We start from the raw sequence: 72,089 nt of genomic DNA, 5'->3' as shown, positions 1-72,089 counted from the left end.
TGGAAACAGGAGTGAGGTGGTGTCCACAGCTGTTTGGATGGCGGTGCCAGTCTCTAACACAGTGAAACTTGGAAGAGAGGCAGGCTCTGGAAGGAAGATCATAAATATGGACTTGGATAATTTGAAGTTTAGGTTCCTCCGGCATCTTAAACTCCAACAAAATCTAGTCTACAGACAGTAATATGGGCAGTGATTCATTCCATTTTGGAAAAACTATAGAGTCAGACAGGAAGTGGTAGCCTAGGATCAAGTTTTAAGGAAAGTGTACATTTAAAAGCAGAAGGATGAGGAAAAAAGGTGGAAAGGAGATCAAGGGATGATCACATTGTCGGGAGGAAAGTCAGAAGCACGGATGCAGCAGAAGTCAAAGGAAGAGGGTTTGGCCAACAGGACGGAGTCCTCTGTTAGCCGTTGCTGAGAGGTCAAGTCAGAGCAGCAGTGTGGCTGCCTGTGGGAGTAGGAACTAGAAGTGATTGGCTGCATGAGCAAAAGCAAAAGCTGTTTCAGTGGAAGGATGGGAGCGATCAAAACAAAGATGATCTCTAAAAAAACCATTATATTCACTCAGTCATTAACTATTTGTTAAATGTATGATCTGGTCTGGAGAATAAAAGGTGAACGAGATCCAATGAGTCCATGCCTCCTTGGAGCTAACATTCTAATGAGACAGAGAAATAAATTAATGGCAAGCTATGTTGAGTACTATGGAGCAAATAAACAAACACAAATGGGGCAGGAGAGTAGAGGCATTCAGAGTTACCAATTAAGCTGAGACATAAGGGATAAAAATGAGCACAGGCATTTTATTAAAAATAAAAATAATAATAATAAAGGGAGAAATGTGGGATCCACATATAAATCAAGTATGAAAATCAAACGAATATTCATATTTGACCTGATTGTTTATAATTCATAATGTGTGATCAAAACCGAAAGTTTCTGTGATGAACTGCCCTTGTACTGTTCACCATGTAAGAACTTTTTCACTATGTAAGAATTTGTTCACCATGTAAGAACTTGTTCGTTATGCTTCAGAAGATTGGAGACTGACGAAAATTAGGCTTGGGGTGGATTAATGATTGTGCATTGAGCATTGACTCCCCTATACAGAATTTTATTGTTGTTAACAACCATTTGATCAATAAATATGAGAGATGCCCTCAAAAAAAAAAAAAAAGGAAGGAAACTCCATGGCTACCAACAGCTATCAAAACAATCTGCAGAAAAATGAAACATTCAAAATAGCACTGTTTTTCCCATATCAAACTACTCACTTAATGCTGCTTTAAATTTTTCATTATTAAATTGAGAAGTTGTTTTAGTAGTTTTAAAAAAAATGAGCACAGGCGGGAAGCTAATGAAAGGACAATGACACAGACACAGGGAACGAGTATAAAGATGCTAAAACATTTTTTTTTAAGTCTTGTCATCAAGGAATTTCAAACAGTAAAATGTTTGGATTTTTCTTACTCTTATTAGTTGGCTCTCACAACAAAGTACCAGAGATGGGGTGGCTTAAACAGCAGAAATTTATTCCTCACACTTCTGGAGGCTGAAAGTCTAAGATCTAGGTGTTTGCAAGGTTGTCAGCAAAATTCCTTCTGGGCTCTCTCCTTGGCTTCTAGATGACTGTCTTCTCCCTGTGTCTTTACATGGTCTTCCCTCTGCTTCTGTGCCTAATTTCCTCTTCTTATAAGGACCCCAGTTCATAATGGATTAGGATCTACCCTAGTGACTTCTTATAATTAATTACATTTTTGAAGATCTTATCTCCAAATATAGTCACATTCTGAGGTACTGGGGTAGGACTTCAACAGATGAATTTGAGGGTGACACAATTCAGCCCATAAAATATATGCAAATAGGGAAGCCATTAAAGGATTTAAGCAAAGAAATGACATAACCCAATTTACATTTTTAGGGAAGTGTGGATATAGTATACAGAAAAGATTGGAAAAAAGGAGAAGTGGTGATAAGGAGACAAGTCAGCACATCGTTTCAGTAATCCAGACCCCAAGACAGACATTCTTAACCTGGAGCCTATTCTTAAGCCTGGAGTCTTAGAGGTTGGGGTGGGGTGATCCACAATTTTCTCAATGTTTTAATGACAGAATCATATGATACATATGCATCCATAATGTAATTTATTCTCAAAGCCTATTACATCCAAGAAGCACAGTGCAATGGCAAAAATAAATAAAAATAACTAAGAAACCCCATGTTTTACTAGATTATTCAAAGGGAATCATACACATAATTCATAAAAGCACTTACTAGAATACCTTCTGCTCGCTTGACCACTTTTCTCTTTTTCTTATTATTCCAGTATCTCTCCTCAAAACCCCCAGGGGAAAATGTTCCCCATCAATCTTCCCCTGCCCAAAGCATTTTCTTTTCTCTCCATCCCTACTTCCCTTTCTAAGAACTCTATTGTGTACATCAACTGAGCTTTTCTTCTGCAAAAAGAAACTTTTTGGAGGGAGAGAAAAAATTGCTTCACTTAGACTGAGGATTCTATTTGTGAGGCAGTGAAGTGGTAAGAAAAATCTCTGAACACTCCCACATTAATCATTTATCTGATCTCATGAATTTTCTTAAATAAAGAGTCTTGGTTTTCATCAGCCTCTCGGAGGTTGTTATGTTAATAACCATCAAAAGAAAGTGACAGGCATGTCTATGTGGGCGAGGTGGTGAGGAGAGGGAGGGGAAAGAGAGAGATTGTGATTCTCTAGGAACTGAGAGAAGCCATCTGACCATTCTCTAACAATGAGACTGGTCCATAAATCGGCCCACATCTGTGGTTATCCCACTCTGCCCAGATTGCACCCCAAAACAACTGTACACTGATGAGACTTCAAAGTTAATGGAGTGATTGGGTATTGCCTCAAAGGACAAGGCTCTTGTAAATAAATGCATTCTGCTTTGAACGTGATCCATTAGGAAACCCTGAGTAAACTGCTGATCTAGGTCATCCAATCCAGAAATATGTGATCTTTTCATTCCAATCAAATAAGTTAATGAAGATATGTAAACAGTGATTCTATCAGACCACAAAACCTGGTGGTCTGACACAAGGGACACAAGAGACTCTGTGGTAAGACACAAAAGAAATGAAACACAGATTATAAAAGAGGGAAATAAAATGTGCCCTACCCTAACTTTCCTTTCCCAGTTGATTTTTCTCAATCTTCAATTGTCAGATAAGGGCTTATCTCTGTGAGCCCTCTCTCCAGGCTTGGCTAAATGTCTCACCCTGCTTTTACATGGTATCCTTTGAGTGCTACCACTATCACTACCACACTGCCATTGAAATTATCTGTGTCCCCTATTACTTGTGAGCCTCTAGAAATCAGGGGCAGGGTCTTATTCTTTGCTTTCTGAGCACCTATCACAGTGCCTGGTAAAAAGTGGGTGAATATGTACTGATAAAACTGGCTTCAATTTTGTTGTTTTGACTATACTACCCTGCATCCCAGAATTAGGAGATCTAAATAATTGCATATCATTTAGCATCTGGGAAGTTTTGCAGAGAAGCTAGCTCTATACAGGAATTGGGAAAAAGTCTCAGCCCAAATTTCTGTCTATGGGTTAAGTAGTTGAGCCCCATTTTCTTGGAAAGCAGTGGGGATCAGGGACAAGAAGTTGAGGGAGCTGGTGAAAGAAGTGAGGATTCTGTCAGTCATCTATGGAGGCATTTTCTCATATTACTCAACCTTTCAAAGGAAACTTCCCAAACTGCATCTAACCTTATCATCCAAAGTTCCCTCTGAATCATTCAGGAGCCATCTAGTTGTGGGTAGAGCAGCCCGAAGTTATTGCAATAGTGTCTTTCTTAAGTATCACATGTGTTACAACATCTCAGTGGGGCTATTCATGGTTTAAGCCTCCTGGATGATGATTTAGAGAAGTCCAGCATCTGCAGTTTATTTAGTGGAAGCAAAAAACTTGAGCTCTTCGATGAATCCACCACCATCAGGATCACCCACCATGCTTGGGTCTCTACCCCAGATCTAGTGAATAAGATTCTCTGAGGTTTGGGGCTAGATCTCCATTCTTAACAAGGTCCTAGGTAATCTCATCATCAAAACTCAGCTCAGAAATTACATCTTCAGGGAAGACTTTTTAAACCCTCATCCAGGCTGGCAAGCTGCCCCAATACTTCCTCTCCTTGTGTTTACCACATTATCTGTCTCCTCTGTTACACTGGGTTCCAAATAGGCAGCAGCTTTTGTCTTTTGTTCACTGCTGATCCCCAGGGTTATGAACAGTGCTGAATAAGCAATTCTTGTGCACTGTAAAGATTGAAACCAGGTGCTATGACTGAAGCTCTGTCCAGAGCATGCAAGGTGCTCTGAGGTCTGACTCCAGCCTCCCTCTCCAGCCTTCTCCCTAACTCTCTGCTTCTCACACTCGAAATTCCAATAACATTCAACTGCTCGCTGTTCTTTGCACCCTCCCTTAATTCTTTATGTTTTTGCTCAGTTTGTCTCTTCTTATTCTGAACCCCTTTCATAATATGCAGTCTCCTCTATTCACACCCTTCTCCCTGTCACTGTCTTGAAAATTCCTACTGTTTTTAAGTTTCTGCTAAGGGATTTCCTCCTTGCAGGAATCTTCCCCACACCCACTACCCCCAGAAAAGCCTCTCTCTGTGGGATCAGTGACAGCCTATTCATGTTTTCATCCTTGCCCTTCCATTGTTTAATAATTCTCTCTGTGATGGTCTTTCACATTACACTGTGAACTTCTTGAGGATGAGGAACATACCTTATTCATTTACCCATCCCTAGTTTCTATTCCAGCTCTTGGCACAGAGTAGCTGTTTAACAAATTACTGTTTAATGAAGGAATGAGCGGATGAGCAAAGAGACACAAATTGTCAGGCACAACTGTAAAGGGAAACAGGAATGGATGCACCTGAACACTGCCCTAACTGGTGATGGGATGAGGTGATCTCACTAAGACACCAGAATTGAGGGCCCCTATGCATAAAGCCAGTCATTTTATCAGATTGACAAGGAGAATTAACCCAGGAGGAACCAATATGCACTGACACGCCAAGCCAGATAGAGAAGAAGCTGAGAATTCCAAGGCTGACTAAGTCATAGAGAGAAAGTAACTCATAAGCCTGGGTGCAAGTCAGAGCAAGGGACTGGGCAACATGGTGGACAGAGAACATGCAGGGAAGTAGAGAAGGTGGGGAGAGAGGGGCACAAAAGAAAGTCCGTAAGATCCTGAGTCAGTCACTGTGGCTTCTGGGTGAGTAAGCCCTCAGCTGCGTGGTGAGGCTGTCATAGCTTCTTAAAGTGACAATGCTCCCTGGATAGCCTCTGAAATAATCTGTCACTAAATTCGAAGTTAAAGGAATAAAAATCATAGTGTGTTTTTGACTGAAAGCTCAGTGCTACGATTTCCTTTGCTTCTTTAACAAATTACCACAAAGTTTGTGGCTTAAAACATCACAAATTTATTATCTTCCAGTCCTGAGGAAGCCTTACAAAGGGTCTTCAAAGTATTAGCTGGGCTACGTTCCTTCAGGAAACATAGAGATACCCTATTCTGTGCTCTCCAGCTTCCAGGGGCCACCCCCATTCTTCGGATCGTGGCTCTTGCAGCGATGGCATAACTGACCTCTGCTTCCATCATCACGCTCCTACTCTCTCACTCTGACCCTCCTGCCTCCCTCTTATAAGAAGTCTGTGCCACGTAAAACAACATAATTACATGGTCTTGGATTAAGACATGAACATTCTTAAAGGACCATTATTATCTGCCATGCTCATCCATGGAAACAAATTATTCTAAAAACTGAACAAATCAACCCATAAATGCTGACAACAGATTAGTTACCATAGGAGGGGGGTGGGGGATGGAGGAAATAGGTGAAGGGGATAAAGAGGTACAAACTTCAAGTTGTAAAATAAGTTAGTCATAGGAATGGAAGTTCAATCACAGAAAATACAACCAATAATATTCTGATATCTTGGTATGGTAATGAGGGAACTACACTCACCGTGGCAAGCATAATGTATATAATTGTCAAGTCACTACACTGTGCATCTGAAATCAATATAATATTGTGTATCTACTGTATTCCAATTAAAAAGAGAAAGAAAGAAAAAATAAAAACTGAAACAGGTTTTGATAGGAACAGTAAGTATATTTCCCCAAACTTCCTATCAGTGACACAAAAATACAAAAAACAGGGTAAAGAAAGGAAAACTAAAATCGTGTAATGAATTATAGTTTCTATTGGTTTTTCTCAATTAAAAATTCAAATATAAACATGATTCTGTTGCTCCTAAAAGAAGATAACAACTGGCCACTGCTACTTGCATTTTCACTGGTCTCAAGGTTGCCCCTCTTGGTGAACATGGATACACACCTTAAAACAAACAAAAAATTGTAGGTGGCAAAGACTGGATGTTCAATTCCACCAATTCATGGAGCACAGGGATTCAATCTAAGACATGAAAAGAAGAGTCAAGATTTTATTGTTTTGTTTTTTTAAGGAAAAAAGCAACAATTGTTTAACAGGGAACCTCTGGGTTTTACTAAAATTACAAATATTTTAGAATTTTATATATAAACATTATTTTTGTATTAAGATATCATTGATATACAGCCTTATAAAGATTTCACCTGAGGAACATTGTGGTTATTACATTCACCCATATTATCAAGTTCCCCCTCAACACCCCATTGTTGAGATGTCCATCAGCATAGTTAAGATGCTATAGAGTCACTATTTGTCTTCTCTGTGCTATACTGCCTTCTCCATGACCCCCTACATTATGTGTGCTGATCATAATGCCCCTTAATCCCCTTCTCCTTCCCTCTCCACCTGCCCTCCCACTCCTTCCCTTTGGTAACTGCTCATCTCTTCTTGGAGTCTGTGAGTCTGCTGCTGTTCTGTCTCTTCAGTTTTGCTTCATTGTTATACTCCACAGATGAGTAAAATAACTTGGTGCCTGTGTTTCTCTCCTGGCTTATTTCACTGAGCATAATATCCTCCAGCTCTATCCATGCTGTTTCAAATGGTAGGATTTGTTTTCTTCTTATGGCTGAATAATATTCCATTGTGTATATATACCACATCTTATCCATTCATCTACTGATGGACACTTAGATTGCTTCCATATTTTGGCTACTGTAAATAGTGCTGCAACAAACATAGGGGTGCATATGTCTTTTTGAATCTGAGAACTTGTATTCTTCAGGTAAATTCCTAGGAGTGGAATTCCTGGGTCAAATGGTATTTCTATTTTTAGTTTTTTGAGGAACCTCCATATTGCTTTCTACAATGGTTGAACTAATTTAATTTACATTCCCACCAGCAGTGTAGAAGGGTTCCCCTTTCTCCGCATCCTCGACAGCATTTGTTGTTCCTTGTCTTTTGGATGTTGGCCATCCTAACTGGTGTGAAGTAATATCTCATTGTGGTTTTAATTTGCATTTTCCTGACAATTAGCGATGTGGAGCATCTTTTATATCTATACATTACTGACAATGAGATGGAAAATATTTTAAATGCCATATGCAATCATGATGCACATTTTCTCATCAGCTCAGGAAAAGACAAGTTAGTAGCTCATAAAAAGTTCATTAGTAGATAGTGGCAGACATGCTAGTAGGAGCCAGTGCTTGAGTAAGTCAGGACTGCAAGGGTGGGAGCTGTTGCTCTAAGCAATGTAATTTACCTTCCTTTCCATCCACTAGAGGAAAAGTTATTATCAGCAAATAGCTGGTAACATTGGCAGGCACTCACTATATTTCTTCATCTGTCTTCCTAGTTCGATAAAATGGAAGAGAAACAAAAGAACAGTTTGGAGTTTTTCTCAAATCATTGATTGAGTGGCCACTTTAAAAAACAAGAAAAAAAGGAACTTAGTTTATCCCTGCAAAACCGTTCTCACTCTATCAGATCAGGTCACATAATTTTAAAAGTGTTAAGGACTTGGTTTAGTTTAAAACAAGAAGGATATCTGCATGTTTATCCGCACCAGGGCAAGAGCCCACAGAAGGAGCTACAAATGTAATCAAAGAGGAAATTATACACTGAGTCCTTTGATTTTCTGAAAAGAATAGGGAATATGTCTTTCAGAAACTGGAAGGAAACTAAGATGAAGCTATGACACTTGATGGGGGTGGGGAGAAGCTGAGGAATTAATCACATGAAGGGCAAGGCAAGCTTATCCATTAATTTTGGGGAGCAGGAGCAACAAAACAAAAGGAAGAGATCTAAGGGCAAGGAAGTCTCAGGAAGTCACTGGGCACACTTAGGAGAGAGAGCTGACCAGATCACTGAACAGTTTTAAGGCCCATCTGAGATAGAGGACCACAAACTTACAAAGGCAAAAATCCACACGATTATATGAATCTTTCCAATAGCCTAAATGTAGAAGTAAAGAAAGTGGATGGCTGGATTGATCCAAGTTTGAGTCTCTGATGTGGGGGTGGGAAGAAGACTAGAGAAATTTAAACACGGAAGGACAAGGCCAAATTGAGTTGTGACTGTAACTACTCTAGCTACACAGTGGCAGATAATACTGAAGAGGATTGAGACTGGAGGCAGAGACCATGGGGAAGCCATCCATCTCACTGAGCCAAGACAGAGGTCTGATCCAACAAACAGTGCATTTGTTTCCTGAGGCTGTCGCAAGTTACAGCAAACTGGACAGCCTCAGATGTGTATTCTCTGAGTCCCACAGTTCCAGAAGCCAGGGTCCAAAATCAAGGCTCCTAGGTGCTCCAGAGGGGAATCCTTCCTTGCCTCTTACGGCTTTCTGTGGAATCATCATTTCTTAGCTTCTTTGGTTTATGGCCACATCACTCCAGTCTCTGCCCCTGCCTGTACCTGCATATTGCCTTATCCTCTATGAGTCTGTGTCTTCTTTCCTGGCACAATTCTGCCACTGCTGTTCTCTTATAAGAATATTTGTCATTGGATTTGGAGTCCAACCAGAAATCCATGATAATCCCTTCTCAAAGTTCTTAGTTATATATCCAAAGACTCTTTTTCTGTATAAGGTATCATTCAAAAGTCCCAGGGATTTGGCTGTGAACATATCTTTTTGGGACTACCACTCAACCCATTACAAGAGATAAGTGTGAAGAGGGGGAAACAAATATGAGAACTGTTTGAAAGGTATGGTCAGCAGAACTTGATGATTAATTTACTGTGGGGAGTGAAGGGGAAGGAGGAGTCGAGAATAACTTTTACCCAGGGTACATAGATGGTACCAACAACTGAGGAAGAGAAAATGGGTGGAAGAGCCCACTTAATGAAAAAGAAGATAACTAACTTCCTTTTAAACATGTTGATTTTGAGGTGTTCAATCTAGATTCAGTTTCAGCAGAAAGCAGGACCTATGCATCTGAATCTCAAGAGAGAGAGCTGGGCTGCAGAAGGAGATTGGGAGTTCATGAGCATATAAGTAATTAACAACCTCTGAAAGGACAATATGACTCAAGAAAATAACAGGTGACAAAAATTACAGAGGACTGGAAATGGACACCTGGCAGTTAAGGGGTAGGCAGAGGAAGAGCAGCCCATGAAAGAGATCATAAATGAGTGGTCCAACAGGTACAAATAATTCCAAGAGGATGCAGAATCCAGGATCCAAGAGAAGAGTTCCTAGAGGTAGGGGGAAATAAGCAATGTCAAATGGAATAGAGAGGGCAAGTGAGAAGACTAAAGTGTTGAAGCAGATGACAGAGGGGGAGAAGGTACATGGGTCTCCAGAGGCAAAGCAATCCAGACAATGAGAAAGCATATGCAAAAGCCATGAACATTCCGGCACGCTCAAAGAACGGCAAGGAGGCCAGTGCGGCTGGAAGAGTGAGTAAGGAAGCAGGAAACGGACTGAGAGGGAACAGAAGTCCTGGTAGCGCAGGATTTTTCTGGCCATTGAAAGGACTTTGGCTTTTATTCTGAATGAAAAGTGGGAAGTTATCAGAGTGTTGTATGTAGAAGAATGACAGGATCTGACGTCTGTTTTAACAGGAACACTTGGGTGACTGTGTGAGAATAAGAGAGAAGGCTCAAAAGACATGTTGGTGACAGATTGTAAAAGCAAGGACATAAATAGGGGGATCAGTTAGGGGGTTATTGCAACATTTCAATAATAGATGATGGCAGCTTGGACCAAAGTGGAGCTTTCAAGGTGAGAGCAGCCGATGTAATTACAGATATATTTGAGTGGCATCAATAAGACAGCTGAAGGATTAGACACAGAGTGAGAAAAATTCAAGGGTGATTCCAAGTATCTTGGCCAATGCTCCCAGGGGACTGAAGTTACCATCAGTAAGCAGCATCCCTTCTATGTATAAATGGTGGGCTTGCTATACAAATGAAACTTCAAGGTAAGGCTCTAGTCCTTTATTCCAACCAGATTGCCTACTGTAAGCCTCTTGTATGTATTATTTTGATGCAGCTGCTGTGGGATGCTTCAAGAGTCATGTCACTGAAGTGCAAATATGTAAGTGAGATCAAGAAATGAGGCTCAAAATATAGGTTGAAGACACTGTATGTACGGAGCTAGAAAAGAAACCAAACTAATTCTTAAAAAACTCACATGATTGCCTTACAACATATTTCATTGCACACTACAAACTTGAAAATGCACATATGTTCCTTCCATAATTCACCAGAAAATCCAGTGATTCACTCCTCAGCAAGAAAGATCCTGGAAAACTTTGATTAAATTGAACCCACTAGTGCCACATCATTACTGAAAAATTCACACTTAGGGGGAAAGAAAATCAAGAGTGTTTCTTCATAAGACCATGAGCCAGCTGCACATTCTCCATATCCCCCTACATCAGGAATCACAAGATACTAATATTGTGAAATGATACTAGCAAATTGAATGGGTTGCTTCCCAAACTCTCTGGGTGTTATATGAGACATTTAAAGGGTCAGAGCTTGGCAGTAGCTGAGGACTTCACGGAAATGATTAAGAGATGTGCTCTACCTTTGGTGCCTCTCAGTCACTCAGGAAACTCTGGATTATGGGAAGAAGCTATTGCACATACAAATTATATTCACTCTGAAATTCATTAGTGTTGCTCCAACATTTTCTATTCAAATACAGCCAGATTCTCTCCCATGGGCATATGATTTCTACTGAGTTCAGGAGAAATTATGCCAATCTGTGAAGAGTACAATGGATCCTTCAGAATTTGGGAGCAGCACTAACATTTTAGTGCTGAAAATAAACATGAACGTCCCAGAATTCTTCCCCCTAAAAACATGTTGTACCTGAAGATTAGATTCCCAGATTAGCCCGCAAATATTTGTTTAATCTCTATTGTTCTTAAAACACTCTATAAACGTTACTCTGGGACCTACCAACATGAGAAGCTTGTTTCTGTTGATTTAATGTATGAGTATTTTTAGAACATTAATTATATGCCAGGCATTGTCTTATACTGAGGTTTCAGAATTACAGAACACGGAAAACACATTCCTTGTCCTCAAGGAGCTCACAGAGAAAAGTACAGACAAGGAGAACATCAGATCCATTAGAGAGCAGTCAGTGCTGTGACAATAACATGGGTAGGATGAAGGAAGCATGGATAGAGGTGATGGAGGAGGGGAAACTGGATGTTGACACCTGAAGGAAGAAAAGGTTTTTAAGGCAGATGAAACATCTGTGCAAAAATATGCTTCAAAGTACTTTATGCTAACTTGGGTCAGATAAACACATCTCTCGTACAGTTGCTCTCCCTCTTGCTCACCTGGCCTGTAGCCCAGCAGGCTGTGAGTTCCCTGTAGGGGCTCTACTAGACTGGGATAAGACCTCTAGCAGAAGAGGAACCATTCAGGCGGGTGAAGTGCCAGAACAAGTGCCATGAGACATGGAACAAGCAGGAAAGAGCTAAGAGGAGAATGCAACTCTCCAGGAAACATGAATGGGGCACTTTGGGGGAGTGGAAGTCATAGATCAACCAATATGGAGAACTTAGCCTATTCCTCGTGCTTTGCAAGTTCTGGGACTATAAGGATCATAAAGTTTGTTCCCCAGTGGAAATGATCTTGAGGTCTAATGCAGGAATGAGTACATTAACATGTTATGAAAACATGATAATATCTACTTCAGATGATTATTATGAGGATTACAGGGCATGATTCAGACACGAAGTACCTGGTACATGATAAGAGCTCAATAAATGTTAATATCAATAAATGTTAAGTATACATTCATGTTTGGGGGCAGTGTGTGGAGTGAAAGGAGAAATGGTTAATTCTAATGGGGGAAAGGCAGGAAAAGTTTGGCAGCTCTAACAGTGAGGGTATTCATCACCGAGACAGGGAATTGGGGCTGAAGACACTCAGACAGAGAGCCTAAGACACAGAGGCAAAGCCAGCCTGGGTTGAGTGAGCTTTAAGCAGAAATTCAAAATCATTCTCCACTCCCCACCCCCAAACATTCATTCTCAAGGAAGAAATGCTACAAATCAGCTAAATTCAATAATATTTATTAGATGACAATAACAATGATAGTAATTACGGTTATTCTTATTATTATTATTAGCACTGTCTCCCAGGTAGAATGCTGAAATCCTGATATTCGTGTCAGTTAATCCTCACAGTTAGGCCCTAGGTGTAATAATGAGTCCGATTTTCTAGGTGGTAAAAGAGCCATACTCTTAATCTCTTCTCTACTATGGCACCACCTATCATATATGAAGGAAGCATGAGGGTCAAGCGCACATATTTTTAAATTACTCTTCTTATCTTGGTAACTTCCTGAGTAGGGCTAAATTTATTTCTGGAGTGTGGCATGGAGAATGTGATAGAGGAAAGGAAATTAAGTGCACTTCTGCCCAATGTTAAGAGAAAGAAGTCAATGACAACAAAGAAACCTCTTAGCTGGGATTTTAGAAAGACAGGAGGAAGGAAGGAAAAAGATAAATTTATTTCAGGGACATCCCCAGGTGTTGTATTGTTCCAACCCAACCTGTATACTATCTATATGGCCTTTATTTTCTATAGAAAGTATAAAAGATGGGGTGAAAATATTTGTAAACTATTTATCTGATAAAAGATTCATATCCAAAATATATAAGGAAACCCTACACTTCAGTAGCACCAAAACTAATAATCCAATTTTAAAATGGGCTAAGGAATTGAAGAGCCATTTCTCCAAAGAAGATACATAAATGGTATACACAGGTGTATGAAGAAATGTTCAATGTTAATCACAGAGGAAAATCAAAACCACAATATCACCTCACACCTGTAAGGATAGCTATAATCAAAAAAACAAAAGATAACAAATGAGGAGGTAGAGAAACTGGAACCCTTGCACACAATTGGCAAGAATGTAAAATTGTACAGCCACTATGTAAAGCAGTATGAATGTCCCTAAAAAAATTAAAAATAGAACTTCCATATGATCTAGACATCCCACCTCCAGATATCCATCCTAAAGAATTGAAATCAGACTCTCAAAGAGATATTAGTATTCTCATACAGCACTGATTGCAATAGCCAACCTATGGAGACAACCTAAAGATTGACTGAATGCATAAAAAAAGTATGATTTACACATACAATGAGATAGTATTCAGCCTTGAAAAAGAAGGAAATCATGCAATATGTGACAACATGGATGAATCATGAGGACACTAGGCTAAGTGAAATTGGCCAGTCACCAAACAACAAAATACTCCATGAGTCCACTTACATGAGTCAAATTCATAGAATCAGAGAGCAAAATAGTGGTTGGGAGAAGGGAAAATGGGGGAGTTAATAATCAAAGGGCATAAAGTATCAGTTAAGAAAAATGAATAATCTCTAGATATCTGCCATACATTGTGGTGCCTATGGTCAATGATAATGTATTGTAGAACTAAAAATTTGTTCAGAAGGTAGATCTTATGTTAAGTGTTATTAACACAATAATATAAAATGTAAAAAGGAAAAAGGAAAAGGAAAGTAACAACAACAAAAATCTTCCTGGGACCAGTGAGTTCTTTCAAACCTTTACAAAATCAGTTGCCTCTGTGCTATTTATACTGTTCTAGAGTTATAGAAGACAAGAGAAGTTTTATCAATTCATTTTATGAAGCTAGCATTCCTCCTAGGGTAGGGAGGAATCCTAAAATATATAACATTAAAAGCAGAAAAAAATATTAAATATTTAACCACTCAAATTTTCAGCATGCTTAAAGCATAACCATAACCAAATTAAGATCTATTTCCAAGAATAAAGACTGGTACAAAAAATAACTCTATGATATTATAAATAATATATAATTTATCATCTTGAATATCCTAAGTCTTTTGCTTACTTGGTTGACTGTGGGTCTGTCAATATCTCATTAAATTATAATCAGTACTGTGTTTTATATTCTGAAGTTACTAGGGCATAAATATTCATAACTGTCAAGTCTTTTTTGGTGGCCTGTATCTTTGATCAGTATCTCATATATTGTATCAGTATCTTTGTCCCATTCATAATTTTACCTTTATTCTGTTTTATCCTTCATTAATATGTCATACAGCAATTAATCTAATTCAACATACATTCTATATTTTGATATAACTTTAAAAAGCTAGAGCAAATAATACCCATCTAAAGATAAGAAATACATCTTACCTAAAAATAAACACATTACCATTTAATATTGGTAATAAAAAGAGGGTATGTGTTATTACCATTACTTTTTAATTCTGGAAATATTACCCGACCATCAAAAAATAAACAAAATATATAAATACTAGAAAAATAGGTATAAAATTACAATTACTAGTAAATGATATGACAGCAAATCAAATCCAGTTGTACATTTGAAAAAATGACAACATCATGACCAACCATCGTTTTACCGCTAAATGAGAAGAAAATGTATGCAACTATTCTTAGAGGGAAAAGGTCTTTAAAGGCAAACCAAAATTTTTGAGGGTTTTTTTTTTTATTAGAAAATCCTCACTTAAAATCAGTGTAGAACTTCTATGCAATCAAAAACTCAATTAATATTGTGAGGGACGGGGAGGAGGCAGGAATGAGAGAACCAATATATATATATATCACCCAGATATATCACCCAATGTATATATATCACCCAGAAATTCTTTTAAAATTTAAACAAAGCAGAACAAAAAATGTTTATACAAACAAGCCATCAGAAAAATTAAGGATGCTCATAGACAGGAAGCCTTTTGTCAAGATGTCAGTTCTTATCCATAGATTCAGTGCAATCCCAATTAAAACTGTAGCAAGTTATTTTGTGGCTATTGACAAACCAATGTTAGAGTTTATATGGAGGAGGAAAAGATGCATAATAGCCAAACAATGTTGAAGGAGAAGAACTAAGACTGATGTTATCAACTTCAAGATTTACTATAAAGCCATAGTAATTAAGACAGTGTGGTACTGGTGAAAGAATAAACACATAGATCAATAGAACAGAATAGACAGCCCAGAGACAGACCCCTGTAAATACAGCTAAGTGATATTTGAACAAGGAACAAAGACAATACAAAGGAGCAAAGATAGTGTCTTCAACAAATGGTGCTGGAATAACTGAACAACCACATGCAAAAAAAAAAAAATGAATCTAGCCACAGACCTTACATCCTTCACAAAAACTAACTCAAAATAGATCACAGACCTAAATGTAAAATGAAAAAAGATAAAATTCCTAGAAGATATCATAGAAAACCTAGATGACTTGGATATGGTGATGACTTTTTAGGTAAAATACCATAAACATGACCTATGAAAGAAGGTTTTTTTTTTTATTAGAAAGCTGAACTCATTAAAATTAAAAACTTCTGCTCAACAAAAGACAAGTTATTAGAAGTAGAGATACAAGCTACAGACTGGAAGAAAATAGTCACAAAAGACACATTTGATAAAGGTCTGTTATCCAAAATATATAAAGATCTCTTAAAACTCAACAATAAGAAAATAACCCCATAAAAATAGGTCAAAAACTTTAACAGATACCTCATCAAAGAAGATGTACAGATGGCAAAAAGCATGTAAAGTTGTTTCACATCACATATCATCAGGAAAATGCAAATTCAAACCACAGCGAGATTTAACTACATACCTATCAGAATAGCTGAAATGTAGACTACTGACAACATCAAATGCTGGTGAGGATGTGGAGCAACAGGAACTGCTATGCATTGCTTGTGGGATTGCAAAATGGGACAGCCCCTTTGGAAGACAGTTTGCTGGTTTCTTACAAAAATAAACATACTCTTAACCATACAATCCAGCAATTATCCTCCTTGGAATTTACCCACAGGAACTGAAAACATATTTACACAAAAACTTGAACACAGATGTTTATAGCAACTCCATTCATAACTGCCAAAACTTGGAAGCAACCAATATATCCTTCAGTAGGTGAATGAATAAACTGTGGTATATCTAAACAATGGAATATTATTCAGTGCTAAAAAGAAATAATCTATGAAGCCATGAAAAGACATGGAAGAATTTTAAACATGTTAGTAAGTGAAAGAAACCAATCTGGAAAGGCTAGGTACTGTATGATTACATTTACATAACATCCTGAAATGGCAAATCTCTGGAGACAGTAAAAAAATAATCAGTTGTTGCCAGCAGTCAGAGGGAAGGAATGGATGAGTAGATGGAGTACAGAGGATTTTAGGGTAATAAAAATATGATGTACAGTATTATAATAATGGTTATATGTCATTAGAAATTTGCCCAAATATATAGATGTACAACACCAAGAGTGAACTATAAATTAAACTATGGACTTTGGGTGAAATTGATGCACCATGTAGGTTAATCAGTTATAACAAATGTTCTAATCTGATGATTGATATTGATAACAGGGGAGGCTATGCATGTGTGAGGGCATGGGATTTGGAAAATCTCCACACACAAAAAAATTAATTTTGTTGTGAACCTAAAATTACTAAAAAATTAAGTCTTTTAAAATATTTTTAGAACAATTCCAAAAATGAAAAAATGCAATATAAAAGATCAATAAGACAAATTTTAATCTAATATTTTTTAATACAAAGTCAAATAACATGCCACTTTTGCCTCCAAGAGGTTGAAAAGGTAAGGGAAGTATACTGATGCAATATTCTTGGTGAGTGTATTGATGTAATATTTGGCAAGACATTAAGCAAGTTCTATAAAAAACCTGAAAAAGTTACACAACTTTTGACCCAGTGATTCTATTTCTAGGAATTTATCCTAAGTAAATAACTATACATATGCACAAAAATGCATATTCAAGGATGTTTGAATAATATATATACACACATACACAATGAAAAATGAAATAAATGAATTAAGCAGATCATACTACACCCATATAATACTATGCAATCCTTAAAACTGATGTACTAGAAGAAAACTTAATTATTGAAAGATTTATACTGATGTGTACTGAATATATAAATGAGAAAAATATCTACTAAAAGATTAACAATGTTGGGATTATGGAGATTTTTTTTTACTGAAGTATAATTGGTATACAATCTTACATTGGTTTTAAACATACAACACAGAGGTTCAACAGTTAGCTATATTATTAAATCCTCACCTCTCCTAGTGCAGTTACTGTCAACACAGAAAGATGTTACAGAATCACTGACTATATTCTCCATGCTGTACTACTATTCCTGTGACCAATATATATTGAGTGAGAATTTTTGTGCCTTTTTATCCCTTTGCCCTCCTCATATACCCACCCCAACCCCTTCCCCATGGTAACTACTAGTTCCTTCTCAGTGTCTCTGAATCTGCTGCTATTTTGTTCATTCTGTTTTGCTTTGTTTTCATATTCCACAAATAAATGAAATAATATGGTATTTTTCTTTATCCACCTGGCTTATTTCACTGAGATAATCCATGTTGTTGCAAATGGCAGGATTTCTTTTTTTATGACTGAACAGTAGTCCATTTGTATGTGCACATAGCAGTGGAATTACTGGGTTGAATGTATTTCTATTTTCAGTTTTTTGAGGAACCTCCATACTGCTTTCTACAGTGGCTGCACCAGTTGACATTCCCACCAAGAGTGCAAAAGGGTTAATGTAGTATATGATACTGATTGATTGATGAATATTATACCATCCTTGCATCCCTGGAATAAATCCCACTTGGTCATTATGGATGATCCTTTTGATGTAATTTTTAATTCTGTTTGCTAATATTTTGCTGAGAATTTCTGCATCTATGTTCATCAGGGATATTGGTCTATAATTTTTTTTGTAGTGTCTTTGCCTGGTTTTGGTATTAGAGTGATGCTGGAAGGCCTCATATAATGAGTTTGGAAGTATTACCTCCTCTTCTACCTTTTGTAATACTTTAAGAAGGATGTGTATTAGTGCTTCTTTAAATGTTTGTTAGAATTCAGCTATGAAGCCATCAGGTCTTGGAATTTTGTTTTTTAGGAGTTTTCTGATTACCAGTTCAGTTTCTTTGCTGGTAATTGGTCTGCTAAAATTTTCTCTTTTTCAGATGCTCCACATCACTTGTCATTAGAGAAATGCAAATTAAAACCACAATGAGATATCACCTCACACCAGTAAGGATCGCCATCATCCAAAAGACAAACAACAACAAATGTTGGCGAGGTTGTGGAGAAAGGGGAACCCTCCTACACTGCTGGTAGAAATGCAAATTAGTTCAACCATTGTGGAAAGCAGTATGGAGGTTCTTCAAAAAGCTCAAAATAGAAATACCATTTGACCTAGCAATTCCATTTCTAGGAATTTACCCTAAGAATGCAGCAATCAAGTTTGAGAAAGACAGATGCACCCTTATGTTTATCGTAGCACTATTTACAATAGCTAAGATATGGAAGCAACCTAAATGTCCATCAGTAGATGAATGGATAAAGAAGATGTGGTACATATACACAATGGAATATTACTCAGCCATAAGAAAAAAACAGATCCTACCATTTGCAACAACATGGATAGAGCTAGAGAGTATTATGCTCAGTGAAATAAGCCAGGTGGAGAAGGACAAGTACCAGATGATTTCACTCATATGTGGAGTATAAGAACAAAGGAAAACTGAAGGAACAAAACAGCAGCAGAATCACAGAACCCAAGAATGGACTAACAGTTACCAAAGGGAAAGGGACTGGGGAGGATGGGTGGGAAGGGAGGGATAAGGGAAGGGAAAAAGAAAGGGGGCATTACGATTAGCATGTATAGTGTGGCAAGGGCATGGGGAGGGGGCTGTGCAAAACAGAGAAGACAAGTAGTGATTTTACAGCATCTTACTACACTGATGGACAGTGACTGTGAAGGGCTATGTGGGGGGAACTTGGTGAAGGGGGGAGCCTAGTAAACACAATGTCCTTCACATAATTATAGATTAATGATACCAAAATAAAATTTTAAAAAAAAGATTTTCTCTTTTCTTTCCTGGGTCAGTCTTGGAAGGTGGTATTTTTCTAGGAATTTGTCCTTTTCTTCTAGGTTGTCCAATTTATTGGCATATAATTTTTCATAGTATTCTCTAATGATATTTTGTATTTCTGTGGTATCTATTGTGACTAATGCTTCTTTGTTTCTGATTTTGTTTATTTGTGTATTCTCTCTTTTTTTTCTTGGTAAGTCTGGCTAGGGGTTTATCTATTTTGTTTATATTCTCAAAGAACCAGCTCTTGGTTTCATTGATTTTTTTTCTATTGTTCTATTCTTCTCTATCTTATTTATTTCTGCTCTTATTTTTATTATGTCCCTCCTTCTACTAACTTTGGGTTTCATTTGTCCTTCTTTTCCAGTTTCTTTAATTGTGAGTTTAAACTTTTTATTGGGATTGTTATTATTTTTTGAGGTAGGCCTGTATTGCTATGTACTTCCCTCTTGGTACAATTTTTGCAGTGTCCCAAAAATTTTGGACTGTTGAATTTTTGTTTTCAGTTTTCGTTTGTCACCATGTTTTGTCGGATTTCTGTTTTAATTTGGTCATTGATCCATTGATTATTTAGAAGCATGCAGTTTAGCCGCCATGTACTTACAGGATTTTTGTTTTCCCTGTGTTATTTATTTCTAGTATCATACCATTGTCATCTGAAAAGCTGCTTGATACAATTTCAATCTTTTTTAATTTATTGAGGCTCTTTTTTGTGGCCCAGTATGTGATCTACTATAGAGAACATTCCATGTGCACTTGAGAAAAATGTGTATACTGCTGCTTTTGGGTGGAATGTTCTGTAAATATCTGTTAAGTCCATCTGATCTAATGTATTGTTCAGTGCATCTGTTTCCTTATTTATTTTCTGTCTGGTTGATCTGTTTATTGATATGAATCATGTGTTAAAGTCTCCTAAAATTAATGTGTTGCAATCTAATTCCCCCTTTAATTCTGTTAGTATTTGTTTTACATATTTAAGTGCTCCTTTGTTGGGTGCATAGATACTTATATTAGTTATATCCTCTTGTTGGAGAGACCCCTTTATCATTACATAATGTCCTTCTTTTTCACTTGATACTTTTTTTGTCTTGAAATCTGTTTTGTCTGATATAAGTACTGCTGCTCCTGTTTTTCTCTCCCTATTTTTTGCATGACATATTTTCCATCCCTTCACTTTTAGTCTGTATATGTCTTTGGGTCCAAAATGAGTCTCTTGTAAGCAGCATATAGGTGGGCCTTATTTCTTTATCCATTCTGCCCGTCTGCGTCTTTTGATTGGTGCATTCAGTCCATTTACATTTAATGTAATTATTAATAGGTACATACTAATTGCCATTTTATTATTTTCTAGTTGTTTTTATAGTTCCTCTCTGTTGCTTTCTTCCTCTCTTATACTCTAGTCTAGTTATTTGATAGTTTTCTTTAGTGTTGATTGGATTCCTCTTTTTAATTTTTTCTGTATCTAATGTAGGCTTTAAGTTTGTGGTTAACTTAAGGTTCAAGGATAGCTTCCTGACTATATAACAGCCTATATTAGGTTGCTTATTGCTCTATTTCAAACACAATCTAAAAAAACTTCTTTTTTATTCTTCCTCCTCCTCCACACTTTATGTATGAGATGTCATCATCTGCACTTTTTTGTGTATCCCTTGACTGATTTTGTGTATTGTTGGTTTTACTACTTTTGTTTTGTGTTAATTTTGTACTTATTTGGTAATTAATTGGTCTACTACATTTATTGTGAGTTTATTTTCACTGGTGAAAACTCTTTGGCCTTAGGAATATTTCCATCTACACCAGTGTCTTTAACATAACATATCTTGGTTTAGAGGTTATAAATTCCATGAGCTTTCATTTATCTGGAAATTATTTCATCTCTGCTTCAATGTGAATGATAATCTTGCTGGGTAGAGGATTCTTGGTTGAAGGTCCTTCTGTCTCAATATATTAAATATTTCATGCCACTCCCTTCTGGCCTGTAAAGTTTCTGCTCAGAAATCTGCTGATAGCCTGATGGGATTTCCCTTATAAGTAATATTTTGTCTCTCTTATGTCCTGATCCTTAATCTTTGTCATTTTATTATATGTCTTGGTGTTGTCTTGGGATTCCTTTAGTTAGGGCTCTCTGTGCTTCTATGACCTGAGTGTCTATTTCCTTCCCCAAATTGGAGACGTTTTCAACAATTATTTCTTCAAGGAGACTTTCTATCCCTCTGTCTCTCTCATCTCCTTCCAGTACCCCATTATGTGAATATTGTTCCATTTGGATTGGTATCACAACTCTCTTATCATTCTTTCATTCCTAGAAATTCCTTTTTCTTTCTGTTCTTCAGCTTCATTGTGTTCCTGTTCTCTAATTTCCATCTCATTATCTCCTCTACTTGCAACAATATATTATTCATTCCCTCCATTGTATATTTCATTTCAGATACTGTATTCTTCAGCTTTGAGTAGCTCTATTTCAGCTGTTGTGCCTCTTTGTTGAAGTCCTTCCTGAGATCTTCAATACTTTTCTGGAGATCAATGAGCATATATATGACTTTTACTTTGAAATTTTTATCTATAAGATTGGTAATCTCCATTTCATTTAGCACTCTTTCTGGTGTCTTGTCCTATAGTTTTATTTGCACATGGAAATTGTAAGTCCCTGTGGCCAGGATATTCACCTGACCCTAATCTACTTGATGATATGTAAGTTAATGCTTACACACCCATTGGCAATAAGCCATTATTGCCTGTGTTGCTATATAAAGACCTCCACCCAGTGCCAGGCACAGAACCTGGAGCAGAGGCAGAGTCAGAGATGGACTTTCTGCATGCAGACTTGCCAGAGGTAGACGTGATTCTAGCATTCAACCTGCCATCATGTGAATAAAGCTGGGTATAAGACCTTTTACCCACACCACAATGTTGCATTGTCTTTATTCACTCTCCCCAAATTCCGAGTGAACTTTCCCAGAGCTAGGAACTCCCTCTGGCCCTGAGTTACAGTTTGGGACAAATTTCTCTACCTCTTCATTTTGTCCAGATTTCTGTTTCTTCCTTTGTATTAGATGTATCTGCTAAGCTTCCTGGTGTAGAGAGTAATGACTTTATGAAGAAGGCATCCTGTGGTGCCCCAGAAGCTCAAGACTCTTTACTGGTTCTCCTTTGAAGTGGAGCCCCAGGTGTTGTTGGTGGGCAATGGGTGAGTCTTCTGTCTTTCTGTCTGCCAGCAGTGGTCTCAGTCCACTGAAGCTGGCAGTTTGCCTGAGCTGGCCCTTTGTAAGCAGAGCAGTGGCTCCTGCTGGGATCATTGTGGACAAGGCCACCCTCTGTCTGCCCTGATGCAATGGTGGGAATGCGCTGTAGCAAGGTTGAGGTGGTTACATGGCTCTGAGGCAGGGCAAGTCATGGCAAGTCACCAGGTGGCAGAGTAACTGGGGCAGCCAGTCACATGGGTGCCCCCTGGCAAAGCGAGAAACTGCACCACCAGGCTTGATCACCCAAGAAAGGAAGGAGCTCTCATAGCTGACTCCAGCAGGCACATCCCCAGTTGGGCTGAGACAAGGCCAAGAAAGCCAACAGATCCTCCCTCTGCCTGCCAAGCAGCAAAGCCTGACACTGCTGGGAGAATTAGGCTGGTGCACCCACAGCACACAGGGAAGAGCCTCAGGGCTGAGCCACCAGTGGGGGGGAATGGAACATCTGGGGCTCCCAAGAGTGCCTGAACTGTTGAGTCAAGGGAGGGCTGGAAAGGTCTGTCCACCTGCACTTTCTCCTGAAGAGGGAGCTCCATCAAGCCCTCACCCCTCTGGCACCTCTCCCATTGCTGGCAAGTCTTTCAAACTGCTACCTCTGCTTTGGGTCTCAGTGAGACCAGAAGAGTATGCCTGTCCTCCACAAGGGGCAAGAGTCTCAGCCTCCCAGAGTGTCTCTAGTGTCCAGCCCTGCTAATCACCAGAACCCAGTACAATGTGGATTCATGTTCCCAGAGCAGACCTCCAGGGCCAGGTGTACAGAGTTCCTGGGCACCTATCCTCTCCCCACCCCCTTCCTCTTCCTCCTGCTTGTGGGTCCTACTGGATCACAGCTCTGCCACTTTACCCTTCTCCATGTGGTCTTCTCTTCTTTCCCAGGTGTAAATCTGTTCTGCAGTTTTCAGGTTGTTTTCAGGTTTAGTCATATTTGCTGTAGTTGTTTCCTTGGTGTTTTTGTAGGAGGTTTCTGCCTTGCCTTCCCACTCCACCGTCTTTTTTTGCCCTGACCTCTGGAATGGGGATTTCTTTTTTCTACTTTGCGTTTGTGTCTCCTAAATTTTTTTATAAGCATGTGTTGCTCTTGAATGAAAAAGTTCTCATTGTTTTACCCCCTCTCATAAAAGCCTATTGAAAATAAATTTCCTAACCTTTGCTAAGCACTTTGAATAGACTATCTCTGAATCTTGCTAAAACATATTAAAGTAGCTATTATCTCTGCATTTTCAGTGAGGGAATGAGATACAAAACAGTTATAACTTTCCCAAAGTCAGTCAGATGCTGCCATGGTTAAATTTTGGTGCCAGTTTGACTGGTCCACTGGAAGTCCAGTATTTCTTGGTGTCTATGAGGATGCTTCCCAGTGAGATTATCATTTGAATGGATGGACTCAGTAAATTCCACCCTCAATGTAATGGGTATCATCCAACCCACTGAAAGTCTGAATAGAACAAAAATGCCAAGAAAGGAAAGATTTTCCCCCTTCCTGCCTGCTTGCCTGAGCTGAGTCATCTGCCTTCTCCTGCCCTTGGACTGGGAGGTACACCACTGACTCCCTCGGTTCCCAGGCCTTCAGATCTACACTGAAATCATACCTCCAGCTTTCCTGGGTCTCCAGCTTGCAGATGGCAGATCATGAGCCAATATCTCATAATAAATCTAGATATTAGGTGATAAATAGATAGATAGATAGATGATAGATAGGTAGATATATAAATCACAGTTACTAAGGAATAAGATAAAGTTTCAGCACAGAACTGGTTGCCATCAGTCATTACCCTTTTCACTATGTCCGGCTGCCTCTAAGATTACTGCATCCCTGACCAGCTGCCAAAATTTGTCCATAAGAGTGAGAGAGCAATAGCTTCTAACAATCACTTGTGCCCAAAGTCTAAAAGTTGCTGAAACAAGCAAAATTCCATTAATTTTTTTGAACTAGTCATATAAAAATAAGCTTCTATCAATAGATCTATATGCAGTCACTATAAGCTGCACAGAACCAAGAATCAGATGGAATTACTTCCTCTGAAAACTTCATTAACACAACCACTAAGAGGTAGAGAAAATCCGTCAAAATCCTAAAATGTTAGTAAATTTGACACACTTGAATGGAGAACCAAACTACATGCTTCACTTCTTCAGAAAGGCTGATATAATTACAAGCACTTTACCTACTACTTCAGTTTCATTTCCTACCTACACTTGGAAGTCTGGAGGCATCAAAGTCATAAAGTTGCAATTTTGGAAAATTCCCTGGTGTGTAAGACCAGTGGTCTGCCCTGGAAGTCTGCAAACAGTGAAACCTGTCCTCTTCCGTAGATCATCCTTCACATTACCACCTTCGGAAGCTTTGGGACTTAGCCTAAATCGTCGGCTTTCCTCAATAATTTCATTAGGGTGTCTTAACTATATTCATATTTTCAACTTTGAAGTAATGAGTTCCATAAGTTTTCACCTGCTGAGAAGGCAGCATTACCCTGAAATAATTTTTTTCAAGCTATAATAAAGGGTTTCCTTTTATTCCAGTGTAGAGAGCATTGTAGGAAAAGTCTTTGTGTTATCCTTTACTTCAAACTTCAACCTTAGCTTTATTCTTTCTGGATTCCTCAACCAAAAGAAATTCTCATTACAATACACCCTGCCAGGCATATCAATGTTGCTTCTTAAACTGCTCTCAGCAAATGGCATACATATACATCATCTAGTCAACTGGACATCAAAAGTCTAAAAAATGTTACAAGAAAATATGTAAATGGGAAAGAGGAACAAAAAAACAAATATCCTCAGATGAATTTCCCAAAAATCATGTAAGTTGTTTCATATCTTTATAAAACCTTTCTCAAAAACATCTACCAAATCTCACTGAAAGAGATTCTGAATTTGAGATGATTTTTTATCTCCTTCTAATTTGATGTAGAGAGAAGAGTAGAGAAATTAAATAAAAATATCTGTAAACTATACTGTAATCCTGCATTATATTAAATCAAGTCCTTTAAGACTGGTTATAGAGAATGCATAGTCTACTTGATTTACTTAGAGCTTAGAAAACTCCACGAAGTAAAAGTATGTGTCTCATTTCATATGGATTAGATATGGCATAAAATTTGTGGTCTTCTGATAATGGAAGCAAGTCCATTGTCAGGATGCTAACCTTCTGTTGTAAAATATGCGTATTTCAACATTTTGGTTTTCATCCTCATTTTACCAGGACAGCAATCTATACCAGCAGTATCACATATACTAATTTCACTTCCATTTTCTCTTTCCTATCCCTCAGCTCATAAAAGTTAACTAGGTTCCCTTCAAAGAGAAGAGATTCTAACACTAAGAAAAAATGATCTCACCCTGTAAAAACCCTCATATTAAAAAAAGTTAAAGAACTTTCCATTGTAAAAGATACCCACAGCTGCTCTGTTTCTTAACACAGGACACTGTTCTTGTGTAAAAGCCTGGATGAGAGTCCAGGAAGCATCTATGGTGATAAACATCTGTGTTGATGGGAAATTAAGACATATACACACAGCTGTATTCAAAAGCTTCATAATTCCCAAGTGAAGCCTTGGAATTCCATTGGTTTTTATGGGAAAAAAATCTCCTAAACTTTGTAAAACACTGGATAACAGTAGCCAAATTCAACTATTCCAGACTATGTCTTCTGTATGTTTTGGGAAACAGTTAAATTAGAACATCTTTTTTTAGGTTTTCTTTTAAATGTTTGAGCATCTTCAACAGTCCCTACATCAAACCTGTGTGCCACCGATGCCAGTGGTGGTATTTGTCCATGACGAAGGACAAATAGACCTCTTTCCTAGTAACTGATTTTTCCATTCTACAAAACACTTAGTCATAACCGTTGTGTTCATATGCCCTGTTATAGAAACATTCCTGTACACCACGAGAAGCAGGGCTGTCAGTCATGTGCCACTACCTTGAAAAAATACATTTTCCTCTCTCCCATTCCCATTCTCCCTTCCAAGGATAGCTCACAATGGAAAGATTACTTCACTAGTCTTATAAAAGGCACTAGAGCAATCCCACTTCCTAAAAGAACCACACCCTTGTCATCGAAAAAAAATACTACAGAAACACAAAAATAAGAAAACGATGTATGTGAGCCCATCCTGTCCCCTTTTGAATGTCAACCCCTTGAAAGCAGGGAACTTTTTTAGTGTTCCTTAGAGTACCAAGGGTCCTCTACAGACAAATGAATTTATAAAAGAAACTAATGATGAAATCCAAAAAGCTTTTCTCACTGTTTCCTTTGTTTATTTTTAGTGTCTTTCTGCAAAACTACATTTTAAAAAGGCAAGGAGCAAGGATAAATGGAGAGAATATGAAGAAGTAGAGTAACACTATATATATCCCACCTCCAAGCCCCCAAGACCACCTGCAAGGTAGGCACTATTATGCCCCTTTTGAAAATGAAGAACTTGACATACATATGGTGGTAAGTTGTCTGTGGCACATAACTAATAAATTCATTGATGAGTACCTAGAATTCAGTGTTTCTGTATTGCCAGGTAAGTACAAGGCTTTTGACAAATCAATTGAGCTACAAGCCTGAATGAAGAAAACATACTACTGTGATCTTGAAATCTGATTAAGCTGGTGTAGTCAAAAGCTCCTCTTGGCCAGGAAGCAATCTTAGAAAAGCATCCATAAAATTTCTAGTTTTAAGCAATGTAACTTCCTGATGAGTCCTCTGTAATAAAGTAGCTACAAAATGTTTATAAAATGAGGCAACTCGTTTTATGGGATTACTGTCTACAAACTAGCAAAGAGTTGGGGGACTGCATTACTCTTCTGTTGCTAAGTAACAAATTACCACAAATTTGGCAGCTTAAGAAAACACCACTACTAAATGCACAGTTTTGTAGCTCAAAAGTCCAGCATGGCATGCCTGGGTTCTCTGTCCCTGACTTAAGGCTGAAATCAAGGTGTCAGTCACCTTGTCTGGGGCTTAGGGGGAAAATCCACCTCCAAGTTCATTTTTATTGTTGGCAGAATTCAGTTCCTTTCAGTTGTAGGACTGAGTTTCCCATTTTTAGATAGCTTGTGCCACTCAGGGAAGACTCTCCATTTAACGGTGTGGTGTGATTAGGTCAGGCCACCTGGATACTCCCTCTCTAAAGTCTCCTGTGCCATATAATGCAATGTAATCACAGGAGTAAAACCCATCAAACTCCCAGTCTGGGGAATCAGGCAGAACATGTGCAGCAGAGGAGGGGGCTGAGAAATCCTGAGAGTTGTTCTAGAATTCTGGTAGGAAATAACATAGTATACATGATATGTTGAACAAGAGCCAAAACACAAAAGAATACTTACTGTTTGATTCCATTTATATGAAGCTCAAAATAGACAAAACTAATCAGTGCTGACAGAAGTCAAGACTCCCCTTCGGGTCAAGGAGAGACAGAAACAACAGCATACAGAGGAAAGGATTTATTCATTCAACAAGTACACACTGAATTCCTACAGATGGTAAATAAAGGTGATCCCATGGCAGTCGACATGAGGCCTGCATCCTCATGGAGCTCAAAGTCTATCAGGGAAGACAGACTATTAAATAAACATCTACTCTAAACTCTGATTAGCATCACACTTGGGAAAGTAGAAGGTGCTCTGAGAACATACAGCAGGGGGACTTAAACGGGGGATTAGGGGGCCAAAAAGTGATATTTAAACTGAGACCTGAAAGAATATAGGCAGGCAAAGGGATACTAGTTGACTTAGGGGCATTGGTTGATTGTGAGCTGATTATTACTTGCCGGTGAGACATGACTACATAAAGGCCATGTGGTTCTGTCCCCATCCTTGTGAGAATGGCCTCTGGAACAATGCAGACACTAGTCTTCTAAACTGCACTGGCCAAACCCCTTTGATGCTGTCACTATTAATTCTGGACATTCTTCAACAAAATGTATATTGTGGAAGCAAGAGAGTAACCTGAAGTCATCAGGACGGTGGCACAGGGGCCTGAATCTATGTAAAAGGAACAGCAGAATGTCACACAGGTCTCACCCCCAGGCTCTGGAATCAGAAGGCCTGGCCTGCAATCCTGACTCTACCATTTGCTGTGTGTCCTTGGTCATTTACCTTTTGTAAGTCTCAGTCTCCTTATCTCTAAAATAGGGGCAATAATGCTATACTGCTAAGTCATTAAAGGGGTGCTTCTTTTAGTAAACAGAGGGAACAATACAAATATCTTGTTTTGTATTGGTAGAAGGCACATTATCAGTGCAGGTATGGTGTGGATAGATTTTGAATGCAATGCATCTCCTGTCACTCTCTCAGATTCAGTCATATACCAAATTGCCATTGCCCAAAGACAGCAAATTTTCTTAAATGCCTGTGCATTTGCCCACCCAGTCCTCTCCTCTACTACATTCTGCACACCCTTGCCCGCCTAGAGTTCCTACATCCTCCAGCTCTCCACTCGTGCACTGCTCACTGGGAAAGATTTTCCTGTCTACACAAGACGGAGTTGGGTGATCTTGGCTGTACTCTCATAACATTGTTAATAGTAAAACATATCATGTACCAAAGTAACGTGTAACAACGTTACTAAAGTAAAACATATCACATACCAAAATTGCTTATTCACATATTCATCTCCTCGTTGTTATGAGCCTGTTGAGAAGTAAGACCATACACAGCACTTGGCAAATGGTAGGTAGCAAAAATGTTCACTGAATGAATGGATACTGATGCCTTAAGATGCAGTGAATTCCTGCCACCAGAAATATTTAAACAAAGGCTAGCAGATTGTTTGACAGCCATGTACAGAGAGGACTGTGCATCCGATACTGAACTACCTAATCACTAAATAGGAACCACTAACCCTTGAGGCTACATGGAGAAAACCAGCAGTCACAGAGGCCCAGAGAAGGAAAAGTTTTATGTCTGGGGAACAGCAGTGCCTCTGTTTGCCTGAGCAAGAGAGGTCAGGACGGAGCTAGGACTGCAGCAAGAAAGAGGGCACACTCAAAAGAGCAAATGAAAAGCATTTAATAAAGACACTATTTTAGAGGAGTGGGCAAGGTAAGGTATCCATCATGGGATGGGGAAGCCTGCAGGGCCTAGAAATGACAGGCAGCCATTCCCCGCTGTGGTTCCAGAGAGGCCAGTGAAAGCAAGTGGAGTTACCACAACCCTGTGAAAGAGGAATGGCTTGATATGAGCCATGGCCTGTGTAGAGCGATAGGACTTAGCCACTGCCACAGTCACAGTCAGGGACCTACAGGAAGAGAGGGGGAGGGATAAGTACTGGGCATTGCATACCCCTCTGCTGTCATCCTCCAAGAGCCTGCGGGTGCATGTGCCAAACCCTGCGAAAAGCCAGGCAGCATGGGAGCCTGGCGGTGGGGGGGGAGGGTGCCTGAGAAAGTCAGCCTCCTGAACCCCAGCACAGGGCAGACAATGAGTGGCAGACTAATTGCTCTGTGTAGCCTTCTCTTTCTGCAGGAACAGATTCGGGTTCCTTCCTCCATTCATATAACATTCCCTGTCTCACCAGCATGCATCCCACCCGGTCAGTTGCCCCGCCTTTGGGCAGGGCCAGAGTGGCTGCCTGATACTTCCTTTTACCAGGTGGACGCGAAATAGCTCTGGCTATATTTCTTGTTTTCTGTTCAATATGAAACTTTGTTTTCATTACTATTGTAATGTGAAGTTCCCTGAAATAAAAAGAGAAGCCACTGTTTGAGTCCTTAGCTGTTTGCTTACATTATGCAACAAGGCCTCACTGGACTGGGATTTAGTTCTTTTTCGAGAGCCTCATCAGAAGCTTCCCACGAAAAAGAGGATTACTTACAATATGGTATCACTGAGCACAAGGAGAGCCTTTAAAGATTTGTCTCTCAACAGACTCCTTGTCAGGCTTTTCAAAACCAAGGTGGAGGGAAAGAATGTCTGAAAAAGAAAAAGGCTCAGCTACCACACACTGCGAAGCGTTTCCCTCCCTCAGGCAATACCATGTATCAGCAGCAGGAGTCAACAAATCCTGAGAGTTTTCTGTTTTCTTACTGAAGGGTGAAAAATGATGCAGAGCAGCAGCACCACGTGTGTGTGCATATGAACCCCACACACTAACACATGTGTGCATATGATCCATACTAGCACACGTGTGCATGATCCACACTAACACATGTGTGTGCATGATCTCCACACTAACACATGTGCACATGTGATCCCACACACTAACACACGTGTACATGATTCCCACACTGACGCACATCTGTGCATATGACCCACACTAACACATGTGTGCATGACCCCCACACACTAACACACGTGTGAGCATATGATCCCCACACAAACACACATGTGTGTGCATATGATCCCCACACACTCTAACACATGCCATCATTCTTGCTGACCTGTCCTAAAGCAATCCCTTTTTCATGATTAGAGGTTGAAGTTCCTGTAGAAACTGAAGTGCTGATGAACATCTTCCCGGTGGCTCCTGGCCCACCAGTGCGTCTACTCCCAAGAAGAGCAAGAGCTTCAGTCGGTCATCCATGGGCTTTTGCTTAGACTTGGGGCTGTGATGGAGACAGTCAGGTGCTCCTCGTGGAAAAGGGCAAGGCCAACTGAAGGCCAGCATAGCAAGAAACCATTTGGAAACCCCCTGAGCCTCTGCAGCAGTAAATAATTGTGTGGATTTAACAACTCACTCTGTTGATGAATCCTGCACATAATTATCTACCTTGCTACAAATTTTTTTTCTGACATTTTTAAAACCAATTTTGATGGCAAAAAACACTTTCTTTAATCCTTTTTGTACCCAGATCTGTTTTCTATACTAAGCACTGCACAAATAAATTACCCAAATCATTATTCTGATGCATTCTAAGTATTTTATGAAACAGTTCTGTTTTCTGGTCTTTCAATTAGACATACTCTAGCTGCCTTCCTTGTGGAGCCCAGTGTGAAAGGGGGAGTTGTGGCCCAAAGAGGGCCGCTGGGGGGAAGCTGCCTCGGTGTGGGTAAGAGAACTCACCAAAAGCAAGAGAGTGGCAGTGAAGGCCACGTGCGTCTGCACAGCTGCATTTCCTTTATCTTCAGAGAGGTGGCTCTTAGCTGCTGGCTCAACTTTCAGAAAGCTCCCCACTTTCCCAAGCCACGTGGATCAGCTCCTATTTCTGCATCTTGTTTCCTTTAGCAAAAAGGAAAGGAATCAGTGTTGAAAAGCTGAGAATCAGGGTAAGTGAGTTGTTTTTTATCCTCAATGGAACATATCCTTCTGCTTTTGAGGGCAGAAGCAGAGGCTCTTAGATGCTTCGTTATGAACCATTAATTTACTAAATTAAGCCAAAGGAGTGTTTGGGCTTCTTTCCAAATCAGACCCTGGCTCTGTTGAGGAGGAGGAAGATATGTGGGGTCTGGACTTCTTTGGCTTTTCAACAAAACATTGTTTTGTTTTTCAAAGAAATATAATTTTCCTGGCTATGATATGGAACACCTTATTTTATCAGTCTGGGTCAAGCAGCTCACCTTATGACCACTAATGGTCTCTGGCTTTTGCCATTAGAATGAATTGTTCAAGCAACAGCACTCAAAGATGAGGTCCTCAAACTATCACGAGCAACATTCTTTCATTCTTACTCAAAGAAACGTCTTAAGTCTAGCATGAGCAAGGGTATTCTCTTAGAGCGATTTTCCAAATAGAAATCCATAGTTCTCTCTTCGTCTTACCCTAACAGTTCCTAATGGCCTGTGCTTGAGAGGAGGACAGCCACACTCTGCATCAGGAAAAGCTAATGGGGATTAAGGCAAGTGGGGGAAGCCATATAGATCAGTAGTTATTTCACACTGGTCCTGAAGTTTGCCAGTTCCCACATCTGCCAGTTTTGAGGTCAAGGAGGACAAATAATTAAACCTCAGAGTAATAAATACAAAGGATTTAGATAAGGACTTAGAACACAGTAAGTGCTATAATAAGTATTCATTTATTATTATTACAACCCTGGCTTTAACATGGATATAAGCCAACATCAAGAGGAATAAATAAGGATCCAAGATCTAGCCTTCCTCCAGCTGAAGTGGCTGAGTCATTCCCCACACTGTTCACAGCCCACAATGCTGCTGCCTTCTTGCCAGCAATGCCACCACAGTAACGTGAACGCCCTTCGTCACCGCCCCCTCCAGCCTCTCTCTGTGTTGCCCTCCATTGTCCTGGGGGGATCTGTTCCTCTCACAAATCAAAGGGAGGATTCTCTTTCCATCATTGTTGCCAAGTGTGGCCTTGTCCTCATCATTCTTTAGTAAATTTCCCATAAGTTTAGTCAAATAACTTGATGAAAGCTACCACCTGGTAGTCAGAAAACATTTGAGTGGCAGCACAATTAGACTGCTAAAAAGTCTTTTCCCATTGATTATAAATTACTGTTTCAGGAAAGGAATCAAGGCATCTTTTTTTAAAATAGAAGCATGGTTGATATACAATATTATATTGGTTTCAAGTGTACAATATAGTGACTCAACAATCATATACATTGTGAAATTCTCACCATTCATTACCATCTGCCACCATACAAAGGTAACAATATTATTGATTATATTCACTATGCTGTACTCTTCATCTCTGTGACTTTGTTTTGTTATTAGAAGTTTGGACCTCTTAGTTCCCTTCACCCACTTTCCTCTCTCACCCACCTCCCCCCATGGTAACCACCAGTTTGTTCTCTGGATCTTGATTTCTTGCTTCACATAAGTATCATTAGGATTTATGTAAGCCCTCTAACATCACCACACTCTCATAAGTGTACACATGTACACACATACAATCTTGAACACCTTATTAGAATTTTGGTCTCCTTAAGGACCAGTCAACAATTCCAAATTCTCTTTACAATATTCTCAGGGCACCTATCTAGTTCACAATGCAAAGAGAGCTCTGGAAACTGTTTGAGACATGCTAAGACTCTTAAGGTTGATGTTACAGATTTAGCCCCTTTCAGGAGCTACATGTAGATTTACTCAATTCTGCATTTTTCCCGATGTTCCCATGTTAGTTTCTTACATTGTGGTCAAGGACCATTGATATCAAAATCACCTGACTTGTTAAAAATTCACATTCCCCACATCAGCAGAGTCAGAATCTCTGGGAAGTAAGGCTCAAATTTTTGAATTTTTATGAGCTCTTCTTTCTATAGACTGAAGTTTGAGAGCTACTGTTCTGCATCATTTTGAAATAAACATTAACTACATTACCAAGCATTATGTCTCTATCTGACCATTTAAATTGCTGGAAGCTATTACAGGGATCTTTAACATAAAATTCTGTATACTATACTTTATTATTTAAAATACGCTCTTGTTATCCCTAGGGAAAAAAATGCCTGCAGGCAATGATGCTGGTCTCATCAGTCAATGAAAGCTAGTCTGTTTGCCTCCTCTAAGACCAAAGAATTGGTACAAATACACAACTGAAGCCCCTAACAGCAAGGCCAAACAGCCCATAGCGGTAGCCAGTGGTTGGTTGGTGAACCTTGCAGTCAGCAAGACTAGGATTCAAATCCCAGTATGGACGCTAATTAGCCTTATGACCTTCAATTTTCTTAATCTATGCCTCCATTTTCCCACCTATAAGATGTAGATACTAAAACTGACTTTATAGATTTGTTGTAAGAATTAAGTGATAAAATGTAGGTAAGTCGTTTGATATAGTACACAGTTAGCACGTGTTAAAAAGCTGTTATTTCCAGATAAGAAGCATTCCTGATGGATTCTGAAATAAACCAAACAGCTCTCACCTGAATAAAGTCTTCAAAATGGTTAGTGAGTTACTTGGCCAGATGTTACTTTGCCTTCTTTCCAAAGAGTGTTATTTGCAAAGCACCATGGAGCAAGGCAACATAAAACAAAATATCCAGATATTCTACCAAACAGCTCTAGCCCTACGGAAGACTTGAAGGTAAGGATGGCAAAGCCAAGGTATGAGATGGAGCCTTCAAGGATGGGGTAGATTCATTCAACAAATAGTTATTGTCCAGTACCAGTGACTGTTCAGAGCTGGGAGTACAGCACAGAGCAAAATGGACAAAAACGCTTCCCTTGTGGGGCTCCTACTCCAGTGCTGGGAAGCAGACAATAAAGTTAAATGAAATATAAAATATGCCTGATGGTGAAATGTGCTATAGAGAAGAATCAAGCAAGGAATGAGAAGAAACAGAGTAGCTAATAAGCAGGTGGTTTGTCAAGGTAAAGGAGAAAAACCTATGCATTACTCCGTCAAGAGCACCTCCCCTTGCCTAGATCCACAAATGAAAACAAGCAACACCACCATTAATTCTCCATGACTATTTCTTGAATGAATGACATGCCTCAAAAGAAAACTAAAATCTCAGAAAATAAAGCGCATTTTTCACAACTGTTTCAACTGGGTAAAGTCAGTATCTGGTACATTTAAACTCAAAAGTCATTTTTGCATAATTCAGTGGCTCAGTGAGTGAAAGGATTAGAGCCTTTCAGGAAGAATGAATACGGCTCCATCCACAAAAGCTGACTGCTCTCTCTAACACCTGCATCCTCTATAACAAGAGTCACAGTAGTGCCTGATTGCTCACCCATACCCAGCATTCTCCTGTGCACTTTATACTCATTTGAACCTTTCGGCAATACTGGAGATCCAGGAGATGAACTGCTCAGCAAAGGGCCTTCTCTTTTGAACAGTGCCCTTCTCTGTTGAGAAGTCCATCCTTATCACAATTGCTGGGTCCTGAGTAGACTTCGGAGCAGTGACTCTGATTACCAATCAATCAGGTGCTCTTCAAATTGTCAAACATGGATGTTCACATCTTTCCACCCAGCTGCCAGTCTCTCCTCAGCAAAGCACCGTTTCTGAAAAACCCCCATCCAGATCCAGGACTTTTTATATCTCTCTCTGTCAGTCATTCTACCAGTGTTTTCCAACATTCACTGTGTCCAAAAGTCTACATGCTATAAGAGGCCTCTGGCCTCCAGGAGTTTATGGTCAGACCCTGAAAGAAGGCTCAACCCTTTAGAGTGAAAGAAAGCAAGCACTGTGCTGCCACATGCCCTGGGGTGCAAACAACAGGTGCAAGAGGGGACTGCAGCCCCAGGCACACATTTAAAGGCTGACTTTGGTTTCCAGCTTGGAGAACCTTCGAAAGGAGTGAGGATAGAGAATCCTGCGGTCAGGTGGGCAGCTGCTCGCCACCGGAAAGAGTGAGGGGGAACTGTGCTCTGGCTACACAAACAGACACAAGAGGCAAGGGCCTAGAGTGAGCCCCGTCAGCAGCTGCTCACCACGGGAAAACCCATCACACACAAGGCCTGGAGGGCCCACGTTTACCCTACTGGATCTCCTTTTGGAGACTGTAGGTAAATTGGGGTTTCCTATGGCCAGGATCCTCACTGAACTTAAACCACCTGATGATGTAAATGGCCTGTTGCTGGGCTGCCACTTCCACACCTTTAGGTGAAAAGCTATTATTGCACTGTATAGAGAGCTCAGCTCAGTGCTCTGGGCGGAGGCAGAGATGCTAGTGCTCCACCTACCACCAGGAGAACAAGCCGGGTAATAAACCCTTTCACCCCAAAGAACGCTTTACTGTCATTTTCTTTGTTCACACTGAATCCACAGTGAACTTGCTGGGGGCTGAAACCTATTGGTAAAACAAAATTTAAGAGCTGGACATCAGTGATTCCAGAAGGTCATAACTACTGAAAACCCAAACCATAATTAAGAAAAATGATTATTTATTACCAGTAAAAACAAATTGCTGCAAAAGTAGTACTGTAACCAGTTCTGGGAATAAACAGTGCCTGAGTCATATTTTTTTCAGTGTTTTAAAAGGAAAGCAGCAGCAGTTAGAGAATGGAGACACAATGCAAACACAGGGAGCAAAACTTCAGGCAGGGGCCTCAGGCGTGGGCCCAGTTGGCTGCTGATCCGACTGTGTTGCTCCCTGACTTAAACCCTGCCGTGGGCTCCCCACTTTCCCTTAAATAAAGTAGGAAGTCCTTTACCTGGCCTATAAAGACTTGCAAAATCTGGTCCTCTCCTTAGCTTTATCTCATCATTCACCTACTCCCTTGATCCTTTCAGTTTCTCTCAGGTCCTCACAGATGCCTTCCCCATGGCCAAATGGGTCATTGCGTGGAAAGCACTTCTCCCCCACCCTATCTTCATCTGACTGGTACCTACTCATTCTTCAGATCTCAGCTTAAATATCCCCCCCTCTAAGAGGCTTTCCTTACCCTGGTCTAGGTTAGAGCTGCTTGCTCTGGTCTCATAACTCCCACATTCCTTCTCTCATAATACTCATCAGCTTTGTAATTAGTATTGATTTATTTATCAGTCTTTCCTCTTAAATAGAGACCTTTGTAGGTATTCATAAATACCTGTTAATCAGTTGAAGCAATACTTATTTTGTTACCCTGGGTGCTTCTTTCTCTCTGAATTATAAATTGCAAGAAAAATAACATTAGGCAACATATGAAGAGGGAAGAGAAAGGTCAGTTCTCGCCAGTGGTAGCCCAGCAACTGAGGCTTTATGATCACTCCATACCTTTCCTCTTTACTATGTGCCCCTCCCAAAAAAGTCTATATAACTATTTTCCTCCTCACCTACTCCTATACCCAGGAAATATTATCTTTCCCTTTTTAAATTTATTCTCACTTTATTCATTCGACAAACATTTATAAAGCAATTTCTGTGTGCCAGGCACTGACTCTTTCAAATGTTTGTCATTTTCAACATCATAAAACTGATGACTTGGGAGCTGACTATAATAAAAATTCAGAAATAAGCAAGATTTTTATTTCAGGAGGTAAAACCATTGTTAAGTCTATAAAAATATATTTAGTGAAACCTTAAAAGAAAGTTAGAAATCCTTGAGTTGATGGCAATGGAAAAACCAATTCAAATTGACTTAAGCCGATGACTTCACTGGCTCATAAATGTCTTAAAGGCCAGAGGTTGTTTCAGGCGTGGTTTATTCCAGCTCCTGTGGGATTCTCTGGGCTCTGTACAGCTTCCCTAGTGGAGGCAGGAATTCCAGATCTCATTCTCCCACCATTCCAGAACAGGAGAAGCTCTTTACTCACCTCTCATAAAAGAGAAAGGAAGGCTCCTTCCAGGACCCCCGGCTAAAGGAGTCTTCTCCCCTCGTGGCCTGAATGGAGCCAGATGCCCATCCTGAAGCAGTTGCCTCACCAAGGGAAGGGGAAGCACTGGCTGGGTTCAGCCAGTCAGGATCCACCTCTGGAGCCAGAAATGGTGTCCATTCCAGCTGCAGAGCTGAGCAGTGTAGAACCTATCCCTAGAGGAAAAAAACAAAGGCTGTTGGTGAAATGAAGGAAGTAGAAACCAAATGTCTCGCCTGAGGGTTTCAGCCCCGGGCAAGTTCACTATGGATTCAGTGAGACAGAGAAATGACAATAGAATGTTCCTGGGGTAAAAGGGTTTATACCTGGCTTTATTCTCCCAGCAGTAGGTTGAGCACTAGAATCATGCCTGCATCCAGCAGTTTGCAGCTCTACAATCCTCCTTGGTCTCTGCCTCCGCTTAGAGCACTGGGCAGAGCACTTTATATAGTGACTCAGTCAGTAATAGCTTATTGCCTATGGGTGTGTAAGCATTAGCCTAGGAGTAGGCCAAATACATCATCAAGTAGTTTAGGGTCAGGTGAGGGTCCTGGCCATAGACCTTCCATTTTCCCCACACCAAAGAAGCAATCAGTAAGTGCCTGGTACACAGCTGAACAGACTTTTCCAAAGCAGCACACAAGTTTTTCCACCACTATAGAATCCCCAATTCTTAGAGAGGAGGAATTAGAGAGCCCAGTCCAAGTCCCTCATATTGCAGCAATTAAGGCTGGGAAAAGTGAAGTAACCTACCTCAGTTTACCAAAAGTTAATGCCATGGAAAAGAATATAACCCAGGTGTTTTCATTTTTGATCTAAGATTTCTTCTCACATGTCAGTACTATACAATCAGGGCAAAATCAGACTATCTGATGTGTCATTTCTGTTTCAGAAACCCCAACTCTCTTTCCAGAATGAGACCTTGCAATCCTACTACCAGGACAAAAGCCTTGTTCCAAGAATTCTTTTCCACGTAGCCAGACTTTCTGCAAACCACTCTCCATAGAGTGAGGAGAAGCTACCTTCTTCACAGTGTCACTGATCCTTCATTTCAGGACTCTGACCTGCCTCTCAAGTCCGGCTTCAATATGAATTATCCAATGTTCTTTAATTTTAAAGTATGTAAGATTCTCTGTGTATCGTATTTAAAAATGGATATCCCTCCGATTCATCCCCCCAGATATACTGATTATCTTTATTTATTATGAGCCTCTTGAGTGATTTTGAAACAGAAGATACAGGGACTTTGAGAAGCACTCTCCTAAGATCCACGTGTTCATTTAATTGTTAGAGCTATCTACACTGTCTATATCTCACCTCAGCGCCAGTTTTGGACTCTACAAACCTTCATGCCTGGGCTAATTCCTCAAGCCTCCTGACAAAGGAAGTTGGAATTCAGACAGCAGAGGATCTACTGTCCATGACTGTTCACTTTGACTTTTGAATGTGCCATCCCCAGAGGTCCCATCCCTGGGTACTGCATACCTAGTAGAACATCTTGGATGCTTTACCTTGGCCATTTGACCAACTACTTGCTCAGACTCTGATTTATTTACATTGCCACTGGGACACCATGTTTGTGCCCCAATACCTGGAATTCAATCATTCTGTTATCCTTCTATTTAATGTCTCTATCCAGCCAGGTTTGGCTCCCAGTTCAAGCCCTCCTCACCTAGTCCATCCAAGAATAAATTACTGACTACGTATCCTCCAGTCCTCTGAAATCCCAGTCCATGGCCATATTTTCTTTATCTAAAATCCCATAGCACCAAGTGCCCACATTACTCATTGACACTTGCTATGTGTAGCCCTGTTACCAATATCCTATTGCCCCAGCAAGATTGTAAATTAATATTACTGAGTACCTGTGGGTTAAATAATCATATAGAACCTAACTTTGGGGGCACAAAACAAGAAATTTATAGTAAAGGTGAAGGCCCAGAGGAACTGGTATTGCCAGAAACATCAGGCTTAGAAGAGATGCTAGAATTTGCATTGAGTTCTCAGAAAGAAAGAGGTTTTAACCATCGAAATAGTATTTCCCTTTTATTAAGGACCAATTATGTGCCAGACACCAAAATGTCTATATTATGTCTATATTATGTCTGGGGTTTCAGCCCCAGGCAAGTTCACTATGGATTCAATGAGACCAAAGAAATGACAATGAAACATTCTTGGGGTGAAAGGGTTATACTCAACTTTATTCCCATGGTGGCAGGTCAATCACTAGAATCCCATCCGTTCAGAGTGAGTCTACATGCAGCAAGCTGGTGTCTGCCTCTGGGCCTCTCTGTTCCCACAGCAGTCTCAGTCTCTGTCCTCGGTGCTGCCACCACTCCAGTCTCATCTTTTCTCTGCTCTCCCACAGCCTTGCAGCCCTGCCACCACATCGCCCAGAGCACTGGATGGAGCTCTTTATATAGAGTCAGTAACAAAGTATTGCCCATGCGTGTATAGTGAGCTAGCCAACCAGGGCCAGGTGAGAATCCTGGCCACAGGAACCTTCACTTTATCCACAATGTCTTTCTTCTAATCTTCACAATCATCCTTTGAAGAAACTGAGGCTCAAGGAAGCCCAGAAACTTTCCCAAATTGAAAATAGCTAGAAAGTAAAAGAGTTGAGATAATAATTCAGGCTGACTCCAAAGCCCATGGTCTTTCTACTACACCACAAATTGAGGAAATAATTATCACCACCTCCTTAATTTTAAAAGAGCTATTAATGGAGCACACTATCCCCTCAAAATCTTTATCACTTGGAAATTTCCAACAGGTTCAAAAATTTGTAAGAAAGGGGAAGTTTTTCAGGAATCATCAGTAGAGTTGGGTATACAGAGCAATAAGGGAAAAATTTCTTCCCAACAGCAGTGTTCATTCCTCTGTTCAACTCAGTGGTACTAAACATAGATCCAAATGAACTCCAGACGTTTTTATGTTGTTTTCTCTTTGGAGAATCTGACTTCTGCTTAATAGGACAGGAAAACAGACCACTAAACAGACTGCTGCATGGAGGTTCATCCTAATAAGGATTTATGGTTGAGCTTCTATAGTTTCTGTGTCTGCTTGAAAGATTTCCCCAGCCCCTTTCCTAATTGCAGGGATTGTTCCCAGCATGAGCACAGGATAACCAGCCCTAGTTAAAGAGTACTTAAAGTCATGCTGGCCAGAATGCTCACTTGGCATCCAGGCAGCTGCAATGGATGCCAAGCATAATTAATTGATGTCAATGGGAGTTGTGAGCTTGCGGTAAGGGCACCACAAAGGCTGGAAATGGACCCAGCATAGCCACAGACCTCACATTCTCTGGTGCTCCAGCTGCTACATGGAACTGTGAAGAAAGCTTTGGGTTTGGTCTCACAAGCCCAGGTCCGCGTCTATGGGCACTTGGGTCTTGCTAATCTTTCTGAGACCAATCCCTCATCTGTAATTGAGAAGAAGAATCCCAATACTCATTATAGAGGGTTTTGTGAGGCTCAAATGAGGCAGTAGTATGGGCACACTCCATAAAGACTGGAACTAGGTTAAACACCCCCTCATGCCCTCCTGTAGCCATCTGCACTTGCCCTACAAGCATCTAGCATATTTTAGTTATTAGCTCTTCATCTGTCTTTCTCTCCTGGGCTGTACTTACCCTAAGAACAGGGACTACTATCAATATTGCTTACCACTGTTTCCTAATATCTACCACAGTTCTGGCACATGGTTGGTGCTCAGTAAGTACATGTGAGATGAGTGGATAGAGGAGAAACAGTCCTATCTAGTGTTCATTTCTTTTGTGAAAATTTTACACCACAAATCCCATATCATCATTGCTTTCTTAATTTATGTCAGCTATTGGCAACTTTGTTTCACTTTATAACTGTTATTTCAGACACAGAGGTGGCCCTCAAGAAGTGTATAGTCCAAAGAAAATAAGACATCTATAAATGAAAATTCAAATAACAACAAACACAGTAAATACCATCTAACAAATTCTCCTTCTAATTTCAGCTTTCTCAAAGAATTAACCTCTGGGGTAATTCCCAATATCTTAAAACTGCCAGTTTCAATATTTGTAGACTATGAGCTGCTTATATGACCTGATGGACTATTTTAAAAGAAAATTCAATTGTGTAGAAATCCCAGACTTTTCTTCTCAGAGGAGTAACTATTTCCTGATAGCTCTAAGAACTAGAAGTAAACATTATGTCTGGGAAGGTATGGAGGAGGGGGCAGAGGTTGGTCAGAGGATGCTTCTGTAGTTTCCAATTAAATATCTCATGGAAATAAAGATCCATAGTCAAAACTTAAACATAGGCTCTATCACAACTGATCTGGACAGAGTGAAAATAAATTGGGAAGTATAGGTTCAATGCACCACATTTTTAGTACCTTGAAATTTCAAGTGTTCTATCATCTACTTTTTTTTTATGTGGAACAAATATGCAGACTAACCTAATGTAAGCAAGCCAGCAGGGGTTTCTTTTGAAAGGTATTTTTCTCTGTGATAGGTCTACAGGGAAGACCTAAGGACAAGGGCAACATGTGGCTCATGGAAGCTTGGGGACACTTCTGGCAGAAAAGAGTTGAATAGAATCTTTATCACTATTGGGAAGGGTAAGCAAGAAAAGTTGAATGGTGAAAACAAGAGCTAGGAGGTCTAATAAAAAAGGATTTAAAAGTTCACCTGCATTCATTATCCAAAAAATAATTTGGAGATTGGAGTTCAGTATTGCCTACCTGCTAAAAGTTAATTTTAAGCCTTTAGGAATTAGTGCCTATGGCAGACACCTTGCGGAGTATACCAGATGCTGAAACTTGTTTCTCAATGGTTAGTCTCCCCTTTGTCCACGCGGAGCACAAGATCACCAAAAATAAAGACTACATTTCCCAGGCTTCCCTGCAGCTATATGCTCACATGACTAAGTTCTACCAATGGGGTATAAATAGAAGAGCCACCTTAGCAGCTTCTAGGAACCTTCCTTAAGAAAGACCTGGTGCGTATTGTTAGCCTCGTCATCTTTGTTTCTCCCTCCTTTCTTCCTCCTGAAACAAAGATGCTTCCATCAGGAGGCTGAGGACCACATTTTTGGAAGGGAGGAGCAGTGAGCTAAAAAGCGCCTGCAGCCCTAAAGACTTAAAATCAGTACTCCAGCTCTGGACTGCCCACCTTCTGACTTACTTGAGAAACAACACACTTCTATCTCAATGAAGCCAGTATTATTTAGAGGTTTTCTGTCATTGCTGAACCGAAGCCTCATTTATATTCAAGGTTAATAAGAAACAGTCCCCAACTTTAAGAAGTTTCATAAGCTTTGAGAAAGATATGCATGGTATATACATAACTAAATTTGTGTAAAGCATAAAATTATGAGTGTCACAAGATCAAAACATTGTCAGTAAGTATAGGAACAATGAAGAAGATAAATCACACTCTGAAGAGAATGAGAGAAGGAATCACGGTTCAAGTGACATTTGAGATGGGCCCTGAAAAAAAAAATAGTATTTTTATAAATGAAAATGGGAAGAAAAACAAAACAGACAAAAAGAAGAGCATTACAAACACATGGATGTAGAAAACCATGGACTTTGTTCAAGCAAGTTTAGGTGATTCAGTTTCATGAGAGCACACGCTGTGGATCGTGCTCCTTACTGACCACCTAAATGCTCTCTTTCTTTTTCCTGCTTCATTTTTTCCATGACATTTGTCACTATCTTATTAACACTGTATTATTATATTGACTCTACATTATCTGTTAATTTCACTATCTTATTAACACTGTATTATTATACTGACTACGTTATCTGTTGATTTTCTAGAAGTAGAATTGCAATTCTCAAACTTTTTGGTCTCAGGACCCATTTACATTCCCAAAAATTAAGGGCCTCAAAGAGCTTTACTTTACATAGGATAAATCTATAAGTATTTATTGAAATGGGTATAAAGTTTCAGTTATGTAAGATGAATAAGATCTAGACATCTGCTGTACAACATAGTGCCAATAGTTAAGAACATTATATTGTGCACTTAAAATTTTTGTGAAGAAAGTAGATTTCATGTTAAGTGTTCTTACCATAAAAAAGGGGACAGGAGGACATTAGAAACTTTTGGAAGTGATAGATATATTTATTATCTTGATTGTGGTGCTGGTTTCATGGGTGTATGCATGTATCCAAACTCATTATATACATTAAACATATGAACTATATTTTAAATCAGTTATACCTCCACAAAGCTGTTTTTTAAAACCAAAAAATTTTAAGTTGATAAGTGTTTAAATATTTATTAACTTATTTTAAAATAACAAAAGTAAACGTATTACATGTTAATGTAAGTAACATTTTTATGGATAAAACTTTTTCAAACAAAATAATGAAAAGTGTAGCCTATCTTTATATTTTTGCAGTCCTCCTTAAACCTGGCCCAGTAGAGGTCAGCTGGATTCCCACATCTGTTTTCACATTCAATCTGTTCTGATATCACATGTCAGGTAGCCTCTGGAAAACTTCACTGTACACACATAAGAAAAGAAAGTGAGTGTGAAAATGACAACATCCTAGTATTATTATGAAAATAATTTTTCCTTTGCAGTCACCCTGAGAGGTTTTGGGAACTCCTTAGTGTCTCCCAATTACATTTTGAGAACCACTGAACTAGAATGTAAACACAGTGAGAGCAGGGATTATGTTTATTTCACTGTTATATGCATAGCACCTAGACCTGGCACAGAGGAAGCACTGAATACTACTCATGGAATAAATGTATGAACATGAGGACATATTGTGAAAGACACTTAGTGCCACGAATTGACTTAGTAGACAGTGGAGAACCAGTAGAAGTATTTGGGCAGGAGAATGCAACAACTGATTAACTGGCCACACCAAGGAGGAAGGATTGGAAAGCAGGGCAACTCAGAGCCAGAGGAACCAAACAGGACGCTCTTGACCCTACTTGTGGCCAGAAATAGTGGAGATCTGAAGTAGGGTGGAAACTGTACAAGTGGAAAGAGAACAGAAGTGAGAAATCACTGGATGCAGTGTACTAGCCCTCAACTAGAAATCCATGAATCTAACCAGACTTAACTGTCCATGTGATGTTCACTAAGTCAGTCAACTAATTGTACTATTATACTTTCCTCATCTGTAAAATAGAATATTGTGTTAAATGTAAATTTAATACAATAAGTTTAATAACTATCTTTTCAATGACTCTTAAAGTAATTTGCAGATGACAGAGTTAAGTCACCAAAATATTAATTCTAAATGTTACAAAATCTTAATTCTCTATTGCTAATTATTCCTGTATTTACTGGTGCTAAAACTAGTCATTAACTTTTTTTTAGGTAATATTAGAGAATCAATATTAAATTTCAGTGTTAGAGTGTTTGCTTCAAGGAAAAAATATTATTTATTAAGGAGACCTTTTAACTTATTTATATCTCAAGCAATTCCTATGATGTAGTTGTTGTTTTCCATAATTTGCCAATCAGGAGATATTAAGAAATATACTCAAGGTTGCACATCTTGGAGTAAATAACAAAGTCAGGAGTCAAACTGATACCTGATTCTAAGACCTAACACATATGGTCTTCCCAATGTATAAACACTACCTCAAAGAAATTGAGATACCATTCAAATCTGAGTATGTTATCAGTTTGGAAGTCTGGACTGACAAGAAGAAAAACATGGCACATGTAGATTGATACCCAAAATATATAAAGAACTCATAAAACTGAACACCAAAAAAAAATAATAATCTGACCTAAAAATGTGCATAGGACCTGAATAGACATTTTTTCAAGACCTACTGATGGCCAACAGGCACATGAAAAGATGCTCAACATCACTAATCATCAGGGAAATGCAAAATCAAAACCACAATGAGATGCCATTTCATACCTGTCAGAATGGCTAATACCAAAAAAACAAGAAATAATAATATAGGTGAGGATGTGAGGAAAAGGAACCCATGTGCACTGTTCGGGGGAACTGTAAGCTGGTGTAGCCACTAAGGAAGACTGTGGAGTTTCTTTAAAAAATTAAAAATAAAAATACCATACACTTCAGTAACTCCACTTCTAGGTCATTTTCCCTAAGAAAACAAAAACATTAATTCAAAAAGATACATGCACCCCTATGTTTATGGCCACATTATTTATAATAGCCAAGTTATAGAAGCAAACCAAGTGTCCATCAATAGATAAATGAATTAAGAAGATGTGAAACATATACATAATGGACTATTATTCAGCCATAAAAAAAGAATGAAATCTGCCGTTTGTGACAACATGGATGAACCCAGAGGGTATTATGCTAAGTGAAATAAGACAGAGAAAAACAACTACAATATGATTTCAATTATTGTGGTATCTAAACAACAAAGCAAATGAACGAATAAACAACCCAGAAACAAAGACTCATAAATACAAGAATAGTGGTTGCCAGAGGGGAGAGAAAGGTGGGTGGGTGAAACAGGTGAAGGGGATTAAGAAGTACAAACTTCCATTTATAAAATAAATAAGTCATGGGGATGAAAGGTACAACATGGGGAATATAGTCATTAATATTGTAATAACTTGGTATGGTGCTAAATGGTAACTACACTTATAATGGTAAGAATTTTGTAGTGTATATAAATGCCAAATCAATTTTAAAAAAAAGAAAAATGGGGCATACATTGAATCAAACTAATGACACCTTAGTTAATTTAGAAATATCACAGAAAATTAGATTCTGTAATGTTAACGTCAGGAAAAATGACAATATCCAAATAATTAAAATATATAGGACTCTATAGTCAAAGGTGGAGGAAAGAGTAAAGAGCTTGGAAAATTTGGAGGAAAACACAGAAAGAAGATCATATTACTTTCAAACCTGAGCATACTCCTGAGAAAAAGTCTCTGTGTTTCATCATTTCTTTGCTCACTTTTGGCTGAAGCAAATTAAGGTCATCCACTCAGGGAATAAATGGATGTGCTCTGAGGTATTTACCAAATCTTCAGTAGCACAAGTGGTACTGCTAAGGAAAATTATTCCAACTGTCTGACTCAGACATCAGCCCTCATTTTGACTCCCTGTGGCCATCTGGTTGAAATGATTTTATAATGATTTTCAAGAGAGCATTTAAAGTCTGTATCTCATCTCAAGGAAAAAGAGGATGTATTTGTTTTCTGCCTTGAATCAGTAATGTGCTTGACTTTGTAAAGATTGCATAAAGAGAACACTCACCTATAGTCTCTTAAAAATTAATCCTCATTGCATCCCTGTTCTGTCCAAATTCCCAGTGATTGTCTGAAGACCAATTTGGCATCCTTTCCTTACCTACTTCTACAATAGTACATTCTAAAATTATAATATCAGAGCTCATTATTCTTTTGCAGTATAATGAGATACATCAGTAAACCCTTGGTTATTACTCATTTATTCAATAAACTTTGCTTGAGGACCTACCATGTGCCAGGCAATGTGTTGGGTTCTAGGTGAGACAGCGACCTTGGGTTTAGTCAGAGTAGAGTGAAGGCTTCTGGGGGGGGTGGGGAAAGCAGGGTGGAATATTTACAGTCAGAGCAATGTAACAATGGACAAAGAAGTCCCTATTGAAACTCTGTGCTAAGCATTATGCAAAGTCAAGGTCACACTAATTCTGTAGGGAAAGATACCAGACTAAGAATATAGACATCTTCAGGGAGACCAGTTAAAGGTCAAAAGGCCAGGAGCAACTTGGCCTGTAATGTTTGAGTGTTCTGCAAGGGCATCAGCATAACCCGTGACTTCACTGTCAGCCCTAGCAATCAGACTATGACCCAGCCCACCTTGAGGACAGGGCAGGTGGTACCCTAAGCCTTTTTTGATGTTCTCGAAAAATCTTCAACTGCCTATAAAACCCCCTAGACAATGCACCACTACGGGCTCTCTTGTCCCCTCCTGGCTTGAGCCAGGAGCTCTTTCCTCTTACTTTATTTCTAAATAAAAGCCTGTACCTTGCTCTCCTACCTTGAGTGTTTGTGAAGCTCATTCTTCAGCTTTGTGAACAAGAACCCCGGCATCACAGGGATCCAAAAATGGATAAAAGAGGTCGTTATCTTTAAAGTGGTCACTGCTAGAGAGGATATAGATAGATAGGTAAGCAGATAAATAGTTCATTGATGTATTCATATCATCAACAATATCAGTAGCTACTATGCTCCAGGTGTTCATGTTGGATGCTAGGCATATGAGGATAAAAAAGTGCTCTTCACCGAATAGGTAGTACTATCCCGGTAAAGCAAAGATAAACATTTTTTTTAAGTAGTTTAAAAATAAGGAGGAAACGAGCATTCTGAAATGAGCTATGTGGCAGTGAGATCATCTGGAATAAACCTATGTCTTTGGATATGGGATGAAAGAACATGAAGGCAGCAATCAGCAAGACAGAAAATGGGAAGGGAAGAAGAAAAATACCCAGCTCTGCCGGGTGAATTAGCCGCCTAACAATGTCCCCATATGGCTTTGAGGAAGCAGGCCAGTCAAGGTCACTGTGTTCCCCTTTAAAATGTTTCCTTGAGTTGCATTAATGCTACAAGATTACCAAATTGTTTATGTGATAATCAAGACTGGGTATTGAGGGATGAGAATGGGGAGAAATGGTGGTTAATAGCTGATCATAAAATCATCCTAACATAACTGTTCTGGCAAGAAATACCAACTGATTTTTGGACATATCCTTATACTTATGTACTTTCTTTTTGTTATCATTAATATACAATTACATGAGCACCATTGTGGTTACTAGATTCCCCCCATTATCAAGTCCCCACCACATACCCCATTACAGTCACCGTCTATCAGTGTAGTAAAATGCAATAGAGTCACTACTTGTCTTCTCTGTGCTATACTGCCTTCCCTGTGCCCCTACACATTATGTGTGCTAATCGTAATGCCACTTATTCCCCTTATCCCGGTATACCCATGTACTTTTATGCCAACCCAGCACCATCCTTTATATTTACTAAACTTCGGGGTTTACATTGACTTCCAATTATTTCACATGAGTAACACTCTTAATTAGTATAAGCACAAGTCCTTTGTTTCCTCTGAAACACTGCCAAGTTCAGCTTTCCCCTCAGCAAGGGGAAACTTAATTAACATTTTGTTAATTTCTAGAACTGTTTCAACTTGCCCTTCTCTGGAGTTTCCAACTGCTCAGAAACGGAGGGAAAAGTTCATAAATAAAGAATACAGTAGATGAGGTATAAAAAAATTAACACAGAACTAATCCGATTCTCAGGATGATTCAGAAAACCTAGACATTTTTGGAAACTACTGTGGCAAGTTGTAGATGAAGTATTAAGCCATATATAACAGGGAAAGGGGAGCCGTGAGATAGCCTGCAATGCCTCTGTTACCCCGTAGCTCCCATGCCTCTTTAAACCAGTCCTGGCCTCTGCTGCTCTAGGAAAGCTAGATGTAGTTGAAATGCAAATAGGAACAAAAAAGTTAATTTTTAGCTTTTAAGCTTACAGGGCTGAAGTCCTGCCATAAGCAATAGATTTGGAAGACTGTTTAACCAGCAATCTCTCCCATCCCTCCCGCACTCCTCAGTGGGGAGAGCAAATAAAGACTTTGTGGATTTTAGCAGGTGAAAAAGAGTTTGGAGAAAAAGTAAGAACTAGAAATGACAAGAGTCCTTTTCTTTGGCCATCCCACCCAGGGATTTGTGAGATGAAAGGGAGGTGGCTCTCCCTTTAATTCTAAAGATCTGAAACAAAGCTCAGTAAGCAGCTCTCAGCCCTGTAAGCCCTTGACCACAGAGAGGAATGGAGGACTGCAAGACAGGTCTGGAAGGAGTCCTGAGTTTCCTCCCAGTCCCTGAGTGATACAAAAGAGTGTCTGAAATTCCCATGCCCCAGACTCCAAGAAAGATAACAGAAGTTAGCAGAGAGAACTATAGCCCTGAGGGTCCCACAGTGTAGTTGGTAGAATTCTGAGATAATCCCAAGGTTCCCACCCCACCTGCCTTAAAACTCCCTTCTCTTTGAGCATGGGTAGCATTTGTGAATATGACAAAAGTTCACAACTGTGATTAAATTATCTTACATGGCAAAAGTGAAGGGAATTTGAAGATTAATTAAGATGCCTGATCAGTTGACCTTGCGTTAAACCAAGAGGAATTTTTATCTGGGGTGGGCTAAACCTAAGCAGGTTAGCCCCTTAAAAGGCCTTTGCAGGAGGGAGAGATTAGATGCAAAAGAGATCACTGTTGGAAGAAGCAAATGGCCATGTTGTGAGGAGGGCCTTTGAAGGGACCATATGGCAAGGATCTGAGGGCAGCACTAGCTGAAAGTGACCCTGGGCTAGCAGCCAGCAAGAAAATAAGGACATCAGTCATAGAACCACAAGGAAATGAGTTCTGCCAAAAGCCTGAGTGAGCTGAGAAGCAGATGCTTCCCCAGAACCTCCAGGTGAGAATACCACCTGGCCAACCTCTTGATTTCAGCCTTGTAAGACAGTGGGCAGTGGGCCCAGCTAAACTGTGCCCAGACTTCTGACCCATAGAAATTGAGGAATAACATAGGGGTGTTGTTTTATGCACCTAGGTTTGTGATTATTTGTTATGCGAAAATAGAAAACTAGCTCACACAGCCAGGACTGGGAGGACACAGGGTTGGACCCTGAGGCTGAGGACTGGAGGGGACATGCGTAACAAATCTGTGGATGCCAGCACAGAGGGGACACCGAAGGCTCAGCAGGACAAGCGCTTCCTCAGGGGACAGAAGCAAAGACCTGGACACAGTTCACTCGCACAGAAGCCTCCGACCTATTTGCGATGGCATTCGCGCCTCTCCCTGAGCCAAGCTCAACAGCAACTCCAGGAGCAACAAAGTTGTGGAGAGAGGTATTGAAAACCTTAGATTTGATTGAGTTTAAACTTGAAATGTGTGAGAAAAATGTCAGAAGTGATTGAGTTCATTTCTCAATTATTAGGGTAAGATTTCTGCCTCAGACAGAATAGGACCTCAGGGTACACCTTTCAGTTATGGGGGAAGAGAGAGGCTTCACTTTTACATGGTCCAGTCCGTGGTGTGTGAAATCCACCTCCACACCTCCACCCTACATCTTCGGAAAGGGTTTTGCGTTAATGGTCAGGATGATCTCAGAGAAACAGTCAGGGTAAAAATAATCTCTTCTCCCAATCATTGTTATCCTGAGAAATCAGTTTAAAATGGACATCAGGAGCAGCCTTAAAAAGTTGTCTCAGTGGTAAATGGTGGAATATAGCCAGGATACAGAGCCATGCCCATTCCAAACCTAATAAAATGAACACCAGATGAAAAAAAAATCAGCACTCAAAGGAAGGGCTACAACTTCAAGGCTATGTTTGAAACAGTGACTAGACAGAAATAGAAGATTCCAGGAATCAAAGTATGTTTCCTCCTTGGGCACTCTCTCTTACCCTCGGTCATCCCCTGCCCTACTCCCCAGGCAATCCATAGGACAAAAGGGAAGATGACAAAGTCCTGGGAAAAGTGTACTGATATCTTCAATGAGTCAAGAAGCAAATAGAGAGGGAATACAGCAGCTTAGGAAATACCCAGAAGACAAGAGATTTTTTTTCACTGTAAACATTGCTTCTAGCCAAAAAAAGCAAGCAAATGAGAAGTCTACCCAAAATATGTATATAACATCCAAAAAAAGCTAGAAGAAAAATAATGCAATAAAAAAATGAATAAAATACACATCTCAAAAGAGAAGAAACAAAAATTATAAATAGGTAAAAAGATCCTCAAGCTAATTAGCAAGATGCGTTAACACCACAATGAGCCTTTATTTTACATCCAATAGATTGGTAAACATTAGAAGGCATAGCGATAACACACATGGGTAAGGATGTGAAGGAATGAGGATTCTCATAAACTGCTGGTGGGGGTGTGAACTATAAGCCCTGGAAAGCAGTTCAGCATTTTCAGGTCTGAGGAACTGATACCACATCTGTGTGTGCTGTTTTGACCATTTTGCCAAGTGGGCCTAAGGCTATTAGTTTTGAGTGGGCCCAGAGACTTAAGAAATCTCTGCAGCAGTCACAATGGAAAACAGTATGGAGTTTCCTCAAAAAGTTAAAAACAAAACTACCATATGATCCAGCAATTCTGCTTTTGGGTATCTACTAGAAGAAAATGAAAACACTAACTCAAAAACATATATGCAATGGTCATTGCAGCATTATATATATATAACATATATATAACATGGATATAACTTGAAGGTATCATGCCAAGTGAAATAAGTAGACAAAGACAAACACTGCATGATCTCACTAACATGTGGAACCCTAAAAATCATCTCATACAGACACAGATTGGTGGTTGTCAGAAGTCAGGAAATGAGTGAGCAAAACTGGTAAAAGTGGTCAAAGGGTACAAATATCCTATTATGAGATAAATAAGTCCTGGGAAAGTAATTTACAGCATGGTGACTATATTTAAAGAAAAAGGAAAACAGGGAAGAAGTCTCTGCTGGAGGTCTAAGCTTTGCCAAACTCCACCTTTTCCACTTAATGCTTATTACCAGAAAACCCAGGGGAGCTCCATTTGTCGATGGTACATAGATGTGGCATAGAGTGTCTGGCAAGCTCTAATGGAAGAACCACAGCAAAGACCCCTAGTGACCTCCTCTGACAATAACTATTCACCTTTTAAGAAACAGCTCCTAGCTTGCTACTGGGCCCATTGAGACTAAGTGTTTTAACAAGACCCCAGCTGCCCGTCATGTGCTATCTGATTCACTGGTTCAGTTATCCATCACTGCATAACAAATCACCCCAACACATCAGATAACAGTGTTCTCTTTGCAACAATCAGAAAGGAAAGATATAATCAGACGGTGATTTTTAAATTCCCTGATGGTTTTTAAATTACATTCACAAATTTTAATAATTCAACCAGGGAGTGCCTTCTGCTTCACTCTGCAATTTCCAAATTTTTATTGATATAGTTATGCCTGAACCATAGAAACTATAGCAACAAACTACAGTAAGAAATAAAAATAATATTTTATTTCCTATATAAATCCTCTTTCCCAGAATTCCAGTACTTGAGAAAATTTTCAAACAGTTATTCTGAAATCATCATGTAAATACAAATTCGTTTGCTGCTTATTCTCAAGTGAATCCTTACTAACAAATCAAACGGACCAACCTTGGCTGCTGAGAAAAATGGTAAATGCCTCTAGTTTCTCCAGCATTTCTCTCTCAGCTGCATTTTCCCCCAGACAATCACAAACATGGGTCACTTGACAATGCATTTTAAACAAAAGGAGATAGATAGTTTGACAATAACCAGATCTGAACAAGTGACTGGTCTCCTGGCTCCCACAGTTGAGCTATGTACTCTCTTATATATCAGCATCTGGAGGCAACATTTATGCTACATCTGTACAGGCAGACATTGCCGAATAAGGTGAACAGAATAAACCAATTTATACACCCTCTGAGCAACCCCCAGCCACCAAAAAAAATGTTTTGATGAGATTTCCAGTTGAGATTTAGATTACTTAGCCAAGTTTAAAATGTTCCCAAACACAGCAGTCTACTAGAATTTCCAAGGTAAGAAGTAAGTAGTTCACTCCCATCCCATAATATCAGCAGAAATTTTAATTACTCTGTAGGCAAATCTTATCCTGGGCTTCATCCAACAGAAGTTACATATGAGCCATTATCAAGTCACTGCCTCCATTTAAATCATTTCCACTTCAAGGGGAATACAGCAAGGCAGAGGTTTCAGTCCTCTGGTGGGTCAGACAATATCTCCCTGTTCTGTGAGCAGTCTTCAGCCCTCCAGAGACCATTGCACAGGTACCACCAGAACCAGTCTCATCACCTTGCTTCTTTGGCTCCTTGCATGGCCCCTTCAAGGACCAGAAACACAGCAGTCCAGAACCCATTCTTCATTACTTGACCCACAACTTACCTTCCTATCCTTGTTGACTATTAAATCATTGATTTCATTCTTGGCTCAGGCATGGGTTTCTTAAACCCCGGTCCCCCAGCCCTCTCCCAGATATATAAAATGGTCCTCTCTCCTTCACATGCTCAGATCCCCACACCTGTTCCCTGCTTAGCACCACTCTGGCAGCATTTTCACCCTGTAATGGAATTGTGGGGCTCCTCTTTCACATCATCAGCTCCTAGGACACTGTGCTTTGCTCACTTTGGTGAGCTCAGGGCTTAGCATAGGGCCTGACACATGACAGATTCTCAGTGTGTTTGAATGAATAACTGGTTTCTTGGCCACAGCCCTGCATTTCATTTCTTAATTAAGCTTCCCACCACACTTTCTTCCCCAAAGTTGGGACCTTTTACTTAAACACCGGCCTGGACTTCCCTTAGCAGCCCTGGCCAAACAGCCTTTGGGTCAAGACAGTGTGACATTCTGCTGCCCCCTCCCCCCCATAGCCAGCTTTGTGCCTCCTTGGACCTTCCCCTTTACCAAGTGAAAAACAAATGTGTCCCTGGACACACAGGGACCAGGTAGAAGAAGCAGTGAAAGTCTGTCGCACTAACTGCAGCTCCAAGGAGTGCTGTCTGATCTGCCCAAGACCACATGCACGGTTGAACACCTGCCCAGTGGCAAGCATTATGCTATGCTTTACGTGCATCATCTCATTTAACCCTGTCAACCCTGAGGAGGAGATTATCTCCACTCTCTAGATGAGAAAAGGAAGATTGGAATATTTCTGTAACCAACTAAAGATGGCATAGCTAAGAAAACACAGGGGTGGGATTCACACCCATGTCTGTCCAACTTCAACACCAATGCTAGTGCTGTTTCCACTACACCACTAAGCCCACCACAGTGGTCTTAAAAACTGGGCTTTACCAAGTATACCTAATACTCTTGAAACAATGAAAAATATATCTTCAAAACAGAAGACACTAAGACTAAGAAAAGGGTAAGGCTTGATAAATAAGGAAGAAAATCCTTTGGTCAAAGGAATTTAATAACAGTTAAGATAGGTGTAATAAAGCGAAATGTAAATATGGATGAATTGGATTAATGGTGGTATAAAACATTAATGAATCATAGTAAGATTTAAAATAATTAGGAAAATCAAACTGGTCTTCATGTATAAGAACCTCTGATTTTTTAAAAAACAACACTATTTGAACACAGAGAACACTACACAAGAACAGAGAGTTAACTAAAAAATTGTGGTAGTTTTTCCCACTCTGCTTTTTCAAGCACACAAACTGTCTCATTAGTTGTGAATGTTAAATAACCCAGGCCAGAAGTGACTAGCACACAAATTACTGTGCAACACAAAATGTTCCCCTACAATCAGATGACTGAGCGAGATTAATCAGAGAAAGCATTTTCACTTTCAGATAATCTTCAAATACTTACCTAGAGAAAGTATTTAACTATTTCCTTGATCAAATCACAGATAATGGTACAGACAAAATTTACATGAGGGAAAGAGATGATGTTTGAAAAAGAGCCACTGTTCTAATATATAAATCTGGGCTCCTTCATCTAACGCCAAGTCACCTCTGATTTACCTCCTCTCCCCAAGACCCTTCCCCAATTATCTGACTGCCTTGATTTATTGCCAGCATTTTTTTTTTGATTCACTTATTCAAACATTCCAGCCATACTGACCTTCTCAAACATGCTGCTCTTTCCCATGTCAAAGCCTGCATTCCTTCTGCTTCAGTCTCAGCAACACATTCCTCACTCGGCTGCCTCCTTATCCTTCAGGTCCCAGCCTGAGTGTTACTTCCTTGGTAGGGCCTTTTCTGACCACTTAAATGTGAAGTCCTCTCCCACGCTATTCTCTCCTGCTGCAACCATCTCTTTTCCATCAAAGTACTGGCCGCTCTAGCAAGATACACTCCTGGGTGAGTTTACTTGCTTAACCCTCTCCTACATTAACTCTCTGAGAGGAATCTTGTTATTTTATTCATACTGTTTATCCCAGCATCTAGCATACTGCCCAGCAGTTAGTAGGAGCTCAGAAATATTTCCTAATAGTGGACATACAAGTGTCAAATTAAGGGGAGCCATTCAGGCTAGAGATTAAGATTTAGGAATCATTTGGATGGTATCAAAAGCCATGAGGCTTACATTACAGAAATGTTCCTGAAATGTGTGTAAATATTTGTATTTACGAATTGCCAATTTATGAAAGGCAACTGGAGAATGTGTTGTTTTCAGGTCTGTTGTGAAACGTTTTGTAAAGAAAATCACACTATATTTTATCTCTTAAGTAGTTTTCTTGGTCCTATATAAAATTACTTCATGTCAAGTGCAGTTATATCACATGGGTAAAGTCATCCCTAAATTTAAAGAACATTATTTGCTAAGTGAATCAAAATATATGATATCTCTGTCTCTTACCAACTAAGTCCTCTATCAGAAAAAACATTATCCCCAAACACAGCTTTTCCATTATGTGGTGACTGATTCCAAGCAAACCCTCCCTTTCTAGTCCTTAATTGCACAGTGAGTTTCAATTAAGACAGATTTTATTTAATGAAATACTTTCAGAAGTCTCACTTTAATTCATTTTCCCATCCATATAAATTATCTTTTTTGACAAACATCTTAATAATCTTGATAATAAGAACTGACTTTAATCTACATGTCCATATATATACTCTGAAGCTAACTTGATATATTTTTTAAATTAATTTTGCAACAGTATCAGAAAACCATATATATATATATATATATATGTTCGATTCATTCTTTTTTATAATTTATTATATGTTACATATATATCTATATGTGGATATATAATATCTATATGTACATATATAATATAATTTGGGTTTTGCAACCATGTCTGCCACTTTTCATTACACTGTTTGCTGCTTTAGAACCATCTAATTTACTCACTGCTGCCCTCTCATCCCTTCTATCCAATCCATCACCAACTCCCGAGATCTTACTTGCTAAACGTCTCTGGAATCCATTCACTCCTCTCCATCTCTACCCCTTCCACCAGGGCCCCTTCCTCTCTGGCTGGAGAGTCCTGCAGAATCTCCTAACTGGTCCCCCTACACCTGTTCAGGCCTCCAGAGCACGGCCAGAGTGCTCTTTCAGGTTCTGCTCATTCTGCCCCCACTGTGCCATGCCAGTCTGCTTCCCACACGTGCTCTGCTTGCTGTCCAACTATGCCGACTTCAGAGCTACCCAGACACCACACGCTCCCTCGCTTCACACCTGCTCTTCCCTAGGCCAATCCATTCTTACTTAGCTCTTTGTCTAATCCTTCTTTTTCTTTCATATTTCAGCTCAAGCGTCACTACCTCAGGGAAGGTTCAACTAACTCAGTCAAATCCCTGTGTTTCAGACTTGCAGAAGACCATAAGCCTCCACTCCAGGGCATGCATTACAGTTGTACAGTTAATTATCTTTAACCCCCCAACCAGCCTAAGAACCCGAGAAAGGGACCATATCTGCATTTGTTTACCTTCCTATCCCCAGCATTTAGATCCTCAATAAAATATTGTGGGATCTCTGATTACTTTATTTTACAAAAAAAAAGTAAATATTTTATGAAATGGTTTTTACTTTATTTTACAAAAAAGGAAGCAGAGGCTTGAAGAGGTTATGTAATTCATCCAGTGCCACATTGCTCCTAATTAATAGAGCTAAAAATTCAAACCCAGCTCAAACAAAAGGCAAAATGGCAAGAACAATATGATTACATCTTTATTAGGAATACATATGCAAGTGGCTCAGAACTGGAAGATAATATGAAAATACGAGAAAAGTTATGTTAAGGTGATAAGAATATAAGGGTTGTTTCGGTTGTTTTCTTTTCTTTCTCAAAAAAATAAGTTTATCATTCTCTTACATTCATCCTATGTGCTGGAGCTTACCAATGTATAATGTCTAAGAAACATTCCAGCCATACTGACCTTCTCAAACCATTAAAAAGCCATTTATTCCATTTATTCCATGTCAGTACTCCTTAGCTAAACAAATCTCTGAGACAATGAAATTAAATTGTTAATTTAATTTGTGGATCAAGTTTTTGAGGCAGGCATTCTTCAACAGTCTGTTAAATTACAGTTTAGCTGAATATACAGAATTCTAGGTTGGCATCTGTTGCTATCTTCCCCTCAGCATTTTCAGTCCTACAACCCCAAGGAATTTAATTTTGCCAATGACAAGAATGAGCTTATTAAAATATTCTTCCCCAGAGTCTCCAGGAAAAAAAAATACATGCTAGCCAACATCCAGATTTCTGCCTTAAGAGAACATGAGCAGAGAACTGAGACCCATTATGACCAGGTTTCTGACCTACAGAACTGTGAGCTAATACATGAGTATTGTTTTGAGCTGCTAAGTTTATGGTAATTTACCAGACAGCAAAGAAAACTAAGACACAATAGGTGAGTGAACTTGGATCCACTTCTTAACCTCTCTGAGCTTATATATCCTCATATGTAAAATGAACAAACAACTATATTGCAAGATTGGTGGTGGTGGTTAAAAGAGGTAACGTAAATAAAATGTTTGCTGTGATTGCTATGGCATATTGCAAATAGACAACCATAAACTCCATGTTCTTTCCTGTAAGAACAGTGAGGATCACCAATGTTGAACCTATAAGGAGAATCTCCTGGGATGGGAGAAAAGTGGTTATTCCACAAGATTCAACTTGAGGAAGAGAATGGCCTTCCAAAAATGCCTACATCGTAATTCTCGGAAACTGCAAATATGTTATGATACATGACGAATGGGAGTTAAAATTGTTGATGGACTCAAGATTGCTAACCAGCTGCCTCTGAAATTACGAGATTATTTTAGATTATCTTGGTGGGCCCAGTGTAGTCACAGGGTCCTTAGAGGTAGAAGAGGGAGGCAGATGAGAAGGAACCAGAGAGATGCAAGGATGAGAGAGTCACTGGGCCTGGCGTTCCTGGCTTTGAAGATGGAAGGGGGCCATGTGCCAACGACTGCCAGCAGCTCCACAAACTGGAAAAGGAGAGGAAAGTGATTCTCCCTACAGCCTCCAGAAAGAACACTTGATTTTAACCCAGTGAAACCTACATCAGATTTCTAACCTACAGAACTATATGGTAATAAATTTGTGTTATTTTAAGCCACTAAACTGGCAGTGATCTGTCACAGCAGCAACAGAAAGCCAGTGCACTTCCCCTGTGTTTCTTGTTTGTTGTCACATCACCTCTGCTCTGCCTGTGGGAGCAGATGCTCCTCCCGCACCCCCAGCCCCCTTTGACCACAGGCACAGTACATCTACACTGATACCCAGTAGCAAAGCTGTGACATGGCTAGAACACTTAAGCCTTCACCAAAACTGGGAATGACAGTAGTATTGCCTCAACACGACACCATAAGCCACAAACTGACGTCTACTACATCGATGTGCTGTGTACATTAATGACATAGTAGATATAAACTGGTATCCTACCTTGCCCAGAGAAAGCGGTCAACAAATGTCAGCTAACTGTAGCGTTATGGAATCCCCTAGTCACCAGGGAGGCTGAGGCTTTAGGAACCTGAGAAGCCTGCGGGAACTGACTGACCATGCTGAGACAAATGAGAGAGAAGCCTGGGCTTGGGGGGAGAGGACACGGAGCAGGTAAGGAGAAAGGCTGCAACACTAACTACAGCAATCCTGACACCAGCCTTCACACTAGAAAACAGATCAAATAGGAACATGGTGCATGAAATAAGGAGCACAAGTTAACTGTTCTGAATCTTCCTGGTAATTTCCATTTGCATACAATGTGCTATCAAACCATCAGGAGAGAGACAGACGGAGAGAAGAAAGATGCAAAGAAAAACACTTTCGCAATAGCAGCTGACATTTACTGAACACTCACTCTGTGCCAGACTGTGTGCTAAGTGCTTTACTATAATATGAGTTAACTTGGGCCAATATGATTAAAATTAAGAAAATATTTTAATGCATAACACTCTTCAATGCCCACAGTTTTTGTCAAGATGTTATTTTAACTCCCTGTTGAGGTGTTTAGAATCAGAAGCTACTCCTGTCTACTAAGAGCAAATTTAGGCTAGGGTTTATCCCACATGTCATTTTCACCATTTTTAAGTGGAAATAGAAATCCATAAGCCTAACCATGTGGCTTGGAAACTTCAAATCAGTGTAAAATAGCACTCCAAAAAGACAGTAAGACTACAACAATTTAACAAGTTGTCAAGACATAGTCCAGCACACTTGGGATATACGCAGCAGGGCTAAAGACTTCTCAGCATTTCCCCTCTAAATATCCTAACCCTTGGCTTCTTTTAGGTGGTGGAGCAGTCCCAAAATAACCATCTCCTAAAGTGAAATTTACAGTATAAACAGTCATGAAAACCAGGAGTGCATATAATTTTGAGAAAGGCTGAGGACAACAAGGACTTTCTTGAGCTATGTTCATGGCAAGAAAAAGTGACAGGGCCCCTTGGGGACAGAGGGTATACACTCATTTGTTCCACAGATAAAAAAATAGATATTAAGTACTAGGCATTGTATTAGGTGGTAAAGAATGCAATGATAGTTAGACTTTGTCACTGCACTCAAGGAGCTTGCACTCTAATATGGTAGAGGGGCATAAGATGTGACAAATGTAAATTGAATTACTCATTTACTTTTGTTTCTATGAAATAAAAATGGGCTTTGTTCTGCATAGGGCCCATCATATCCAATCGCTCTTCTTAAAAAAGACTGTACAGCATCTGGCTGCAGACAAGGCAAGCACATTCACTTTTGCTTTGTACCAAGGAACCTGTTTCAGTGTCCAGGTAGCTCAGTCAGAGGAGGGTGCTTAACACAAGGGTAACTTATGTGTAGGTTGTCTGCAAAATCTGAAGCTGAAAAGATGCATACAGAAGGTAAAAAGAGCAATGGGAAGTCACAGTCTCAAGGAAACTGAAACAGTCGGTCAGCAGAAGCAATGGATACATATAAATGTAGCGCAAAAAGAGAGGAAGCCAGATGGGTAAGAGAAGAAGATGTAAGAAAATGCACCTAAGAATTTTAACTTCTGGTCAAGATGGAGTAATAGGGACCAGATTTAGCCCATGTAAAACAACTAATAAGTAAACTAAACCATGCTGTTCAAGATACTGGACATCAGGCAATGAGGGACACTGATCCCGGAAATACGGGAAACAAACAAGGTGAGCCCACCATCACCCCAGCTTCCTGCCTCGAAAGAGTGTCCAGGCACTCGGGGGCCGGGAGCCCAGGGGGAGCCTGGCAGGCTGCCTGAACTGACAGACAGAGCTGGGAGCATAGGTGGACCAAGTCAGCGAGGCTCAGAAAAGATGGGACCAGAGAAAGGAAAGCCACACAGACCGATGACTCTGGACACCTAAAGAGCGTTCTCCTCGAGTCTTCAGCTGAGTACTGATCAGAGCATGTGTGTGAGGAAGCTACCTGACGCTGAGGAAACAGCCACTAGGAATTATCAGAGGGAACTATATTACTTAGCATTCTCCAGAGAAACAGAACCAATAGGACATGACTGTAGAGACAGAGAGAGATTTATTTTAAGAAACTGGCCCCTGGGATTGTGGAGCATTGGTAAATCCAAAATCTACAGGATAGGCCAACAGGCTGGAGACCCAGGAAGTTGCATTTCAAGGCTCAAGGCAATCTGCTGGCAGAATCCTTTCTTTCTTGCTCCAAAGAAGTCAGTCTTTGTTCTATTAAGGTCTTCAACTGACTGGATGAGTCCTATCCACATTATGAAGGATAATCTGCTTTACTCAAATTCTACCAATTTAAATGCTAATTTCATCCAAAAACACATTCACAGAAACATCCAGAATAATCTTTGATCAAATCTGTGGTCACATAAAATTAACCATCACAGTAACAGTGCATGGTGTTCACATCTATCCTGGAATAGTGCCTGTTTCTACCAGCCAGACGAAAAAATATCCTCATAATTCATAGGGCATCAGGCAGAGTATTAAGAAGGGACTTGTCTCAGTGGTGCAAAAAATTTAGCCCTAGACTGAACTCTACTCTGGTCCTAACAAAGATTTAAAGCAGGACCCACAACGATCAAGTGCTTCCAAGTAACTTAACTGCAAAGTTAAGTTCCAGAATATTGATAGGAATACAAAACTATCCCACACTCAAGAAGGTAAAATTCACAATATCTGACATCCAATCAATAATTACCTGGCATGCCAAATAAAGTAGGAAAATACAGGCTATAAAAAAAGAGGAAAAAATAATCAAAACTAATACAGAACTGACACACATGATAAAATTCGTAGACAAATACATTTTAAAAGTTCTTATGACTGTATTCCATATGTTGGAAATTTTAGAGGAAAGACTGAACTTATTAAATAGAGACAAGGAAGTTATATTTTTTAAAAGATGCAAATTGAACTCAAGAGATGAAAACTACAATGTGTGAGAAGAAAAATACACTAGATGAGATTAATAACAGGTTATACATTCCAAAAGAAAAGATACTTAGACCAGAAAATTGGATAAAAAAGTAAGACCCAATTGTAGACTGCCTACTAGATACTCACTTTAAATATAAAGGCATAAATAGGTTAAAAGTAAAGGATGAAGAAAATATGCAATGTTAACACTAATCAAAAGAAGTCTTCACTGCTTGTATTAACATCAAAGTACAATTCAGAGCAAAGAACATTGCCAGGGACAAAGAGAGTCATTTCATAATGGTAAGTGGGTCCGTTTTTCAAAGGACATAACAATCATTAAAAGTTTAGGCACCTTATTAATAACATAACACCATTCACAAAAAGAAACAACTAGGATTGCAAGGAGAAATAAGCCAATCCACAGATTTTAGTTAGGGATTCCGATAATCACTCTCTCAAGAACTGAAAAACAGGGACTCAGAAAAATTAGTAACAAGATAAAAAACTTAAAGAACACTATTGTTGTGGGTTAAATTGTGTCCCCTCAAAGATATGTTCAAGTCATAACTTCTGGTACCTATGAATATGACCTTATTTGGAAATAGAGGTTTTGCAGATGTAATCAAGTTAAGATGAGGCAGTATTAGATTGGGGGTTAGGAGGGCAGTCCATCCTAATCTAATAACTAGGTATCCTTATATGAAGAGAGAAATTTGAACACAGGGGGAATGGCATGCCACCATGGCAGCAAAGATTGGAGTGATACATCTTCAAGCCAAGGAACACCAGAGATTGCCAACAGCCACCAGAAGTTAGGAAGAGACAAAAGATCCTCCCACCAGAGCTTTCAGAGAGAGCATGGCCTTGCTAAAATCTACATTTCTGATTTCTAGCCTCCAGAACTGTGAGAGAATAGGTTTCTGTTGGTTAAAGCCACCCAGTTTGTGGCAGTTTGTTATAGTAACCTAGGAAACTAATACAACTGTCAGTCTATTTGTCCTAATTGACATTCAGTTAACACTTTAACGACAGCAGGAAACATTTTCTTTTCCAGAACAAGGTATCAAGATGTGGCCAGTATTCTGGGCCATAAAACAAACCTCAATAAATTGAAAAGTATTCAAGTCGTACAAAGCATGTTCTCTGATCACAAAGGAAGTAAATCACATACTGGTAACAGAAAGATAGCTGGAAAGTCCCCCAATTATTTGAAAACTAAATAACATTCTTCCAAATAACCCACAGATCAAATAAGACTGAGAGAAAATATTTGCAAATCACATATTTTATAAAGGTCTTGTATTTAGAATATATAAAGAATTCTCAAAACTCAGTAATAGGAAAATAAACACTCTTAAGAGAATATGGGCAAAAGGTTTTAATAGATCCTCCAAGATCCATCAAAGATATATGTCAAATAAACACATGAAAAGATGTTCGATATCATTAATCCTTAGAGAAATGCAAATTAAAATAACAATAAAACACTACCCTGGAATAACTAAAAATAAAATGACTGACCTCACCAAGAGATGGCGAATATGTAAACTAACTGGAACTCTTATGTACAGCTGGTAAGAATGTTATATTGTACAACCACTCTGGGAACAGTTTGTCAGTTTCTTAAAAAGTCAAGTACACACCTACCATATGATACAACCATTCCACAGCTAGTTTATTTATCCAAGAAAAATAAAAGCCTATATCCATATACACAACGACTTGTACACAAATTTTCTTAATACCTTTATTTGTAAAGGCCCAAATCTGAGACAGTCCAAATGTCCATCACCAGGTGAAAGGATACGCAAATTGGGGAATAACCATGCAGTGGAATCCTGCCTGATGAAATAAGGAGTAAACTATTGATACACACGATAACATGGATGAATCTAAAAACCATTACCCTGAGTGATGATGGTCAGTCAAAAAATGTATATACAATGTTTCCATTTATATGAAAGTCTAGAAAATGCAAACCAATCTACAGTGACAGGGAACAGATGGGGACAAGGACGAGGAGTGAGGCAGAGAGGAGGAGGGAGGGGTCACAAAATGACATGAGGAAACTTTTGTGGGTTGGTCTTGTGGGAATGACTTCACAGGTGTAACATGTAAAAGTTATTAAACTGTATACTTTACATATGTAGAGCTTAATGTATGTCAGGTATACCTCAATAAAACTGTTTAGAAAAAATAAAAGACACTAAGAAAAACAGAGTGAGTCAAAAAGTGACAGTCACAGACGACTGATTTAAAGACTGATGTGAAAGTAGTCAGAAGAGCCTCGAGTTCCTGCTGCTTGGGTCCTGCTTACAGACAGCAGCCTCCATGAAATCCAGTTCCCTGTTCTTACGAGCCCCCTTTCTTCCTCACGGCTACATCATAACTTTATAATAAAGCTTTCTCCATAATCTAGAGTGAACCTTATTAACTCTCTGTTTCTTAAAACCAGGAATGCAAACTAAAAATGTCTTTGATGTGGAACTAGAAGGTCAAGACAGCTGAATAGATTATAAGAGGTATGATTTAAAGGGATTCAAGTTTCTATGTGAATTCTTGTCTCAGACACCAAGAACTTGCAAATATGAATGCGGAAAGTACCATTATGTGGTTTTCAATAAATGTTTGTTGAACTACTGTAGAGCTGTAAAGAATTAGAGTGAACTAGAAAGGGATCAAAAGATAAAAGACAGGGAAATGATACTCTTACTTTCCCAAATGTGATAAGGATAGATTCTACAACTTTCAAATCATGAGTTCAATGTCAATTCCAGACAAAATAAAGAAGCACTGTGAGTGCATCCAATAGAAAGTAGCTGTCACTAAAAGCCAGTATGGAGCCAGTAATAGCAAGTCATACTATTCTGAAATAATTTACTTTGTGGCAGAATTTACTAGAAGATTAGCAACATGTCTTTCTCCCCCATTAAATGTTGGTTTTGTCCAGAATTCTGTCCTTAGCACTGAATTGGTTCTATATAAACCTGGAGTTTCTAAGAAGAAATACATGGACTTTGCTAGCATGGGAGTGAAGTATACACAAAGGAAAACAGAGCTGAGCAATGAATATAGAGTTTAGGTGACCTTGAGCCTGTGGTTCTCCAGCTACACCTAGAGGTGGACCTCTGACTCTTTAGGTTAGTCAAATTCCCTCTCTCCTTACATACTTACTTAATTTGTTTATTTACTCATCCTTATTAATACAAACATTCAACATAATGTCTAGTTAAAAGTGATCACTCTGCGAAGACAAGCAGTAACTTTATAGAATCTTACCATGCTGATGGACAGTGACTGCAGTGGGGTGGGGGGGACTTGATAATATGGGTGAATGTTGTAACCACAATGTTGCTCATGTGAAACCCTCAAAAGAGTGTATATCAGCAATACCTTAATTTTAAAAAAAAGTGGTCTCTCTGCACCTCATCTTACCAAACTCAGTTAGGAGCACGGTGAACCACTTTGGTCACTAACTTTTTAAAACTATATTGTGAAGTTGCATTTCATCCAAAACAGGGTGACCAGGTTGGTGAAGATTCTCAAAACTAAGCTAGACAAGAAACTGAGGATATTTAGTCTTTGGAAGAGAAAAGACAAAGGCTGCCTTCAAACATTTGAGATCTCACATATGAAAGTGAACTGGTTTGTTCTGGAGCACCAAAGAGTAAAATTTAAAGTAAAATAATAAAATAAAATAATAAGTAAAATTAAAATATTTCTATGATATATTCAATATAGTCTATTATATATTCCTCTGATTAGAATATTAGAATATCTTACCTGATTCCCCAGGTAAGAATAGCCCTGGGCAAAATTCAGCAGATATGTACCAAGTGTTCCCTATGTATGGGGAACCATGTGTCATTATACATACTTCCTACATCACTCCATCTCAGGTAATATGGCATCTCTGCAAAACTAAAAGCGTTTCAATGCTACCACTCTTTCCCACAATCCATAAAGATTCACAAATTTTTCTTCTTGTTAAAAGTAAAATAAGTTCAGGAAATAAATGTAGCTCCTATTTAATTTGCATGCCAGATTTGGGAAACGGCTCAAATATCTCCTCAATCATTCCATAATCCATTTTTCCCCAGTGTGTAGCTGGGCATTGTAGAACCCACATCAGATATTGTTAACCTCCCACCTCACAACTATTCCTGCCAGGAGATCCCTGATTTGATTAGATCAGCAATGTGCTCAGCCTCAATGGGTGAGTCATACATTCATTGCATAAATATTTATGTGCCAAACACTCAAGATGCTAAGTATACAAGTGAAAAAACAATTCTCCTGTCCTTTTTGAGGTTTCCATTCTAGTAGAGAAAGACAAATCAGAAACAATAAATAATACCTAAGCAAGCTACATTTTTTTTTTGAAAATCAATGGTATTATGAGGAAAAAGTAGAGCAGGGTAAAGGGAATGGAAGAGCCAGGGATAGGCGAGAGTAGCAGGGTGCAATATTAGATAGGGTGGTCAGGATGCGCCTCACTGAGAAGATGAGATTTGAGCAAAGACTTGAAAGAGGTGCAGGAATGAGCCATGCTGATGGCAACAAGAAATGCATTCAGGCACAGGGCACAGCCAGCACAAAGGCCCTGAGGTAGGGGCATACCTGGCATGTCAGAGGTATAGCAAGAGGGCCAGTATGGCTGGAGTGGTGAGTGCAAAGGAGAAAACAGGGGAAGTCACAGGGTCCAGATGATGCTGGACTTTGTAGACATTGTGAAGTCTCTGGTTCTTACTCTGAGTGAAATGGAGACCCTTCAACAAGTTTGAACACAGAAGTGACATACATAACTTCAAGTTTTAAAGGATCACTATAACTACTGGGTTGAGAAAAGATTGTAGAGCAGCTAGTAGACACAGAAACACCAGTTTGGAGGCTATCGCAGTAACCCTGAGGAAAAGATAATGGTGTGTTGGACCAGAATGGCAACAGAGGAGAGGTAGTCAGTAGGGGCCAAATTCTGGATATTTTTGGGAGGCAGAGCCAGCAGAATTTGCTTGTGGGTTTGATGCAGAGCATGAAAAAGAGAAGTAAAGATTCCCTCCAAGGTCTTTAGTCTGACTGACTAGAATAAGGAAGTAGCCATCAACTAAGGCTCATGGTGGAGCAGATTTATGAAGGAACACCAGGAGTTCATTTTAAACATAAATTGGGTAAGAGTGCTGGAGATATAAATGTGGGAGTCATTTCCATATAGATGGTTTTTAAACCACATGACTGGATGAGATTTCCAAGGGTGCCTGTAGATAGACAAGAGCAAAGATTCAAGGACTGAGAGACCTTTCAACATAAAGCGGTCACAGAGAAGAGAAGGAACACCAGGGAGAGTGAGGAGAAACACTAGTGAAGTAGAAAAGGCACAAAGCCCTGATTAGCTCCTTCTCCCTATCTCCCTGACAGGGAGGCTGGCGGGGAATACGGGAGGTTGCAATCAGCTCAAATCCCCACAATCAAGTCCTAGCGGAAGAGTAAGTATGCTCATGTCCAAATGTCTGGCTTTCAGTCAAAATTTTGAATTGAACAGAAATTAAAACTGCATATCAAAATTTATGGGATGCAGTTAAAACAACACTTTTGGAGGATTAAATGTTTATGTTAGAAAATAAGAAAATTCTCAAATTCACTTAGAATGAATTCTCCTAAATTCTGAATTCCCACCTTAAGAAACCAGGAAAAAAAAATGAGCAGAATAAACCCAAAGTGAGCAAAACAAAGGAAAGAATAAGGATAACAGCAGAAATCAATAAAATTGAGAAAAGAAAAGCAATAGAAAACTCTGCAGAACAAAAAACTGCTTCTTAAACAAGATCAATAACATTCATAAACTCCTAGCTGGACTAATCAGGAAAAGAAGAGAGAAGATACAAATTACAAAATACCAGGAATGAAAGAGGACATCATTTTAGACCGTACAAAAAGTAAAAGAATAATGAAAGAAAATTATGGAAAATAAATAAAATGGACACATTCCTTGAACATCACACTGCCAAAGCTCACTAAAGAGAAAACAGGTCACTGACTAGTCCTACATCTGCAGGACTTCGCATTTGTTGTTCACTGTATCTGCAATGTTTTCTCCCCAAATCTTTCTATACACCATGCAGTGTAAGGGTGATCAGGCCCTCACTGACCCCTCCAACTAAAGTAGTAATTTGCTTTTGTAGTTTTCAAAGTATTTATACCACATTGTTTTGGTATAAATACTTTGGCATAAATGAAATTACCTTGTTTACTTACGTATCTGTTTGTCGTCTGCCTCCCCACCTTGTCTGTCTTGTTCACCAGGGTATCCACAGGGCTCAACTCAGTGATTGGAATGGTGCAGGTGCCCAACACTGAAATGAATAGTACTTCACTCAGTCATTTCTGTCAGTCACCAATTCATCTAGGCTTACATGGGACCTACTAAGGTGCAGAATTCAACAAGCCCAACCTCTAAATGGAAAGCTCAGGCTGATGACTCCTTCTACTTCACATTGATCCTGTTGTTTCCTAGCCCTGCCATTCAAAAGATTAAAGAAGTCGATTAGGTTAAACTAATCTGCAATAAAACTGAGAGGAAACAGAAGCAAACAAAACATTCTTCGTTTTTAAGGTCAAAGTGAAATGGAAAGGGCTTTTTTCCTCCCTGATTTCCATGTGTACACATTAACACATTTAATCATCAAAACATCCCTGAAGATTAGATATTATTATGATTCCTCTTTTACAGATGAGGAAACTGGGGCACAGAGAATTTGAGTGACACAGCTCTTAAAATGTAGAGCCAGAATTGAAATCCTGGCTGACTGGTTCCAGAGACAGGACTCTTAAACTTTACCTTGAACTGCTTCCACTACGGGGCAGACACCCTGCCTGAAAATCCACACCACTTTCCCTGCCCACCCTTCCCACCATCCTGATAGACCAGTCACCCCGACGCCACACGGAGCAGACCAAGAGGCCAGTCCCTGAAGAAGCCTCGTCCCACTGCAGCGAGCTGGCAGGGGCAGAGGGAGCATTCCAGTGGAGAGAGGGCCCAGAGGAGGGAGAGGAAGATTTTACCCTAATGACCACAACAGATGTCACTACATGACACAACCCCGAGAGTCTAGAACAAACAACTCACTCGTGCGGACTCAAACCCAAAGTAAAGTACTATTTTTTAACTTCTTCTCAGTGATTTTTGTATGATTGACTGGCAAAAATAAATAATTAATAAATTGTGAATAACAGGCCGTGAGACACCCCCTCCCATCAAAAGGGCCAAGTCCTGGGGTTGCAGAAGGAACATGGTTGTGCAAGAAACTCAGTAGATGGGAACATTTCACCCGTAAGCCTTCTTGATGCCAGACTCCCCATAACGTTAGGAACAGGGAGTTGCAATGTGAGTGTCTTGCACAGTCATTTCACCTTCCAAAGGATATTTTTCCCAAGAGGAAAAAATAAACCTAAATCAAAAGAGTTTTCCTCTTTTTTTTCTTCCAAGGTTGTTTCCTCAGATGAAAAGCACAACTTTGTCCAGCCAAGAGGACAAAAATAAACTTAATTTTAAAAGGCCATCTGAAAAGCCTGATTCCTTGGGTAAATTAAGTCCAGTACCTTGACACCTACCACACAGAATATAGTCTCTTGAAGGATTTATTAATTCATTTCAGGCCCAATAATATTGCCATCATAGCCAATAAGCCCTTCAGGGAAAGTTAATAACTCTGAGATTTTCTTGCAAAAAGATCTGCTCTTTACTGATTCCAGATCCCACTGTCTCTGACCTCAGTGTCTCTCAATCCCAGACTCACCCTTTCGACAGCAAATATTTTCAGTGCTCCCTGTAGTGTCCTAAAATGTAATTCATACAAAACTGTAGCCTACCTACACATACAACTTTTTAACAAAACAACATATGGCCCTGACTAGAACACAGAGGAAGATTTAAAAGAATAGAACTTATACTAAAATAGTGTGTTTGCCAACAGGCTCAGGCACAGCTTTACCAGAAGCCTAGAGAGGCAGGCAGTGCATCTACATGTGGATCCCATGGGAATGTGACACCTCCTAACAGACCGTTTAGACGGTTATCCTGGGGATCCAAATGCCAAAAGCAGCAGGGCCACTGAGTGACGTGGTTTTCCAAAATGGGGAACAACTCTCGATAAAGTCCAAAACAAATCAAGTATACTCTTCCTTTAATTCACACAGTTGTAGTCATGGGAAATCCAGACTATTTGTAAGTCATGAAAAAAGTAGTGTGAGTTTATATAAAATATTATTAGGTTCTGGATTCATAATATAAACAAGTTTTTCACCTACCTATGTGTCTGGTGAGGCATTCAAAAGTTTTGCAGAACACCAAATAATTCTTCATTGGGTAGGACTGCTTGCAAATTACAACTTCCTAGTATCCCTAGTCTTTGCCCATGAAATGCCTAGAGCAACTCCCTCAGATAACCAGAATACCTCCCAGTTTTCCAAATGCCCTCTGAGGGACAGAATCCTTCCTATCGGTGATGGGGCATACACTTACCTGTGTGCTTACAAAAACAAGCATATTTTAAAAGACATCTGACTTTCAAGTTCAGTTTTTCAGACTTAGCGCTGACTTTAGTTAGTATCATCATCAGAAGGGTAGAAACATGTCTGAGTTTAGGAGTCATATCTGGGTTTAAACCTCAACTTCACCACTAACTACTTAGGTGACCTTGAGTGATCGCTTACCTCTCTGATCACCAGCTCTCTTCTAAAAGAAAGTGGTGTTCTGATAGCAGGACCACAGACTCACACCCAACTCAGTAAAGTCTTGATTGTCCATAAACTAATCTGACCATTCTCCTTGGCTCCCATTCACTGGTTAATGGGGAAAAAACTAATTATAAATTCAATGCAGTTTAAATTTAATCCAATCTGATAATTTAAACAATCCCTTTGGGCAATATTGAAAATCTCTAGGGGAAAAAAATGTTCAGGCTCTCAGCAGGGCCGCTGTGTGGGTCTAAGACCATGCAGGTGCACAGTGTCCTTCACTTAGATTGGCCCCACACCTGCTTTAATGCTCTTCTGCCACAGTCTTCAAACTCTTCATTTTGCTTGTTTTTTATTTTGCACTGAACATAGAACATTATGCAGCCAACACTGGCCCTCAGACAGCTGCTCCCTCCCTGCTACTCTCCTCAGAAGAGAGCTGGATATTTGAGGAGAGCAGTGCTGAGGGGTCTTCATGACACTGAGGAACCACTGTCATTTGGGAAATTACTACTGGTCTCAAGACAGTGATCATTATTGCCTGGGGGTTTCTGCCTGGTCAGAACCTGGTAGCACTGGTGCATGACTCAGCCTTACCCTGATATGTTGGTTGCAGACTGGATCCCGTGAGAGATGTCCATGTAAAGGAGGTGTCCAGCTGGGCCTATTCCAGGTCTCCTGCCTGTGACCAAGACCCTGTTCACCCCACCAAGGAAACTGCCTGCAAGACAAAAGAATAAGGGAAAGCACACACCAGTTGCCATGAACATAGCAAACACAGCCATGTATACAATCTATACACAAGCAAAAATGTAATTAACTTGTTATGTAGTGACAGAAGATTTAGAAAATACAGATGAAGAGAGGAAAAGAGCAGACTATATACATGCATAAGTGTGTTCATATGCAAAGTGCTATATTAGAATCTTTTTCATTTATCAGTACTTACCTTAATGGAATAATTTTGAATTGCCCCACCATACCCAATTTTTTTTTTGGTATCGTTAATGTACAATTACTTAAACATTATGGTTACTAGACTCCCCCTATTATCAAGTCCCCCCACATACCCCATTGCAGTCACTGTCCATCAGCATAGTAAGATGCTACAGAATCATTACCTGTCTTCTCTGTATATACTGCCTTTCCCATGTCTCCCCCCTGCTACATTACCCACCATATCCAATTTTATAGACATATATTTTTAATCAATCCCATGTTTTTGGATATCTAAATCCTACTTTTTTGGGGGTGGGGTGTCAGGAAGGTCCAG

At 39.5% G+C, this 72,089-nt stretch overlaps 1 long non-coding RNA gene across 2 annotated transcripts; it reads right to left on the bottom strand.

Moving 5' to 3' along the window:
- Positions 1 to 29,424: 29,424 nt before the first annotated feature.
- On the bottom strand, positions 29,425 to 71,628 carry LOC108404684 (uncharacterized). 2 transcript variants are annotated; one of them, XR_001854983.3, is made up of 6 exons: positions 71,414 to 71,628; positions 68,336 to 68,433; positions 37,695 to 37,909; positions 31,620 to 31,775; positions 30,432 to 30,529; positions 29,425 to 29,855 (listed from the first exon to the last, which is right to left on the bottom strand). It is a non-coding gene; the product is annotated as an uncharacterized lncRNA (long non-coding RNA). The 2 variants fall into 2 exon arrangements; XR_012130224.1 differs by having other exon boundaries at positions 29,425 to 30,529.
- Positions 71,629 to 72,089: the final 461 nt, after the last annotated feature.

Source organism: Manis javanica, chromosome 4, assembly GCF_040802235.1.
Source record: "Manis javanica isolate MJ-LG chromosome 4, MJ_LKY, whole genome shotgun sequence".
Classification (NCBI taxonomy): Eukaryota; Metazoa; Chordata; class Mammalia; order Pholidota; family Manidae; genus Manis; species Manis javanica.
Note: the sequence above shows the minus strand (reverse complement) of the source record. Positions and strands in the feature narration are given on the sequence as shown.